This window comes from Strongylocentrotus purpuratus, unplaced genomic scaffold (genome assembly GCF_000002235.5).
Source record: "Strongylocentrotus purpuratus isolate Spur 01 unplaced genomic scaffold, Spur_5.0 spur5_scaffold_17, whole genome shotgun sequence".
Classification (NCBI taxonomy): Eukaryota; Metazoa; Echinodermata; class Echinoidea; order Camarodonta; family Strongylocentrotidae; genus Strongylocentrotus; species Strongylocentrotus purpuratus.
This window is the reverse complement of record NW_022145602.1, coordinates 26,881,566-26,953,654: the sequence shown is the minus strand read 5'-3', so window position 1 is coordinate 26,953,654 and position 72,089 is coordinate 26,881,566. Positions and strand designations below refer to the sequence as shown.

General features: G+C 36.6%; 2 protein-coding genes and 1 long non-coding RNA gene across 3 annotated transcripts; 1 reads left to right on the top strand and 2 right to left on the bottom strand.

The window, feature by feature from the left end:
• Nucleotides 1-7,793: 7,793 nt before the first annotated feature.
• On the bottom strand, nt 7,794-10,681 carry LOC115925117 (ankyrin repeat domain-containing protein 50-like). The gene is made up of 3 exons (XM_030988332.1): nt 10,462-10,681; nt 9,008-9,112; nt 7,794-8,110 (listed from the first exon to the last, which is right to left on the bottom strand). Exons 1-3 carry the CDS (start codon nt 10,679-10,681, stop codon nt 7,794-7,796), a joined length of 642 nt encoding a protein of 213 aa, XP_030844192.1.
• A 23,730-nt stretch (nt 10,682-34,411) lies between these two features.
• On the bottom strand, nt 34,412-54,905 carry LOC100891143 (ankyrin-3-like). Its single transcript, XM_030988331.1, has 9 exons — nt 54,597-54,905; nt 40,192-40,626; nt 38,935-40,092; nt 38,509-38,748; nt 38,009-38,185; nt 37,189-37,382; nt 35,719-35,753; nt 35,001-35,346; nt 34,412-34,493 (listed from the first exon to the last, which is right to left on the bottom strand). Exons 1-9 carry the CDS (start codon nt 54,903-54,905, stop codon nt 34,412-34,414), a joined length of 2,976 nt encoding a protein of 991 aa, XP_030844191.1.
• Nucleotides 54,906-69,097: 14,192 nt separating this feature from the next.
• On the top strand, nt 69,098-71,800 carry LOC115924966. The gene is made up of 2 exons (XR_004064513.1): nt 69,098-69,313; nt 70,198-71,800. It is a non-coding gene; the product is annotated as an uncharacterized LOC115924966 (long non-coding RNA).
• Nucleotides 71,801-72,089: the final 289 nt, after the last annotated feature.

The window sequence follows — 72,089 nt, the reverse complement described above, 5'->3', positions numbered from 1 at the left end:
TCGCAGACACGTAGACAAAAGATTCCTGCCTAGCTGCAAACTGACGGGCCACTTTCAAAGGTAACTATGCTTTTTCAATGATAATTACTCTTCGCTACCACTCGCCTGATAATACGAGCAGTACAGAGTGCTATACCTTTACAGGAGCCAAGCGAAAGGAAATGGAGAAGAAAAAAATTAATCAAAATTACTCGACTGGGCATGTGTGGGCAATAATCTGACATATAACATCATAAAGAACAGTACATGAACACATTTACTTTTATTTTCGTGAGCCGGAAGTAATCGGAAAAGTGTCAAGTTGCTGGTTTTAGGATAAATAATAATAATAACAATAATAGGCATTTCTATAGCGCCGTCTACCTAGATAGTTCTATTCCGAGGCGCATTTATTATTACCCCGACTTTAGACAAACTGCCGGTTATACAGAATTGTAAAATTGTACTATTTTGCACAAATTGAAACTGATTTTATACAATGTAAGCACATTTCTTGACATAAATATGCTTCTGTATTCATATTTTACCAATTGTTCGATTTTTCCCCTGCTAATTCAAATAAGAAGTGAAATATTAATGATATTTCATTCTGAACGGAATCACTATTCAAGTTTTCAAATGATATTGGCGGCTTCGAACCTCGGACAGTAAAGGTAACATCATACTTGTAGATTCTATTGTGCAACCTTAGAAACCGCTGCTTGGAATAATTTGTTGCCAGTTGGGTCTCCAGGTCTTAAAACTCCTTGGTTTTCCTTACGAAATGCTGACTTTACAGGTAGTTTCAGGTATAAAATGCAGAGAGTAAATCTTGACCAACTACATTTGTTTTTGTGTGTTTTACTAGGGAGTAGAAAAGAAAAGAGATTTGTCTATTACCGTGATAACTGAATAATTCTATAATATGATTTCTGGAAAAATATAATGTGCGTAGATTGCATTGTTTTAAAGTATAGACAGTCCGAATTCTTTTTTTTAAATGAGAAATGCTGAATAAACCAGTAGATTCAGGTTTCATATGTCAAGAGTAAAACACAGACAATAACAATAGTAATTGCAAATGTACAGGAGTTCTAAAGAGAGAGATATATATATATATATATATATATATATATATATATATCTGTCCTATACCTTGAAAACTTAAAGATTTCAGGTATCTTTGTCTCAGATTCTGAAACAAATTCCTGGATTTAGCTCATGCTGCTATGGTAACTATAAACCTTTAGGTCAGTCAGGAATCCCATAACTTTTACAAGCCGATCGCACATCGATTATCAAGATATTTATCATCGGAATCGAAATGTCAAAAAAAACCGTTTTCCTAACGGTTTTTTTTGTTTATAATACTACAGTCTATTCGGGGAAATGAGTATGTTAAAACCGGTCACTCAAAGATTTTAACTTTTTGAGGCACTTCATGATCATTTTGAAGCGCAATTTTTGTTAGGGCTTCAAATAACACCATATCACAGACACCGATAACACGTAGGGCCATGCATCTCAGATTTAACATTGTTAAACGATGCCTTTAAAAGAAAAGAAAAACAAATTGTAACTCGAATCTAATCCTAACGTAGGAGAATTTTTGTTTGTTTAAGTACACAGATCCGGTGTTTTTGTGTCCATCGTCTGCGCGTATTTAACTTCGGCAGGTGAATTGACATATGGGGGACATGAAGAGAGAGAGAGAGAGAGTATATATTTTGACATTATGAGATCTAATTTCGAAATATGAAAGAGGTTTGATAATTCATTGACTATTCTCCAAAAATGTACCTAAGAGGTAGCTGATTGTTGTATTCATTAAAAAAAAGTCATATCAAGATATTCCCTTTTTTGCAAACTCCATGCATATCTGGAAATAATGTACAGGTTTGTAAAAGAATAAAAATTCAGGTTCTAAAAGTTAGATTTCCCAATTCCACCATTATTATTCAACAAACCTTAGGCTAATGAAATAATTATATTACCATTCTTTTGTTATTTTCCGCCCCGTCGTGGAACACAATCTTCAGATCATCTGCTGTTGACTCGATAGAAAATTTGAGTTCCTTCATGACTTGGCAGTAAGGTACAGAAGAACTCTTCTCCTTCCTAGTTATATCCTGGAATTGGACAAATACATTTCAAATCTAGATATTGCAAAATGAATCAATTTCATGCAGATGATTAACGGCACCTATTATGAATAACCTTTAGTTACACATATGTACATCTCATTTGGATTTGTGATTGTTTTAGCGATTAAATGTTAGAAAGAAAATCATGGATAAAAAGTCAGAAGATTAGTATTATTGATGAAGAGTAAGATCCCAACATAACGTAACCTATCTGTTTCACATTCGTAGGTTAATCTTCTAATATCCATGTAATCAGGTAGCTTAATGCACTCATACTGCACTAAAGCTGAGTATTAACCGTAAATAACTGTTGGGCCTATCAGGACTTTAAAAATGATGCTGTTCCAAACCATGCTATATCCATATTTCAATGACCTCCACTGGAAAAAGGCTAATCACAAAGCACTGCAAAATGTATGATCAGTCATATAATGTACTGACCCCCACTTACTATCTGATACAAGCATCACAGTAAGATAATGTACAGGATTTCTCAAAATGGCAAAGGATATACTAGGTGGATGTCAAAATCCAACATACTGATTTTAAAGTACTGCCCCCTCCCCCTTTACATGTGCTAGTGCAATGTGTATTGTTCCATGTAATAACAAATTCGGCATATGTTCTGAGAAATGTTGTTGTTGTTGTTTATGTTTGACGCGCTAAACATTAAATTATGAATATTTACGCCATGTTTTTTTAAATTTTTTTAAATTTTTTTAAGGTTAGGCGTGTATCAGTCAATTATGAATATTTACGCAATATTTATTACTTTAGTAGACTGTACACTAGACTACGTTTTTTTTATTATTTCATCCCATATTTCAAGACAAACAGATGTTTTCGATTTAAGTAGGCAGTATGTAATAATTTAATTTCTGGGCTAGTGATATAAAAATGGCCTTTATCTGTATCCAAGCAATATTCTTGTAAAGAAACAGAGTACTACAAACTTATACAGTGCATTTTCGCAAGAATACCTATACCAGAGTAAAGTTCCCCGCCCTCTTCTCGCCTTTACTCCCCTTCCCCTTTTGTTCTCTACCTTCCCTTTACTCTGCCCCCATCCTCTACAAACTATTCTATCTGTGCTCTATTCCCATCTCATCCCTTCCCCTCTCCTTCCTCTATTTAGCTCATCCATCCTGTCAAAATGCGCAAGCTATAGAGGCCAGTGAACTGCAATCAGGTGTTTAGGGAAAGGAATGCGATGCGTTCAAGCATATGTAGTTGCCTATTGTTGCTATGTGAGTTGAAGGCAAGGTTCGCACCACGTAGGCAGAGCGCTATAAGACCCCTGTTACAGTGAGCAAAAGGCCAGGCCAGGCCGCGGCCTGGCCTCGCACTGTAACAGGGCAAAAGGCCAAATGCGAGGCCAAACTGGCCGCGCATTTGGCCCTGCTCTGGAGGTAGTCTCGGCCGCGGCCTGGCCCCGCAATTTCTCACTGTAAACGCACGCGAGGCCAGGCCGCGGCCTGGCCCCGCCTTTTTTTCATTGTTAACGCACCAAATGCGCGGCCAATTGCGCGGCCTGGCCCGGCCCCGCAATTTTCTCACTGTAAACGGGGTCTAAGTCTGTGTAGCGTAATGACTGAGTAAGATTGAGCTAGTACAGGGCGTGGTTTGAGCTTGGTGAAAACGTGTCAGGCTAATGGGTATTTGTTAATAAGCCACAAGGGAGAACCAAGCCTCTACAGGACCACGCCAATGCCGCTCTGCCGTCTTTGGACCATGTACAGAGGAGATAAACTCGTACATTTGGGCTTTGCGCTGGACACCAGGCCGCTATTAATTGGCCTTCATAACTTATAGATTCCGCTGGGGGCATCTTTTCATAATTAGATTAGATCGAATGTTGACGGCAAAAGATGGACATAGATAATATGATATAAGCACCTTTATATAGTTCCTATATGGATGAAGTATGTACACACGTAGAGATACTTTCTCTACAGGAGTCATGAACAAAGGCTGGAAGACTACACATGTCAGCTGGATTCCTTGAAGATCAGTCGATGACAAAGCCCAGACTTGAAGATGACGTGTACAAAACTTGATCTTATCTTTTAAGATTTGTGATGTGTGCGGAGTCAGGTTTCTACGACCGAACGTTCCTTTTAATTAAAGAAAATACAGAAAAATATTGATTATACTATCTTACTCCGTAATAACATAGTCCCGTACAATATTGATTATAGTATAGAGTAGGAATTGATTTCGATTGGCATTTGTTACTTCACTAGAATCAAGTTTTGTTGAGCGAGTTGACTCAAATAGCATAATGGTACTTTTCTTTGTTATTTAGAAATCATTCAATATAAACTTTCATCAGTTCATCATTTTTAATATTGATTCTCATGACGGAAAGATTATTATATCTATGATGAGAGATCGGGTGTTCACCTCATCTGTCAAATTATTAGGATTCAAATGTCAAGTGATGATGTTTACTTTTTATTCCAAGAGAACAGAATCAAAACATTTCGATAACTTTGTACCTGGTGCAGTTTTTGTGTACAAGATGACAGACGATTCGTCTGTAAGTTCATGGTCATTGGTACAGTGTGGTAGTACCACCGTGGCAGGCTTGAGCAGTTCTTGTGTGAGAGAACATTCTATGACTGGAGTAATGACTACCTCACCCACCCGTACAGGAACCCTAGGTTGTTCATTAGTTGGAACGCGAAGAGTTAGAACTGATCTCAACCCTTTTGGTATAGCTCCTTCAGGGATAGATACGGTAATACCAAGTTCACCAAGGGTCAGTTCCCCACCCTTGTGATCAATGATGCCATGCGAGATGAAAGGCATATAGCTTGGTTGGCATTTCATGGCTAAAGCGGATCAGAAGAAAACAAGTTATCGATAATCACATATGAGACATTAAACAAATAAACTGCAGTTTATCTACAAAAGATGTCAAGATGCATCCATTTTTGTTCATAGTTATTTTGAAAGCAGGCCCTTTTGAGTGTTTTTAGTGTAAATCGATTAGGAAACAAGCGTTTAATAATGCATGTTTGGACGGGTTTGAATACAAATGTTACAATCATTTGGATTCAGGATTTGATTCGAGTAAAACTTTAAAAAATAAATTGAGTAGAGTATGGTCAATGTTTTAAAGATAGAAAGCATTTGGAAAATATCTGAAATGTTCCTGCTAAATTAAAACTTGAAAATTAATGGTATACCATGCTTCTTAGGTCCGAAAGAAATCTGGTATGCGTGTTTCCTCACCTATAGCAACACGGCTCATGATTACTCCTTCTTAATAGAGGTTAAAAGTACACAGACTCCTGCCGATTTTATGACTTTTCTCTGAATGGGGAATGTGGGTAACTTTGATAGTCGGGCAATTGTTAGTAAACATAATGAATCTGTCAATTTTTTTTGTTCCACTGATCAAGCAGGACTCCATCATTTAATGTAATGTGAAAAACAGTGGAGTTAGCATTACCTTCTGCTATCTTGACTGCTGCATCGTTGAAACGGAAAGCCTGAGCAACTTCCAGAAGCCGCTCCCTATTCCCACCTTTATGTACCCACTCTTTAAGCATCTTAAGAGTACTACGGCCAATCTTGTGAGCCGGGAAGGTCACAAATTTGCTCATGATCTGCAAGACACCAGAAGGTTTAAGACTCAGGCGATGACACAAGTCCAGTAGGTCTGTCTTCGATCCAATAGACCTTGATATTTCCTCACGGCCTGTGGACACTGAAAAAATGCATGTGTCAACGTGAAGGAAAATATCCACGTTAATGGACATAACATAATAATGGTGGTGAATGAGGACATTGACGGCGTCAGAAATAATGAAGAAAAATAAAGTAATATATTGCTCCGGTTGTCTCATTTCCGCTCGCTGGACCATAAACGTAGCTAGTTAGACGGCACTCCCAAACTAGAATGTTGCACTACGTTGCCGGGTGTATGCCATTGGGTGAACCGGGTGTGCGGAAATGGTGTGTTGGGGAGGGGAAGTGAGAGTGTTCGTGTGTGTGGTAATTGTATGTGTGTCAACAATTAAAGACTCATAATGACAGATGGCTAATCATCAATCTACAATGACGAGTAAACTGTCGATTTACATCTAGTCCACAGTGCCTTGAACGTATATAGCAGACGGCAATCGGCGGATCAGACGACACTTGATAGTGATTTTGTATTTGAGATTGCTTTGCTAAATATAAAATAGGAGAACCTTTTCCATATCTTTAAACTATCATTGATATCTGATAATTAAACAGTTAGTAAAATAAACCTACCAAACTACATAATACAATGAAATACTTAAATTAAAGTGGGGGAGTTTGATGTGGTGCACAATTGCACCCCTCTGTAAATAATCGAATAGTCCATGGCGATCATGAATATTCATGTTTTTGCTTACCTCGACAGAATGCTTGCCTATACTAAATGGAAAAATTACGGTGGGGGGTTGGCTGAAATGGACATAATGAACCATTCAGAACTGATCTATGATAATTCATGCTTGCTATCCTTCGTGTGCTTGACCTATAACCTTACAATCGCGTGGCAAATCGCGTCCAAATTTCGACTTGTTTCACATGTGTTATATAGACAATAGCGAGCTAGCGACCTATTTAGACCAAATAACGGTGGGTGAACTTTCAAAAGTCAATGGGACATGAGGGTTCCAATGAAAGAGCTAGTGTCAACGTACTTCGGGGTGATTGTGCTTTTCGTTTAAACAAAAAATGAATTGTTTACGATTTTTTTTGTTTTTTTTGGGGGGGGTTAAAAGTCCATAGGCTATCATGTTAGGCTGCTGGAGTCTGACGATAGGGGGCGTTGTCCAATGAGACTATCAAAGAGATTCGATCATACACAGTATGTCCTCCGTAAGAGACTATTCGGAGCCATATGAACTTTGATGAATTAAAGGACAACGGAAGCCCGCCAAAATGTCTCTGATGAGTAGATACATGTTAAAACAAATAATTACCTACTGAAAAATCTTCTGTACTTCTGTACATCCTATTAATTTAACGCAAATAAATTGAATTGAAAATTTAAGCAATATTGAAGTTTGTTTTGGGGGATCAGATTATTCGCCATGTTAAGAAATATTAGTGATATAAATTTCATGTCAAGATTATAATCAATTAAAAAAGTTTAATATTAAAGATTGAAATTTTTCAAGGTCATTTTCACTTTTAACAATATTGGACACGTGATTACGTAATGAAGATGACGTCACATCGAGTTTACGTCCACATACAAAATCTAGGGCAACTCATGCACTAAATAATGGTCTTCGTTAGAAGTCTGTACGACATTCTGTTGTTGAGATATGGTGGTCGAAAGAAATGCATGAAAAACAACATAATGGCGCCTGGAAGGACACGTGACCACTTTTTCGGAAAAATCTCGACGTTATGTTCTGGACATTGACTTGACAGATCATGTTATGGAATTCCTTTAATTTAGCCCTTTCCACTATTAGTATAATTACGGAACAAATTAACATGAGAGAATAACAAATAAATAGATAAATAACATTAAAGAAGATAGAAGAAACTTGTCGCTACGTGACGGATCACCTAATAAATGGAATGTGAAAAAGAAATAAATCGAAATTGTGAAGTTGAACCTTTTCTTTAAAGGGTAAAAATGATATCTCCTTGTCAACACGGTTACGATCTAACTCAGCCTTGTGATTCCAACGAACCTGTTTTGACATCTGGGATGTTAAACTCCGAGAGAAGCTTAGCAAACTTTTCTTCCTTTTCTTCCTCTTTCAAACCATTCCACCAACTGTCTATGAGATGTCGTGCGATCTCATGGAGTACTGATGAACTTGGTAGATCGATAAATCCAACAATGAGGTCATCATTTAGACGAAGAGCTTTCCCAAGTGAACATGCTAATGGCAGACTTGTCACTGATAGAGCGACGCTGCAAAGCTCTTCTGTGTTTGGTGTACCCCCACATTGGTCAAGGTCGTCATTAATTTCATCTAGCCCTACATCAAAATCAAACGATGAAAAATCATCTAAGAAGTGCATCAATTTTCTAATCTCTAAATTCTGATGACGTCATTATAGTGAAAATTGCAATGAAAGGTAACATGTCAGAATGTTTTAATTTGCGTATTATGCCTATTTAAGGTGAATTTCGTTTACATCATGAATCTACATGGCATTGTTCTTGGAGCAGTATCTCGCTTAATTTTGTTCTATTTTCTCCCACATTTTGAAAGGTTATAGCTCAGACAATGGGCTATAGGAAACGTGTCATTTGCTTTTTGATCAGATTTCTAATTATGTCGCAATTTACAGTTACAAGTTGAAATTGCAAATTCTGTAGAACTTTGCAGGAATTATGAGTACGTTACATAATTATGTCCTATCTGTGAAATGTAAACGTTAGCAGTGTCCTAGTATTCAAATTATGCAAAGAAACCCGTTTACTTTCTAGACTTTACTGTCCAAAATTATTGAGGGACTGACTGACTTCTATATATCTCTGGTAATAAAATATATATATATGTCTACATCAATAACCCACTTCTTGTAATGGCCAAAAATAAACTTTGCGCAGCACAATATATGTAGAACATGACGGGTAGAGTATTTCATGAAATAAGATGAAATTGTGAAAATTAGTGTCAAAGGTGTAAATAGTTATTATACAGGGTCGATGGTCATATTGTCTCGAGCTATCTTTCATAGTTCCATAATTATCAATATGGTTGACAGTTGAAACTCGACATATGGATAGACTATTAATAGGAGGAGCATTTTAAAAGAAAATATGAAATCGTAAAATGCGTTCTTCATTATGTAAAACATTAGCATACGTATCACCTATGTATATAATGCTATCATTGTCCATATGATGTTATTATTCTGTCATCTACCTGTATCCGATGTTGTGATGATATCCATATCTTCAGGTTCTCTAGGCTCGCTTGGTTTGGCTCTTTTCTCAGGAGTCGCCGGATAAATCATACGCAAGCTTTCATCTGAGAGAAAAATATTTGAATATTAAACAGCATATGTATCATTACAGTCATAGCAGTCATGACTGATGAGGCTTTAGTTTGAGGTTGTTTGTGTACTACAGAAGTTTTGTCCTATGCCCTATATCCTACGTATTATTAAGTCCAGAGATGTCTCTGCCTTATCTCGTCTTATCTCGTGATACAAGTGTTTGACACATACAAATGACTGCTATAAATGACATTATTAGCCCTAATGGTTAAGCGGAAGCTTCAAAACAAATGTTATAACCACTAAACACTTCAATCGTATGATTCCATTGACAAAAAGTTTAGTTAAAGGGAGTGTATCATGGCAAATACTAGTTAACGCCGTCTACGTCTTCTTTTGGACAACTGCACGTAAACGAATGGACTTGATTAACTGGGTCAGCGCGCGCTAAACTGGGTCGGTGCGCGCTAGCGTTGGCGAAACAGACCGAGGTTCTCCTCACGCTTCGGTTTCGCATATGTTGCACACACGCGAATGCTCCGGTCGCGTCGAGCGTAGTTGTATCCGATTGGCCCCGGGTAGGGCCACGGGAAAGACACATAGTCTCGTCATGACACACTCCCTTTAAGATTTTTGTTTGTTTCTACATTTGATAAGAATAACCAATCATATAATTCATACAAGTCAAGGTTATCCTTCTTTGCAGCACTTTGTAATGCAGTCCTACCCTTATTATCTCCCTCAGTTTCCTCAGCTCCTTGACTGATGAGATATTCCATGACATCACAATGTCCCTCCTGAGCAGCAAGTTGCAATGCAGTCCTACCCTCATCATTTCCCTTAGTCACTTCAGCTCCTTGACTGATCACATATTTGGTGACACCAAGGTGACCATTGAAAGCACCAATTTGTAATGCAGTCCTACCCTCATTATCTCCCTTATTCACATCAGCTCCTTGACTGATGAGATATTCGATGACATCACAATGTCCCTCCTGAGCAGCAAGTTGCAATGCAGTTCTACCCTCATTATTTCCCTTATTCACCTCAGCTCCTTGACTGATCACATATTTGGTGACACCAAGGTGACCATTGAAAGCACCAATTTGTAATGCAGTCCTACCCTCATTATCTCCCTTATTCACATCAGCTCCTTGACTGATGAGATATTCGATGACATCACAATGTCCCTCCTGAGCAGCGAGTTGCAATGCAGTCCTGCCCTCATTATTTCCCTTATTCACCTCAGCTCCTTGACCGACCACATATTTGGCGACACCAAGGTGACCATTGAAAGCACCAATTTGTAATGCAGTCCTACCCTCATTATCTCCCTTATTCACATCAGCTCCTTGACTGATGAGATATTCGATGACATCACAATGTCCCTCCTGAGCAGCAAGTTGCAATGCAGTCCTGCCCTCATTATTTCCCTTATTCACCTCAGCTCCTTGACTGATGAGATATTCGATGACATCACAATATCCCTCCTGAGCAGCACTGTGTAACGCAGTACTACCCTCATTATTTCTCCTATTCACCTCAGCCCCTTCGCTGATGAGGTATTTCACTACTTCAAGTTTACCACACGCTGCTGCCATGTATAAAGGAGTCCACCCTTTAGTATTGCCCTGAAACACTTTTGCCCCCTGACTGATAAAGTATCGTACCACATCAAGATGACCATTCCTTACAGCACTGTATAATGCAGAGCAGCCGTCCTTGTCTTCTTTTTCCATATTAGCTCCATGACTTAGTATACATGCTATTGCTTGAACATGTCCGAGAGATGCAGCAAGATGTAAGGGTGTTCGTCCATTTGGAGTCGCCTTCTCCACATCAGCTCCATGATTTATGAGATACTCGATGACAGTCTCCTGGCCATACAGGACAGCCGTGTGTAAGGGTGTGTTTCCTTCTTGGTCTGTCTGGTTTATGTTAGAACCCTGTTTTAGCAAATTTTCGACAATTTTGATTTTACCACTCGACGCTGCCTCGTGAAGCTGTTGATTTATTTTCTCCATACTTGAAGTAGCACCGGGTATCACAGTTTCTTGCAATCGACTCCTTCTCTCACTATGCTCGACTTTGAAATGTTACGATTTAGAATCTAGACCATTTGTAATAAGCAGTCCGATTACATGTTGCATGTTACCAGCACAAGTATACACTACACTGATTTTCATTTTTACAAACTGCTAATCGCAATGAGCAATTGTCAATTGTGTCGTTTTCAATCAGTTCCAAAGTCCTGTGCGGTGAACTAAATCGTAACGCAAATATTCAACGTAATTCAAGTATCAGTCTTTCATATTCCATTGGTAAGCTTCTCTTCTTCTCTTTTTTCTTCTTTTTCACCAACAATCAAAAATTATCAACATTTCATTCAATTTAAAACGATTGCATTTCATCCCCCTTCCATTTCCTTCTAAAATAAAGGGTGGAAAATGTTGTCCTTTTCGTTTTTTTCCACGGAGACATTTACATGAAACTACATACAACATTTCAATCAGAGAAATAGTCTTGCCCAAAGAAGGTTAAAATGAGTCCCTGTTTTAGACGGGTCTTTGACACAATTTGTAATAAAGAAGCATACATATGCCTCCTACTGACGTTTCTATTATACTACAAAATAATTAAAATACTAACTTTGCGTGGAGGACGCTGATTATTTCTTTCATAGTTGAATTACTTATACAAAAAGCAAATATTAACTCTGATGAACTATGTGTGGTAATGATAATGCAGTGAAGGTGAGGACAACAATCCTAGTGAAGATAATCTTAATTATGATATCAACGACGACGACGACGACTACGATGATGTGTCCAGTATGAGTATGGTGACCACGGTAATGGAGGTGAAGATTATGATGGTAAATAATTTCCAGTTATCAGTATGTATTCGTTGCATTGCAGACCATGGAGGGTGCAATTACGTTTTCTTTATGGAAGTACCGTATGGAAAGGAGGCAACGTGGTGCAGTGACCTTGGGTTAGACATTGATTCTCAGTTACAGCCCAGGGCCCTGTCTTACAAAGAGTTGCGATTGATCCAAATCAATCGCAAGTCCTCCAATCAATCGCAAGTTTGCAGTCTCCTATCTCTTATGTACATAGTTGCGATTGATATCAATGGCAAATAAGTTGCGATTGATATCAACTCTTTGTAAGACAGGGCCCTGGTCGCCTGGAAGGCTTTTATGAGAACGGTAACCTGCTTCGTTGCTTTGAGGTACACATTAATGTGTCAATATATATTCATATTTACCACGATGCATAGTTAAACATCCAATGGAGAAAACAAGGATAGAGATAGAATTGAATAAAATATAAATCCAAGAAGGGATCAAAACGATCCGCTCCTCGGACGGAAAGGAACAACAAACGTTGGGACTTTGGTTTTAGTGGGAAGTCCCAGCTACAGCAAAACTCATAAACGGATTTCTTTCTTACGCATGGGTCATAGGATAGCCTGTATGCTTTAGAAGAGAGATATTCCGTACTTGACTGAACGTGTGTTTTCTTTCCTTCAAGGGATTGGGTAACTTTGTCTCAGATTCTGAAACAAAATTCTGGATTTAGCTCATGCTACAATAATAATTATAAACATTTAGGTCAGTCAGGAACCCCGTGACTTTTACAAGCCGATCGCCTGTCTAATTATCAAGATATTGATGATTAGAAATCAAAATCATATTTTAAGTTTTCCTTATGGTTTGCATAACGCTACAGTCTATTGGGGAGGGGGTGAGGAGTGGCGTACGCAGGATTTTTTCAAGGAGGGTGTTTGGAAATGTGAAAATTGCGCCGACCGATATTTCGCTCTGTTGGAGGGGGGGGGGGGGAAGGTGGAAGTAAGGGGTAAGGAGTATTCCTTTTTTTTCAAAAGAAATTGAGGGGGGGTTAACCCCAAAAATCACCCCCCCCCCCCCCACCCCCTGCGTGCGCGCCTGGAAATGAGTATGGTAAAACTGGTTACTATAAGATTTTTTACTTTTTGAGGCACTTCATGATCATTTTGAAACGCAATTTATTTACTGTTAACAGTTTTAAAAAACACTGCACACACATGTGGCTGTATAGGAAAGCAACACCTAGTTAAACGACTGAAGTTACTTTGTCCTATATGAAATAAGATAGCATCTTTATGAACAGTCATCTTAAAGTAACATTGCTCCAATGATACTCTACAGCTTACATAAAATGAATTTTAAAAACTCACAAATCAAAGATAACCTATGCCACAAAACTTAACAGTAACTCTTATTCAGATGACTTATAGCGATACGACAGAAACAGATGTCATGCAAACTTACAATAACAAAAATATCCGCTGTTTTTTGTTGTTTTATGTACATGATCGTTGTGGTAATACAACTAAGTGTTCATACAAACCTTATAGTTGTGATAGTAAAAAGTTAATATGTACTGCATGTATTACCTAATATAAATGATTATAAAACTGTAACAACTTTCAAACAACCTTGCAATTAAGCTATCTACATGATTGTTGTAGCCATAAAACCAGAACCGTTTTCTTACCGGCAGTAAAACACATGAACACTCTTCACAAAACCTTGCCATGAAGAAAATGTCTTCTGTAGTTATTGTCTTTAATACATGACCATTGTAGCAATACAAATGGAACACTATTTATATAGCCGTATAGTAAAGACAGTTTGGTCTGTAAGTAATGTCTTATTTACATGATTACTATAGCAATACAAATTTAACAGTTTTTAAAGCACCTCATGATGAACCAAATCTTTATTGTTTTTATTACCTTATGTGTATTGTCATTGTAGCAATAGAACTGAAACATTATTCATACAACTAAGAAAATGTCTTCTGTAATTATTATTATATTATAGCATTCATATAGCTGAATAGTAACGACAATTTGGTCTGTATTACAATACAAATTAAACAGTTTTCAAACCACCTTATGATGAACCATATATTGATTGTATGCATTACTTCATGTGCATTATCATTGCAGCAATAAAACTGAAACAGTATTCATACAAACAGAAAATTATTCTGTAATTAATATCAAAATAAATATAACTATTGAAGCACTAGAACTGAACGAGTATTCATATAACTAAAAAGATATTCTCTGTAATTATCATTGTAAGTATACAATTATTGTGGTAACAGAACAGCAAAAGTCTTCAAACAACCTTACAATAAAGAAAATATCCTATGAAGTTATCAAGCTACCTTATATACATGATTGTTGTAGCCATACATCTAAAACCGTTTTCACACAATCTTAAAATAATGCATAATCATTTCAGTTATTACCTAGTGTACAGGAGTATTGTAGTAAAAGAAATGAGCAGTTCTCATACAACCTTATATTTGTAATGAAAATGAAGAAAATATGTTATGTAGACATTATCTTATGTACATGACCATTGTAGCAATACAGATGAATCACTAGTCATAAGGTCTCATAGTAAAAAGAGTTTGGTCTGTAATAATTGTCTTATTTACATCATTATTATAGCAATACAAATTGAACTGTTTTCAAAGCACCTTATGATGCACCATATATCCATTGTATTTATTACGCCATGTGCATTATCATTGTAGCAATATAAATGTAACCGAATTCATACAACTAATAAAATATAGTTGCTACAATTAATATCCTATGTATATGATTAATGCAGAACAGAACAGCAAACGTTTTCAAACAACCTTGCACTAAAGAAAATATCCTCTGAAATTATTGAGCTATCTTATATACATGATTGTTTTAGCCATACAACTAGAACCGCTTTTCATACAACCTTATAAGTTAATACCTAATGTACAGGATCATTGTAGCAAAAGAAATGAGCAGTCCTCATACAACTTTATATTTGCAATGAAGAAAATGTGTTCTGTAATTATTGTCTTATGTGCATGACCATGGTAGAAATACAAATGAAACACAAGTCGTATAACCTCGTAGTAAAGACAATTTTGTCTGTAATTATTGTCTTATTAACATAATTATTCTGGCAATACAAATTGAGCAGTTTCAAAGCACGTTATGATGAACCATGTGTTTATTGTATGTAATACTTTATGTCAACGATTATTCTAGCAACGGAACTTAAACAGTATTCATAAAACCTTATAATAAAACAAATATATTCTGTCATTATAATCAAATATAGGATTATTGTAGCAATGGAACTAAAATAGTATTCATATAACCTAACAACATAAATATATATATATACTGCGATAACTGTATCATGTATATGATTAATGTAGCAATAGACATACAATAGTATTTATACAACCTTACAATAACGAAAATATGTCCTACAGTTTACATACAACCTTATAATAAAAAAACATATATTCTGTAATTATAATCAAATATATAGAATTATTGTAGCAACATAACTGAAACAGTGTTTATACAACCTGTTATCTTCTGATATTTACATCATATGTATATGATATTGTAGCAACAGAACTGAAACAGTGTTTATACTACCTGTTATCTTCTGATATTTACATCATATGCATATGATATTGTAGCAACAGAACTGAAACAGTATTCACAAAACCTGTCATATTCTGATATTTACATCATATGTATATGATATCGTAGCAACAGAACTAAAACAGTATTCATACAACCTGTCATCTTCTGATATTTACATCATATGTATATGATATCGTAGCAACAGAACTAAAACAGTATTCATACAACCTGTTATATTCTGATATTTACATCATATGTATAAGATTATTGTAGCAACAGAACTGAAACAGTGTTTATACAACCTGTTATCTTCTGATATTTACATCATATGTATATATTATTGTAGCAACAGAACTAAAACAGTATTCACAAAACCTGTCATATTCTGATATTTACATCATATGTATATGATATCGTAGCAACAGAACTAAAACAGTATTCATACAACCTGTTATCTTCTGATATTTACATCATATGTATATGATATTGTAGCAACAGAACTGAAACAGTGTTTATACAACCTGTTATCTTCTTATATTCACATCATATGTATATAATATTGTAGCAACAAAACTGAAACAGTATTCATACAACCTTAAAACAAAGAAAATATTTCCTGCAATTATTATCATATGCATACGTTATACATTGTGCTGCTTGCTCTATGGATCAGAGGCATGGACTCTGAAAGCAGCAGATATCAAAATGTTGGAGGCTTTTTAAATTCCACTGAGGAGGAAGATGGCAAAGATAAGTTCGGTGGATAGAGTGATAAATGAAGAAGAGTGGGGGAGGAGCGGAAATTAGTGACAACATGGTTAGAAAGACAGAAACAAATAATTGGGAATGTTGCACTGTGAAAGATATCATTGATGAAGGGATAGCAAGAAAAAGACAAAGGTAAATGAAACGAATTATAATATTGGAAGGAAATTAATTGCTGTAGTTATTATGCTATGCACATAATTATTGTGGCGATAGACCTCAAACGATTTTCACACAAACTTGTTACAAAGTACATATTATTGCATCCAATACGAAAACTGAACCAAAATTGATTCATCTTGAAGAGACATGAGTATTGGTCATTTCATTGCAATGAACAATTAAATATCTATATGTTACTGGGACTGTTTATTAATGTAGGGTGTATCAAAACAACTGTAAATAATGAGGATTTATTTTTAATCGAAATTATATCAAATATACTCAATTTTGCAGAAAATGTCAGCACTGTGCACATGTCTGGCTTCAATATTTATTAGTCGGTAGCAGTGGCGGATCCAGCCGGCGGGAAAAGAGGGGGGGGGCCAATTCGTGAGAAAATATTAGTTGCGACTCAGCCACCAGTGATTAAGCAGGGGGGGAGGGGGTTTAAAAACTATTTTGGGGTTTTGGGCCTAATTCGTGAGATTTTTTTTTGGACCTGTCAGCCCCCCCCCCCCCGTGGATCCGCGCCTGCAGAGGATCCAGCCGGCGACAAGGGGGGGGCCCAAATCTTAAAACAAAATTTAGTGCCGACTTAGCCGGCCGGCGAATAAGCGGGGGGGGGGGGTTTGTTTTTTGTTTTATTAAGGTTAACTTTACGTTATTATCCTATTTTTTAATCATTTGGGGGGGGGGCTAGGGGGGCGGGCAGGAAAAATCGCTACGTGGATCCGCCCCTGGTCGGTAGAGCAGTGGTCTTGTAATCCGGTGACCCGGGTTCAACACCAAAGCGAGTGCCCTTTGGTAAGGCATCAATCCTCATTACCAGGTCCCTCGGAGAGGACCTAAAGCCGTCGGCCGTCTGGTTGCTTACTTAAAAGCATTTAAGCTTTCTTAGCAGTCAGGTAAAATAACCAAAACAATTCATTCATTCAAATAGCTTTTTGAGTCACCTTTCAAATATGAGGGGATTTCGAAAGCATTTTAAAGCCAATTTAAAGTGCCTATACGTCTAGTGATTTTAGCTACAAAATATTCATAACTTAATTTTTTTTATTTTGGTCCGTTTTCCTTCAAACTTTTACTAGTGTACTTTCAGATTTTTCTGCTTCCTTTTTGTTTATTTTACTAGGTTGGATTTCCCTATAATCATTAAAGATGATCAAAAAGATTTTATTATTATATGTAGCTTAACTACATGATTCCCAGCAGCATTGGCTAGGGAAGAAAAATCAACTTCGAGATTCATGCTGAGAATCATGCAAACTTAGAATACATGTTTCAATCTATTTAGTATTCTTGGAATTACATCCAATCGTGGACATGCCGTGTGTACGTTTAAACTAATATTCGTAGAAGAGGACCTCGGCGGTATCACTTAAACCAGCTTTCTCCAAAGCAAGACGAAGTTTATTAACCTGCTCTCTCGGTCGGACACGCCGTCTCCAGTCACGAAGCATGTCCCTGAATCCAGAACTTGAGACGCTTCTAGCCGATGAGTCTGCTCTGTCAAGGTATTGCTCTACCGTTGAATGCGAGAAGGCAAGCTGGCAGCCAATGTCACGTGCATCCTTCATTGACCAGACTAAACCAGACAACATTGTTAGCATCTTGTCTGATACAAACTTTATTCGGTCGAGTCTGTAGGAGTTAAAGTGATATGAGAAGCGAAAAGATACAGTGAAATACAGTGTAGGAGTTGAGATGGCGACGTCCTATCCTACTTTGATTAATGCTATCCTGACAAATATTTAATATTCGCGATAAGAATAAAGCTTTGAAGGGTTCCTGTTGCCTCGTGAACTCAACGACTGGCATTTATTTATGTAGGGGTTTTGAATGTATTATTTTGAATATTTTCGATCTAGTACTTGACCTAATTAGCATTGTATTATAATAATCCAGGATAACGATGCACCTTTACTGCATTAGGACCAACAATTCATTTACTTACGTGTGGGAGATTCCATAATCTGGCTCGACTGTTTGGATGAAAAAGGGAAGAAATTAATTATCATATGTAAACTTCAATTTATTTTTTAAATTATCAAAAGTGAATTGCCGCCCTTTTCATTTATCACAAATAAATCGTTGGGTTGTGAAATTAGTTGCAGATACTTTTCTTCAATGTATTTGATATTTGGGTTTGTAAGGTTAGGTTTAGGAACAGGGACAGGGAAAAATATATAACAATGGATTGAATGTTGAATATGTGACTAAGTGGCTTGTCTAATAAAATTTACCACGAGAAGATTGAAGCCGGATTATATTTCGTTTAATCCTTTCTGCACGATTTACAGGAAACAACGAATTGCGTTAGAACGTTACGACAGAAATTCTTACCACAGGGAATAAGGAAATATGTATCTACAGGCACGGCCCGTTCAAGCCTCACATTAAAGTATAAAAAGACTTCTTTGTATAATATGTTTACCTAATGGCCGGCTACTACCTTCCATGTCAGCCTACATTTTGACTTCGCTGATTGGCTGAATATTGTGCGTAACGTGCTAAAAAAAAAGATTTTCCCCATGATTCTCCACCACACGTGACTACGATTAAATGTCCTATTCGATTGGTGGACAAAGTGGAGTAGGATGCTTTTGTTTATCCCCCTCTCTCGTTTGGATATTTTAGGTTTATTCATCGTGTGAACTTTCTTTAACCATAATGGCGAATTGAAGTTCTTTGAACTAATGTATTTAATACTAAGAGTTGACAAACCTTCTATTGAGATGGGTATTTGTTGCTCTGCAAGTATTGATTCGCCCTGCTCAATACGTAGAGAGATACTCCTCGTCCTGCCTTCAGCATGTGTAGACAGCAGTTCGAAGTTTAAGGTGTTGCACTCTCCGTTCAGCAGACAACGTACAGGGACCTGGTAAACCTATTCAAACAAGATTGCGGATAATGCAATGTCAGAGATTTTTAATTAGTCGATGTTTATAACATTTGACTTTTATTATCAATGGTGTGAGAAATCTCCATCGAGAGGAGGGGGGGGGGTGATTGATTTTATCAAAGATTGTTTAGTAGGAGAGGTTGATAACGTTATCATTGTTGTGAAGAATCTTGTGGAAATTGACTGAAACGACAGGTCTTACATTATGATACATACATATGTTCTGGTACGATACTTACAGTTTCCTGGACCTTTTCTGAGTCAGAAAGACACCGAAGCTTGAGATCACCTTCCTTTGATTCAAGAGAGAACTTGATCACGGTCGCCATCTGGTAGAATGGTTCCAACGAGCTTTCCTGTCTTCTGCACATATCCTGACAACAAAACATGAATGAAAACGTGATTGAACTGTGTACCTGGATTATAAGCCTGAGCGATTTAACAAATAAATGGCAAAGCTATACAAGTTGCTTAATTTCATGTCATTACCATTCTCTCGTAGTTTTGTCTTCATACCACTGTTTTATGTTTTTTCATGTGGGGATTTATCATTTACTCTATTCAATATTCAATAGGCAATTTCGCAGCTCGCCTATAATGTCTATATATTGGCATGACATGGTGACGGGCGCTACATGTGTATACATGCTATTAGAAGCCATTAATAATATACATACGGCAGGATATCTGTTGCAGGGATGAGCTATGCAAATACGCATTGTAGATTTCTGTGAAGGAACCATGAAGAGAGGCTGAAATACTTCACAGGTGAATTGCACTCTACGAACGTAGCTTGATGACAATCCCCAGAGTTGTAGATGACGCGTAGAGAAACCAACTATGTCCTCCGAGATATGGAAATCTCTTGATGTATTTGGAAGTAAGCTCCTGTAACCAAATTTATCTTGAACATGCAAGAAGAGTGAAAAGGAGAAAAAAATACTATGTCAATTTTTCAAAATTCAAAAAGAATATATTAATGTAAAACACACAAACACCAGCCCTAAAATCAAATTAATGTGAATATATGGATAATCAAATATCATGCACCATCATTTTAGTAATGTTTAGGAGACTTATTAACTAACACTATTAACATGGCGAACAAAGAAAGCGGACAAAATATACAGTTCCTCAGGTAGACAAAGGAACACCCCCTTCACTGCTATTATGTAAAAATGTGTAGAACAGGTGAATATGCATGTGACACCTGTTCCACACATTTTTACATAAAAGCAGTGAAGGGATGTTCCTTTGTCTACCTGAGGAACTGTATATTTTGTCCGCTTTCATTGTCTGTCATGTATTATATAACTAGATAACCTTACCTCGTATGACGGTTTCATTAAAAAAATGGTGAATCATTTGGAATTGTTGTGATGTTAAAAATGACATCCTTTCTTCTGCATATTTAGAAAAGAGACCCTTTATTAGAGAAGAAGAATAATATGCCTACCTGGTCCCAATTTAGTGTAAAGGCTAACACGTAAGTCATCTTGATGTTCTTCCGGATGGATGCAGAGTGGAAGAGCTACAGTCGCAGGTTTGAGAAGTTCTTGAGTAAAAGAGCATTCAATGACTGGAGTAATGAGAACGTCTCCATCCTTAAGGGGAATCTTAGATGAACACCGACTAGGAACACTAAGAGTGACCACAGATCTCATCCCTTTAGGGATTGCTCCCGCAGGGATGGAAACTGTGATGTCCAGTTCATCTAGCTTCAGCTCTCCACCGTCGTGATCAATGATGCCATGAGAGAAGAGATCCAGAAAACCTGAGTGCTGTTCCATTGCTACCAACGGATGATTCAAATACACAATTAACATATAAAAGACATGTCCGAATTATACACGGGTTATCGTTACCAGTATGACATACAAGTTCTATAAGTCATTAAAAAAATGATTACATCCTTTCTTGATAAGAAGGTGGTCGAACTATGACAGGACATGCCAGATATTTTATTCACAGGGTTTTCTCTATAATTTCTTTTTTAGAATCCCCCACAGTAACATTAATTAGGTGGTCTGTTATCAACAGACCACCTATTGATTTCGTCAGAATTTTCTTTATTTATTTATTATTATTATTATTTATTTTTATTTCTTCCCGTTTTTTGTGCCCAGGATAACTCACAGTTTGGTTTAGTCAATTTGATTCAATTTTAGCACAGTCATAGGTCATTGTCATGACACGTGACTAGAACATTTTCAAGGTCATCAAGTCATCGTGACGTCATCAAGGCGCCATTTTGTGAAATCCCATTATCCATTATATCTTCATGATGCATCAGCAAAGGTCATTCATATTCATATCATATATACTTTAGGTCAAGGGTCAACAGGTCATGTCATTAAAGGTCACATAAAGGTCATGACGCGCGCGTACGTGTGCGTCAAAATTTTAAAAAGCTCAAAATCACTTAACTACTACAGGAGAGTACGAATCAGGTCATTTTAAGCATTTCAAAATTTTCCGTCCGTACATGTCCCCGCGCGCGTTGCACGCGCTCATGACGCGCGGAAAAAGTCAAATTCAAAATATTCACATGATTTTGATTCCTCTTAACGTAATTGACAATTTACATTAATTTCAGTCACTCTTCATATTTCATAAGGCCGTGAGCGTGCGTCAAAGTTCAAAATCCGCGCGTACTGCTATGGGCGATATAATGCAAATTTGATCAAAAACATGCCATTTTAAAAATCGAAATAGCTCTTCAGATAGTCCATTGACCCCCAATTTTTATATCATGGTTGGAGAAAGCATGAGTTGGAGATATGATTTCATACCACCCTGACTCGTACAAAGTGAAACAAAGTCATCATATTGGCATCTAAACTCAAACAAATGTATTTTGTTGATGACGTCATTTTTGTCATTGTTTATTTGAGATTATCTCACTTATCGGTGATCGATCTTCTCCCAGATTTTGATATGTTGTAGCTGAGATAATTCTCTATCAGAAATATGCTATTTATTTTTCATTTAGATGACGTCATCATAGTTAAATATTAGATTAAATGCGACAATGCATAATTTGTCATATTTGCGTGTTATGTCTAAGGGAGGTCACTTTTTTCAAAACATGAATCTGCATGACAATGTGTTTTGACCAGTATCTCGGTTGTTATTCAACAGTTTTCTCCCAAATTTTAGTATGTTGTAGCTGAGACTATTTGCTATCTAAATATTTTCTTATTTTTTCAATCAGATGTCAGGATCATGCTTATGCTCATCATCATCATTAACATTATCGTTTTTATCATCATATAACATTATCATTATCATCATCACCTTTACTATCATGATCATCATCATGGTCATCATGATCATCATTGTTTACATGTCTATATAACTTCTCCCATTCTCAATTCTATCATAAGACTTAGACAGACCACCTTATTCGTCTTCGTGACGAATTAAATTTCTAGTTTTCTTTTAGTCTTATGTTATTCTGTATCACCTTTTTAATTTTTTATTTTGTGTCTTCCTAGTTTTTATTTTTTCATTAATGCGTTTAATAATTACTATGTATATCGGGTATATTTGCTTTAATTCTTATGGAAATGTTGAAATTAATTAATTAAATAATTCAATAAAAAGGAAACTTTCAACGGAATTGCGTTAACTACAATTACCTGTTGCTATTTTGTCTGCCGCATCGTTGAAATAAAAAGCTTTTGTAATTTCGAGAAGCCTCTTTCTTGTTCCTCCATGTCGTACCCATTCTTGAAGCATTTGTAGAGCGAAGTGACGTATTGAAGTTGATGGAAAGGACACAGATGTTGACATAACCTGCAGGATTTCAGAACCTGCTAGATCAAGGCGTTGTGAGAGGTCGAGTAAATCTGGAGTTGTGCAAATCTTTTTGGAGATTTCATCACGAGCTGGAAGAAAAATAACAAAATAGTTGCCCTGATTGTCCATGTCGTTTCGTATTCTTCCTCTTGAATACAACTAAAATTTCTTATAATTCTAACATTAACAGTAATAACAAGTTTCCAACATCCTGGCCACCTTTTAATACAGCTTACTCACTGTTAAAAGAAAACATATACCAACCCACGAGATATCTACCATGACTTAACGTGATTAGGAGAAGACTGTACCGCAATACAGCTCAAAATTCTCCATAATTGTATTAAACCTGCATGGAAATAATGGATGTGGTAATCTTGAGGAAGCTTTGTTATCAGTACCTTTCTTCTCTTGTATTCCGAAACGTCTGCACCACTTGTTGATGAGTTGCCATGCTATTCTGTTCATTGCTGCAGGTTCAGCAGGTGCAACGAAACCCACAATGACGTCATCATCCAGACGAAGAGCGTTCCCCAGTTCCAATGCCAAAGACAGACTATTCACCGCAAGAGCAACTCTACACTGCTCGCTCGTACTAGGTGAACCTCCACATATGTCGAAGCCTTCACTGGCTTCATCTCCATCTATGATTTATGAAAAAGAATATTTTATATATATATATATATATATATATGGATGTATATATATTAGATGTCTATATATGCAATCAACCCTGTCTTAATGACTAACTCTCTATAAAGGCTCCATGTCTAAAAAGTGTTAATACGTATTGTATCCCCCTCGAAAGAGAAACGTGCGTTGTAGAACCTGTCGAGAAAGTCCACCTGTCTACAGTAAAAAAAACAAAAACAAAATCTGTTTTCTTGAGTTGCCTTATTAGACAAGTTTGAATATTTGTGTATATAGATAGATAGACTTTAGTTATCGTTTTCATTAGCATCTTTACGAAACCTTATGACAGCCATTGTACTGTGAAATGCCATCCTTAGAACTAATGTGATATACCCGAATCTGAAGTTATGATGATCGTCATATCTTCAGGCTCTACAGACTCGCTCTGCTCTGTTTTTTGTTTAGGCGGTGAAGTAGAATTCCCTTCCAGTTCTTGAACAGGCACTTCTTCGTCTTTTTCGTCTAAAACATGATATAAAGTATAAGGTTAATATGACCTTAGAATCACTATGAACATGACTGACAAAGAAAGGGGACAAAATATATAGTTCCTCAAGTAGACAAAGGAACATTCCTTCACTGCTATTATGTAAAAAGGTGAATATGCATGTGACACCTGTTTTACATATTTTTACATAATAGCAGTGAAGGGATGTTCCTTTGTCTATTCATAGTGAATGGTACTGCCCAGAGCATAACAGTATATTTAATGTCCGTATTTCGTTTAATTACTCATGGGGCCTATACAATGGTTGATCTCTTACTTATATGACCTACATGATTGTTAAAGAAGACCAAGAGAATAATGTATAAGTTCCTTTTTTCTTGATTATTTTATGTAGTAGATTACAGCGACAGCTCGGTTTTTAATAGATACCCTCAATATATATAACCGTGAAATACGAAAGAAGGTTTAATTGACGGAATATTGTCATGTACACTCATCAGAGCATATAATTAGATCAAGTTATATATATTCCAATAGATAATGAAAAACTTGATACCCTTGGTTTTCTCTGCTTTCGATGCATCGTGCACAGAATCCCAAACCAGTTTTAATGTCTGCTTTGCTTTAGGCCCTGAAGTTTGTGATGCTTTCCACATTGAGAGCATTTGGACGTTAGTGTCTTTCCTGTTGTATAATGTCCGATGTTCGATGTGTTGTAACTCTGACTTTTTGAATCCCAGCTTCCCGCCAATCTCATGGAACATCTTTGGTCTGATCTGACGGGCGAATGCTACCAGTGTCCTGTCAGAAATCTCTCTGTATTAACAGAAAAAGAACCCCCTTTCTGCATTTTTTTAAACCCAAAAGAATGAGGGCGAGTGTGATTTTCGAGCGTACGTGTTTGTATAATTCTATCTTTTTTTTCTTTCTACCTACTCGTTTGTGTCACCTCCCATCCCTGTCTTCATATTATCTTCTCTTTCTTCATGTATTAGTTCAGGCATTTTTGTATACATTTATTTGTTCTCATTTACTGATTTGGGCCTTTAGATGGGAATTGCGTTCACACCTATGCCTCACACTTGCCGTCTTGTATTGCTCATACTGGAGCTAATTTATTTTCATTTGGCGGAAATAAATATCAATAAACTGGATCTGAATGTCAATTCTATCAATACTTTAGTTAAGCAGTGAATAAATTCTTACCCAGTAAGTCCAATGTCTGATGCACCTAGATCAAGCCGAAGAAGAACATAAATATATTAGCATATAAAACAAATAAGAAAACTGAAAATTGAAATGAAGCTAGTTGTTAGAATCGTTTTAATAGGCCAAGCTAACTAACACTTCACTCGCCATCCCTCATATAACGTGTGGATACGTATTGTTTTGAGTACACCAATTGCTATTTATTCTCATCTTTTCTGTTGTAGAATAAAATGTCATGTAATATCTTGACATAACTCAAATACTTAATGTTTACTACATGTCAGCCCATGGTCCAATTAACAGTTAACAATTATCTAGCTCTTAATTTCTTGACTGCTAAGTGCCATTAGCGTCTCGAATTAGGGTCACCGGAACTTATTCTTAATTCTATCCTGAACCCTAACTCTAGCAACGCAATGCCATGAAACTATATTTATTATCCAAAGTTATTTTGATGATAAAACTCCATGAATCTATGAGTACTAGTGTGTAATCAATCCTAAGTTAGCAGAAAGGTTGGGTCCTTCTGTTAAGCCTGCTGTTACAATTATTTGGTTTCAATGTGAGTACCATAAATAAAATTTGAATTAAACCTTTTCTACTTTAACTTTTCCACGACATCGACTAGGAAGACAAATCGACACTTTGTTATAAAAGTCAAACCTGATATGGCAATTTCTTCTGCTGAAGATGCCATTAGTGAGAGAAACGTTTCCTTTGCTGCTTGGCCGGACGGTTGTCTCTCTCTCCATATTACCAGCATTTCATAGATGGCCTGCTCTCTGTCATGGAACCTCCTGTGTTCTATGACATCCAGTTGTTGTATGGTGAAACCAAGAGCCACTCCCAAATCATAAAAGTGGTCTACTGTCATTGTTTTGGCTATTGCAAGGACATCGATGTCTGGCAGTTCACTTTTTGAGACTTCTTCCACTGCCCTGCAAGACGATGTGAAGGTTTTCAGGTAAATTTCTTTACGGAAACTGCTTTAAAACGATGATTACAAAGGTGTGAACAACATCCCGACGCTAATTACCTTTGGTAGGACATTTACTCATAATTGCCCCTATACATCATAGACCCAGGTATGATTAAACGTCAAATGTTCCGAAAAAATGGCTTCGTGGTCAATATGTATATCATGTCAAAGTACTACACAAATGCCTAACTTCAACTCAGGACCAAATGTTACATCCATTCCGATCTATAAACCCAGCCTAACATCTGATTACCTAATCGACCCTATTAATATCTTTGACGAAATAGAGCCTGGAGAACTTAGAAACGCCATGCACCGAATCCATTTCTGATCACTTTTGTCACGTACATATAATGAAATGGGAAAAGTACTTGAATTTATCATTATTTTCTTCAGGTCCTGAAATGAAGAAGAAAAAAGAAAAAGGATATTGTTCTGATCTATTCCACAATTCTTACAGAGAATGCAATCTTCTGAAAGTTACCTTAGAAATGATGTGGGCTCAGAAGGAGATTGGTACTCCGGTCCATCTACAATTTAGAAAGGAACAAATTAAAGAGAAAATTAAAAAAAAAAAACGACTTGTATTTTTGTATTATTATCATTTTATATTTTCCTCTCCGGATGGTTTCTAGTTTTCAAACTACTTTCTGAACTTTTGTCTCTTTTTAAACTTACAGAAGAAGTGTTTGTACAAAGAGTCGTGTGAAAATGGAGGAAACAAAAATGCGAATGTACATATATAACCAACTTTCTAATTAACGACGAACTGTTAAAAATCATATAGAATGAAATAAAAACCCATTCCGGACTCTAATTTGGCTTCATTTTTCGGATAATCTTGGGAATTCAATGCTTTTCGATATACATAACGCTCGAAAGCAATAATCTCTAAGCTTTGGTTCTTTTTGGGGGGTGAGATTCTTTTTTCACGTTCTTTATTTGATCATTTTCTGGAGTTATTAACCATGAAGCAACTAAAAGGGTGTCATTAAGTGAACGAAATTTAATGAAGAGAGAATACATATACCAGTGCGTCTGATGATAAAAGCAATGGATCGAGACACCCCTAGCTTTCCAGCCTGTGTAATCGTAATGGTAATCTCTGTGGATTCTACATCATCCTCAGTAGGAGTCACGGGCAGGATTATTATGTGTCTCATCTTGCTATAAACATCCGGTAAAGAGAGAACCTGTGTTATTGAAACATAAACAAATAACTATACTAAATTTTAAAATATGTGATTTGAAGACAAGTTAAAACAAAACCGAGATGATGCTGCTTGTAAGTGCTGGCTTGCATGGTGATGTAGATATACAGTAGGCTTACGGGTGCACCATGTGAGAGAGAGAGAGAGAGGGTTAAGGAGTCCTGAAAAGGACTATGGCTCGGTAATCTTTCTTGGGGGTGTGTAGTCCTGAAAATGACTGTTTGTTATCTTTCTATAGCGCTAGGAGAGGATGAGTGGCTCGACGTTTCGAACAGGTTGACTATCCGTCGTCAGGAGTGGAGAAAAGCTTGCGTGCGTGAGCTTAAAGATAAAGGTGAGTTCTGGTCATCCGATTGCATTGTGAAAGAAAAGGTGTGGAATGGATCAGAAAAAGTTTATCATGTAGCATGTAAGTATTGGTGTGCACTGCAAGGTTCTGCAGTCATCAAAATCATAATAAATTTGACCCAGTCTTGGTAAAGTAACAAGCACTGTACACGGAAAGATGTATATGGGACTACACAAATGGTGTCGGGGCTACCTACATTATCTTTCTATGCTCATTACTCAGCCAGTATACATTTTCTTCCTAAATTGTTTGGCGCATGACATTTATTTGTAATCTTGAACATTCAGTGTAAGTTTCGTTTAATTCTGTAAGAATCCATTTTTTTTTTTAACCAAAACTCAAGTTTATCTTTATGTCACCGGGGTGCGGACGTCAGGGAAAAATAGGTGACCGTGTGGGCTTGAGTCATCGGGGAGTGGACATGGATGGTCGGCTGGTTCGTCTGACTGTACGTCTGGGCTGGAGTCTCCGGGTTGTCTGTTGTCGTTTGCTGTGCATTGTAGCTGTGAGGCTAACTGCTGCTTTGAGGGTTCGGCGGGTGACGGTCTCGTTACCAAATCACAATCCGACAAGCCCGTTCATCAAGTCTACAGGAAACCCATACACACCGATAGATATCTTCACTACATCTCCCACCCAAGATTATCCGTTTCCACGAAAGCGACAAACCGTGGATTAATGGTGAGATCAAGTTACTTATACGTCAAAGACAACGGGCTTTTACAGATAAGAAGGAAAATCTTTGGCGTTATCTGAGGAACAAGATTATCCGATCCATAGCTGCAGCCAAGAAGCAGTACTACATCACAAGAGTTCGCAACCTCAAGGCTAACGATCCCGCAGCTTGGTATAGGAGAATCAAGATACTTACCAACAGTTGCAAAAATCATGTCCCAATTACGATACCGGGAGTGGAACATAACAATTTTAGTTCATTTGAAATTGCAAACCTCATTAATGAACATTTCTGTACTATAGCGGCAGACTTACCAAAGCTTCAGAGATCACACTTACCTGCATTTTTGCCTGCCCAATACAATTGTCCCCTAGTACAACCATGGCAAGTGTACACATACCTACGTTCTCTTAGTCAAGGTAAATCCGGAATTACTGGGGATATTCCTGTTCGGATCATTCGCGAATTTGCCTATGAATTGTCAGTCCCACTTACAGTTATTCTTAATGTATCATTCCCAAAAATCTGAGGTTCCATTACAATGGAAACAAGCAGAAGTAGTTCCTGTCCCTAAGGTGCACCCACCGACACTTTTGGACCTTAGACCAATAGCCCTGGCAAGCTATTTTGCTAAGATAGCCGAATCGTTTATTGCCAAGTGGCTGTTAGAAGATATAACCAAAAATCTTGATCCTAATAAGTTTGGAAATCGTAAAAAAGGCTTATCGACGACACATTACCTCATTGGTTTGATACACCAGATATTGGAGAATGCAGAAAACGTGAAATTTACATCAACGATATTGACTACAGATTATTCGAAAGCCTTCGATAGAATAAACCACAATGTTTTAGTTCAAAAACTTCTCAATTTTGATGTCAGACCATGCCTTATAAACTGGATAATGAGCTTTTTGGATAATCGATTGCAGTGTGTAAAATATAATGGAACAAAATCAAACTGGAATGTCATAAATACAGGAGTTCCACAAGGAACAAAACTTGGACCTTTATTATTTTTGATACTAATGAATGATGCATGCCAAGATTCCATTATACCGTATTTCAAATACGTAGACGATTTGTCAATGGTAGAAAGCAGGAGTATATGTAAAGCCTCAAAATTACAAGATGAACTTCGCAAACTACAGGAATGGTCTAATAGAAATGATATGAAACTAAATGCCTCTAAATGTTCAGTTATGCAAATCTCCTTTTGTAAGCAACCTGTACAACAGACGGCCTTGTTTATTGATGATATGCAATGTAGAATCTGCCAAAATATTGGGTTTGATCTTACAGAGTGACCTAAAATGGAATAAACACGTAACTGATCTCTTGAAGAGAAGTAACAAGAAGTTGTACATACTCAGGAGACTGAAATCATTCAAACTACCTATTGTAGATCTTATCACCATATTTAGAGGATATATAAGACCGATTGTAGAGTACTGTACCCCTGTGTTCAACTGTACCCCTGTACCCCTGTGTACCCCTCTTACAAAACAGCACATCTATGCACTTGAATCAATTCAAAAGAGAGCATGTAGAATAATTCTGGGTAGTAGTTATACTTCATACAATGTTGCATTAGAAACATGTAACTTAGTGACTCTTGAGTAAAGAAGAAAACAACTATGTCTTACATTTGCTCATAATCTGGAAGAAAATCCCTTTTCATTGAATTGGCTAGTTAAAAAACAGGAAAGTCGCTACTGCTTGAGGAGAACAACAAAGTACACCCAGTACAAGTGCAAAACTAACAGATTTAGAAAGAGTGCAATACCATACCTTATAGATCTTCTAAATAATGAATAATTGAAATGTATTTTTACACAATGTATATATATATTAACAATATTTGATAAATATGTTTATCATTATCTAATGTTTTAATACATACCCATCTATGATTTAGTTTTAACGTAGGAAACCATGTTTTACAACCCACTCTGGAATATGTTTATCTTTTTACAGAGACATCAATTTATAATTATGAACTTACCGTTGATGAACAGGCAACATAGAGCAACATTTTGCTGACTTTTAATTTTCAATGAATATGAATTGTTAAAGACACAGGTGCAATAATTTCAGTATTAGCTTTTTACTTATTTATATGTTATGTATTATATTGCTTTTGATCAATTGTTGTTATTACTATTGTGAAGTTTAATAGATTTTAAAAATGTAAATAATATATAGTGATTGGTTTTAAATGCTACACATGAATACTGTTAAATGTTACCAATACTGTTTGAATGAATGATTGTAACAAATGAAATATAATGTTATGTAATGAAGCTCATGTATACGTGTAAACATGCACAATTCAGCATTTTGGCTGCGAGGCATTGTTTTTTAATAAAACCATTATTGAATTGAATGAACTACAGATCCTTCCACCATCCATCCGTACTACAATCAGTCCCCTGTCCCCATCGCCCTCATCCGCCGAGCCCATCAACTCAGCGATGCAGGCCATCTAGACCAGGAAATCCAGCATGTCACCACAGCCCTAGCTAGCACCAACAAATACCCAAGACATAAGATCAAATCCAAGACTCCCGCCGACAAGCCCGCAGCCAACACCACCCCTGAAGAGAACCAACCCGCAGCTTCACCACCGAAGCAAACTGTTGTTCTTCCCTATATCGGTCAAGCCTCTCACAAGATTCAACGTATCCTTCAAGCAGCAGACATCCAAGTTCGACACAGTTCCTCCAACAAACTCCATTCGATACTCCACTCCCACAAAGACAAGCATCCAAACCACAAGAAAGCTGGAGTCTACAAAATACCATGCGAATGTGGAAAAGTCTACATGGTGAAACGGGGAGAAATCTGGAAACAAAACTCAAGGAGCACAGAATCAGCTTCAGACTCAGCGATTGGGATAAGTCCGCCATCGTCAAACACGTCCAGCAACACGAACACACCATCGAATGGGATAACAGTCATCTCATCTCCATAATGAAGCACTGGCATACACGCCGAATCTGAGAAGCCATCGAAATTCACCGCCACAACACCGTGCCCCAAGACTCAGGATTATACATCAACGACATCTGGAAACCCCTCATCAACAAGTACCCGGTCACTCTTCCTCCACCACCGCCTCCAGCACCACCCTCACCACCCCGACAGACAACCGTACATCAACCACCACCACCCGCCGAACCCTCAAAGCAGCCGCCAGCCTCACAGCTACAATGCACAGCAGACAGACTACAACGGCGCGTACGTCGGGGACACACACAGCGTCTCTCCGATAGCACACGCCACTCATCGATTCGAAACTCTCCTAAGTCCGCAACCCGGATACTCCAGCCCAGACGGACAGTCAGACGAACCAGCCGACCATCCATGTACACTCCCCGATGACTCAAGCCCACACGGTCACCTATTTTTCCCCGACGTCCGCACCCCGGTGACTTAAGCTCACGCACGCCAGCTATTCTCCACTCCTGACGACGGATAGTCAACCTGTTCTAAACGTCGAGCCACTCATCCTCTCCAAGCGCTATAGTTCTCCTTAGAACTATATGCTAAGAAAGATAACAAACAGTTCTTTCCAAGACTACACACCCCCAAGAAAGATTACCGAGTCAGAGTCCTTTTCAGGACTCCTCAACCCTCTCTCTCTCACACACATGGTGCACCCGCAAGCCTACTGTAAAACTGAGATGTTAAATTGTTTTCATAGCATCTAGCGTTACTAACACGATCGCAACAATTTTAAATTAATCATCGGAATGGCAATTTCAATACTCTGTTGAATATACAATAGAAACCGCGTTCGAATATGGAAACATGTTCAAATGATGCAATACGTGATTGTCATATTCGCACATTTCATTATATGAAGTAGAAGGCTATTAAAATTGCCAGTTACTGTTTGTTGTTATAAGTAGATATGATCGTGTTGACCATGGAGTACCAAATGCAACAATCGGAGGAGTCCATACAGTCACCTTTTATTTCATAACACTGGTAGCAAATGTCTCCTTTCTCCTCCTGGAAGTGAACTTTATATCCATCAAACCCTAGGTGATCCTAAATTCGGATAACTTCATCAAATGTGGAGGGAATGATTGAGTAACAACTAGTGCCCGGTAAAAGTGTCAGATGTTAAATGTCATTAAAAAAGGCTCGACGTAAACATTTCTGATGTAAGTGGTGAAATATGGTTAGAGGTTAAAATGCGAAAAGTGAGAATACCGAGCTGAGAATGTCAAAGGTAAAACTGTCACAGTCATGGGTAAAGTTCTTGAATTAGATGTAGGAGTTGGGAATGCCAGAGGTACCAATGACAGATGTAATTTTCTGACTTGTTTACCTCTGACACGTTTACCTCTGATATGTTTACCTATGACATGATTACCTCTAAATAAAAATTAACCTGTGACATTTTGTTACCTCTGACATTCTTTAGTAAACCTGGGAAACTTTTATTTTAAAAAAGACAACAGCTTGATCATCAAATCCAACCTTTGCTATGGAAACTAATTTTTTTTTTTTTATAATGCTTTAATTTTTGATTACCTTGCTTTCCACTTGTTCTCCCTCGCGATGACACGTCACTGTGACGTCACCAGACTTAGATTCAACACTGAAGGGAACGGAACGATGGCTCTTGTGGTACGACTGCTGTTTGTTCTCCTCATGTATATCCTAATCCACAGGGAAAAATTACCGTCGACACGCATCAGTGTTAATTACATGTACATTGATTAAATATCACAAAAATTATATTAGAGAAGAATATTCTTTTTTTGTGAAGACAAATTTCTAATCTTAACAGATGACTATATAAATAACTAGTACATCACTCTAAAGAGTTCTACACAGTGAGCAATCACAGTTCTAAAAAATAAGGTAGAACAAAACATAATATTTACCCTACCTACGCATGCAATTCGCATTCCGACTATTGAAATACAATTATTTGTAACAGGTGAATAACAAAATTGTAACGAATCGCTTAGCAAAAAAGTGCGCATTAGATTTGATTTCATCACGAAAATTGTATATTTCCTTAAAATACATAATAACCATGCCTTGAAAGTTATGTTAAACTTATTAACCCCTTTGCAACCATGAAGATGAATGATTTTCTTTATGAAGGGCTCTGTGTACTTGCTGAATAACACAAACAATTGCATAATTCATTGGGAATAAATTGCAAAACCATACATCGCAAGGGTTCGAAGAATCGTCCTGTGGGGCTAAGTACAGGACAAGGCTTTGAAACATTACAGTTTCCAATTTGCAACATGCTTTCTTAGAGTATTCATCTGATTTGAAACGAATTACCATTACTATGCTTTCTTTATAGTTTCGTTGAGACTTTGATTCATCAAAGCTTCTCCTAAAACTGGAATCAGACCTCTTAAAGAAGCCAGTAGAAACTGGTGAAACATCGCGAAGTAGGCCTATTTGTTAGTAGTAAATAATAATCAGGTGCTTTTTACTGACCGTTTCTATCCCAGGAAGGTCCGTATGCATCTGAAGGTGAACTACGAATTCACTGCCTCTCTCTATCCTGTCTGGGATATACGGAGTGCACAGAAGTTGGTGTCGGATCACCTGTTGTTCGAGAGGAATAAGAACCCACCACTCAGCACAGTGACCAATATACAGCTCAATATGTCTCTTGTACACTCTGCAGTATGGTGGCTCGTCTGGTGAGCTGGATGATCTCTTTCTTGATGTTCTTGGTAGATCTGGTGTCAATTGTTATAAAACAAATTTCATTTGCTGTAAGGAAATTTTATTTCGTCATGGAGCCGATTTATCCTTTAAACCGTTACACCTCAATGCTGACACAAAATATTTATATCCACGTTGGTGTTCTTGCCAACTGTAATTGTTTTAAATTGCTTGAAGTTCATGTAACCATCCTTAAGAGCACTAACTCCCCTTTACTTGTTTACCTTTTAAAAGTTTCCGCAAATAAATAGGCATTTCGAATTGTTCCTCATGACGTTATGAATGACCACGATACCTAGAGGCTAGAGGGGGAACTACCAACCAAGAGATTACACCTCACACTTCGCGATGGTGTGTTCCTATAGCAAAGGAGACGTAGGAAATAATGGATAAGATATTATTTTCAATTTGTGTTAAGAATGTATTTTTAAAGGGCTGTGTCTCCCAAGCTAGTTGTGAATCTCGTGACATCACTTTCCGTTTATCCCAGCATTAAGAATGGCTCATTTTCAAACTCTGACCCAATCGGCTTACCCTTTGGTGAATCCCATACACGCCAAACGATGTCAGGCTTCAATTGATCTGAGTTGACGATGCAGGCTGAATGTGGTATCTTGATCTTAACCGGTTGATGGAAGATCATATTTAGAGGGTCACATCTAATCCCGTAGCAGGCCACTGATTCACCCCTCTGGCTATTGATGCTTGGAGAATCTTGTACCTTGGTTAATGTAATCTTGCAGGAGTCACTCTTTTTAACAGCCCCTAGTGGGATAGACATTGATATACCAAGATCCGCCAGTTCTAGCTGCTTTCCGCCATTATCGACATGAACAGACACTGTAACCAAGGGTATGGCTTCTTCATCTGTACACAAGAAGAAGTCAAGGGATTACCAACAAATGGTGGAAATGAAGAGTTCCCCAGGGTTCAGAGGATAATAAACTGAAACCTAGGAACATCGGATATAAAGCTAGTGATTGAAAAATGACCAAGCATCTATATTCATTCGAGGCGGAGAAAATATATATCTTGAATATCCATTGGATACGAGAGTAGGACGTATAGTAAGCCAATAATGTGTATTAACTCGTACCTAAGTGTAAACGGCAATTTTTCGTTTTAATAGATGAATGAGTGCATTTTCACAACGAAATAAAGACTGGATGAGTAACATATATTGCAGTTGAAACAATGCACGAGAAAGTAAATGTTTTATCTCTGTATATCCTACTTTACCTCGATATCTTGCGATCATATCTACTGACGGTAACCTATAATTTTGAGGGTACAAAGAGAGACAAAAGAGAGATTATAAGTATTGATGATTTGATTTAAAATCATATCATAGAGTAAAACATAAGGGCTTTTGATGATCATCTTCAGCCATGATATGAATATAGAGAATATAAAAGAACAAATCAACGTTCCAATAGGCCCAGAGTCCAGGGTTTAGAGTTGACATTCTAAGCAAATAAATGTCCATTAATTTATACCTACGGCAAGCATATGATATTTATAAGTTGTTCATTTACATAGTATATATCACAAAACATTGCTGGCTACTCGATATCCTCAATTGAAATGTAGAAAAATAGCCTCTTCTCTTTGTATAGAAAATCAGTCACGGAGTCACGACTGGGAAATATATACACGTACCCGGATGTTCCATGGAAAAGCATATTGTGCAGAGAGATAGGATTTTCTGCTTATTTTGTTTCAAAGGCTGAAAAGTCCAACGAATCATAATTCTATCTACAATTGTTTACCTTCCCCCTAATAGATCATAGTATTAATATCAATAACCCTTTTTTAAGAATTATGACGTGTACATGCCAATGATGTGCATTAGTCGATAATTTTCACTATGTAATATTTTCGTTTGTTGATGATTTTGTCATTTAAATTGTATTTTATTTCAAATTTGACACTCAGTTTTTCATTATCTCGCAAAAAATATTTTGTGTAGCGCCCTCTGGCAACAGAATTCAACTATCCCTTTCAAAAAAATATAATCATTTGTTATAGAATCGTTATGGACCAGTTCTGGTCATGCGATTGTATTGTGAAAGAAACGCTGTGAAATCGTTCAGAAAAGGTTGATCATGTAGTAAATAGGTATTGGTGTGTACTACAAGGTTCTGGAATCATCAAAATGACAGAAAATTTGGCCCAGTCTTGGTAAAGTTACAAGCACTGTACACAGAAAGATGTATAGATTTCCCTATACCTATCCAGTCCGAATAGATATATTAGTTTACTAAATATATCAATTAGTAGGCGGTTTCCCGGCAAAATTTGTATAATCACGTATTAGTCCAAACATATTCTTTCACATGATTGGTAATAAGAGCTTCCATTTCATTTTTTTTTTTTTTGGGGGGGGGGGGCATTTCCAAAACTGGTATTTACCTTTAAAAGTAGTTATACATGGCTGCCATTTTTTCAGCAGCATTATTTCAAGGTAGTCCACATAAAAACTGTGCAGGCACGTTGATACCAAACAACCTTTTACATCATCCCATGTCTCAAATCCCTCAAATCGGGGGTTTGCCCCCTAGGTAATTTCGTGAACATTCTATCCAGCATCTGTGTCGATGGGTTTTACAGTTTAGCACAATAACATTTGTCTGCCCATGTGCAGATAATATCTCCGAACTGGTCCATTAATCATCAAAAGACGTAGATTGTGAACACAGATTTCCCTACCTTGAAAATATCATCTGTCGGATAACTTCATCGGAAGCATAGTGGATTGGTAGTTTGCCTTGACCATCTCTCATATCCAGCTTCGCGCCGTGCTCCAGAAGGTATAATACTAAAGTCTCCTCTGGGGAAAACTCGTGCTGATAGAAGTCCTCTGAGATCTGAGTCAACACACGAGGTGTATCAAGAGAGGTTATCTAAAACAAAAACAAAAACAAATGTGCAGTGAAAGTTAATATATGCTTATAAACTGGTCATTTTAAGGTGTGACGTTAAAGACATTTATCTATTCCATCGATGTTTTAGTTGACCAATCAAGTTACGGGAACCATCCCAGCCAATATATTAAACTACACGTTTATTTCCCATCAAAACACTTCTAAAAACACCATCAACCTAACAACCTCTCGTGCTCTCGTTCGTTAACCAAAACAAGGATGGAAAAGGGTGAATGCATCTATTATCAAATTTTTAAAAGATCTGTGTCCACTAAAGCTTTCATGACACCGTATTCCACCATACTGGGCACGAAGCGGTTGTCGATACATAGAGTGAGGGGCGTCAGTGGATATATATTCTGTCGAAATATACGAGCATCCGAACAAAGGGATGAAACAATTCCTTTCTAATTTGGTCTCCGAAATCAACACCTTTCTCAAGGAGTAATGGTATTCTCCAATTAAACCGATTAATGTTAATCCCCTATAAGCATGGCAACGGTGTATCGAATGTAGGCCAGTAAATTATGGAATATTTTTCTTGACGGATAGTTTAAAGTCGTTTTTACCTGTTGGGGTTTCCCGTTTGTTTGCCCTTTTCTGACCGTATGATCAGAAAGTTTGATGGCTTCATGAAGACAGGTTGTTCCATCGTGTGACTGGATGTTCAAGGAAGCTCCATGGTTAACCAGCGACTCGACAACTGGTGTGTGGCCATTTTGAGTGGCGAGGTGAATGGCAGTCAATCCTTCATCATCACGATGATCAAGAATCCCGTTGATCTATAAAAACAAAACAGAATGTTTCAATTATACATTATATAGACGTATTCTTTTTTTTATAGCGCACTGGCAGCAAAACGTGACCTTTCAATTATCTTCTATAGCCATATAATTATCAAGAACAATTTCACGATTTGTTATTAGCCTACACTTTGTTGGATCTGAATGGGCTTATAGTTAAGCCCAGGAACATATGGATTCTAACTAAACACCATTTAGCTATGTTTGCATTAATTATTAGATATTTCCAGAATCGTAATTTGACACTTTTTGAATTATTTGTATTGGCTCCTCATTATGTAGACGAAGGATATATTACATACCTTTGCATGCTTTGCTAAGATGTCGGAAGAATTGGCACTTCCTTTCTTTGAAGATAGATGCAGCGGGGTCTGGCCATTGGTATCCTTTACGTCAACTAGGGCTCCTTCCTCAAGCAGGACCTTAATCGTATCGACGTCACCCTTCAGAGCAGCAATGTGCAAAGGAGTGTAGCCGTTTCTGTCACTCATGTTCACACTTATACCCTGCACTAGCAAATACTTTGTGACAGCAAGATGACCCTCCTGGACAGCAATGTGTAATGCAGTACAACTGTCATTATCTCCGTTATTCACCTCAGCTCCTTGACTGATGAGATATTCGGTGACATCAAGATGACCATTCAGAGCAGCAATGTGTAATGCAGTACTACCGTCATTATCTCCCCTATTCACCTCAGCTCCTTGACTGATGAGATATCTGGTGACATCAAGATGTCCCTTCTCAGCAGAACTGTGTAATGCAGTCCTACCCTTATTGTCTCCTTCATTTACCTCAGCTCCTTGGCTGATGAGATATTCGGTGACATCAAGACGACCATTCAGAGCAGCAATGTGTAATGCAGTACAACTGTCATTATCTCCGTTATTCACCTCAGCTCCTTGGCTGATCAGATATCTGATGACATTAAGATAACCATATCGAGCAGCAAAGTGTAATGCTTTCATACCGTAATTATCTCCCCTATTCACATCAGCTCCTTGACTGATGAGATATTTGGAGATATCAAGTTTACCACCAAGAGCAGCATCGTGTAATGCAGTCCGACCCATGTTATCGTCTCCCTCATTCACCTCAACCCCTTGGCTGATCAAATATCTTGTGACATCAATGTGACCATAGAGAGCAGCAGTGCGTAATGCTGTCCGACCCTTGTTATATCCCTCATTCACCTCAGCTCCTTGACTTACCAGATACTTGATGGCATCAAGATGACCATATTGAACAGCAACATGTAATGCTTTCATACCTTTATTATCTCCCTCATTCACCTCAGCTCCTTGACTGATCAGATACTTAATGACATGAAGTTCACCACCCTTAAAAGCACTGTGTAATACAGTCCAACCCTCATTATCTCTGTCATTCCAATCAGCTCCTTGGCTGATCAGATATCTGATGACATCAAGATGACCCTTCTGAGCAGCAATGTGTAATGCTTTCATACCTTTATTGTCTCCCCTATTCACATCAGCTCCTTGACTGATCAGATACTTGATGAAATCAAGTTCACCACCATGAGCAGCACCGTGTAATACAGTCCAACCCATGTTATCTCTCTTATTCCAATCAGCGCCTTGGCTGATCAGATATTTGGTGACGTCAGGATGTCCGTTCTCAGCAGCACTGTGTAATGCAGTCCTACCCTTATTGTCTCCTTCATTTACCTCAGCTCCTTGGCTGATCAGATATTTTGTGACATGAAGATGACCATATTGAGCAGCAATGTGTAATGCTTTCACACCTTTATTATCTCCCCTATTCACATCAGCTCCTTGACTGATGAGATACTTGGAGATATCAAGTTCACCACCAAGAGCAGCACCGTGTAATGCATCTGCACCGTTATTACTTCCCTTATTCACCTCAGCCCCTTGGCTGATCAGATATTTGGTGACATCAATGCGACCATGGAAAGCAGCAATGCGTAATACAGTCCAACCCCCATTATCTCTCCCATTCACCTCAGCTCCTCGACTGATGAGATATGTGGTGACATCAAGACGACCATTCTGAGCAGCAATGTGTAATGCAGTCTTACCCTCATTATCTCCTTCATTTACCCCGGCTCCTTGACTGACGAGGTATTTCACTACTTCAAGTTTACCATTCCCTGCTGCCGTGTGTAAAGGAGACAAGCCTTTTGTATTTTCCTGATACACTTTTGCCCCCTGACTTATAAAGTATCGTACCACATCAAGATGACCATTCCTTACAGCACTGTTCAATGCAGAGTAGCCGTCTTTGTCTTCTTTGTCCAAATTAGCTCCATGACTTAGTATAAATGCTATTGCTTGAGCATTTCCGAGTGATGCAGCAAGATGTAAGGGTGTTTGTCCATTTGAAGTCGCCTTCTCCACATCAGCTCCATGAGTTATGAGATACTCGATGACAGTCTCCTGGCCATACAGGACAGCCGTGTGTAAGGGTGTGTTTCCATCTTGGTCCGTCTGGTTTATTTTAGAACCTTGTTTTAGCAGTTTTTTGACACTTTTGATTTTACCCCTTAATACCGCCTCATGAAGCTTTTGATTTATTTTCTCCATACTTGAAGTAGCGCCGGTTTATCACAGTTTCTTGTAATCGACTACTTCTCTCATTACGCTTGACTTAGATCTGTACGATTTAGAATCTAGACCATTTGTAGTAAGCAGTCCGGTTACATGTTGCATGTTACCAGCACAATTATACACTACACTGATTTTCATTTTTACAAACTCATAATCGCAATGAGCAATTGTCAATTGTGTCGTTTTCAATCAGTTCCAAAGTCCTGTGCGGTGAACTAAATCGTTACGCAAATATTTAACCTAATTAAAATATCAGTCATTCATATTCCATTGGTAAGCTTCTCTCATTCTCTTTTTCTTCTTTTTCATCAACACTCGGAAATTATCAACATTTCATTTAATATAAAATGAGTGCATCCCCCCCCCCCCCCACTTCCATTTCCCTCTAAAATAAAGGGTGGAAATGTTTGTTCTTTTCGGTTTTTTCACGGAGACATGCATTTTCATTAAACTACGTACAATATTTTCAAATGAGTGAAATAGTCTTGCCCAAAGAATGTTAAAAAGAGTCCACGTTTTGCATGTTTTATGACACAATTCATAATAAAGAGGCATATACATTTGCCCCCTATAATGACGTTTCTAACTACAAAATGATTGAAATACTAACTATGTGCGGAGGACGTTGATTCTTATAGTTGAATTACTCATGAAAAAAAGAAAATATTAACTCTGATGAACAAGGTATGGTAATTATAATGCAGTTATGGTGAGGACAAAAATTCTAGTGAAGATAATCTTAATTATGATATCAACAACGACGACGACGACGTGTCCACTATTGTTATGTGTATGGTGACCACGGTAATGAAGTGAAGATGATGATGGTGAATTATTTCCAGTTAACAGTGTTTATCCGTTGCATTGCAGACCATGGACGGACGGTGCTTGTCTTAGCAAAATACATTTTTACGAAGACTTTTCTGAGAACGTTAACCTGCTTCGTTGAATTGAGGTACACATGAATTTGTCAATATATATATTAATATTTACCACGCAATATTAACCCAACAAGGGATCAAAACGTCGTCCCCCCCCCCCAAAAAAAAAAAAGGTTTAGGACTTTGTATTTAGTGGAAAGATTCCCAGCTTCAGCGATACCCATAAAGGCAATTATATCACCTAAATGACTTCATATATGATTTGTAATCAATGTAAAAAGGAAACATGTCAAACATTGTTTCGTCACAATCATCTACTCTACATTTACATTTACATCTACATCTACTGTACTTTCAAAAGGTATGCACCTTTCCCACGCTCACGTGTGCTTGTGTTTGTGTGTTGAAGGAGGATAGTCTATGCCTATACATAACAAAAATACCGTGTTTCTACGAAATAAAGGCAGCCCTAAAAAAGAAAGGTAAGGTTCATACTATGTTGTTCAATTACGTACGAGTGAAACTTTTTGAAAGAATAGGACTTATATGGCATTCTCAACAAAGAGAGTAATGTAATAATAATCAGCAACAACGAAGAGGTAGAAGAAAACAACAGGATGATGATGGTGTTGATAGTAGTAATAACAATAATAATAATAATCATGATAATAATATTAACAATGATAATGGCACAGCTGATTACGATGACGATGATAATATTGGTACTACTACTACTACTAATAATAATAATAATGATGGTTATAGTAGCTATGATAATATGTAATAACAATGGTAATTACTTATTTCCTGACTTACAATTCTAAGTTAGGACGCTAAAATAAGTTTCACATTTCATCGGTATTTGGGCAATCGGAAGCTTGAAAAAAAAGTCTATACATATTTATAGGCAGTCATGTAACCTTGTTTCCGATTTGCAAGTCATCACTTCCGGTCTACATATGAAACAAGGGAAGATATAACAAGACCACAAATTGTCCCAAATTTCATGACACTAGCACCGTTCTTGCATATAACCAGAAAATCGGTGTCAAAACAATATTGTGAACCTTGAATACCTTTTCACACAAACACACACCCACACACACACGCTAAAAAGATTTACATTGGTGTGCAGATGTATGTGACTGTGTAAACGAATATGCATTTCATTCCCCTGACTATGTAAATAATGTGAAAGAGAGATGATAAATAATTGTGTTTTGATCAGTTCTGCGGTCTGCTGTTTGTTGAAAGCCAGCTAATTGTTATTTTGTAATACCTTCCTTGTTTACCCTTCGTTTGCTTGAAGCCAGAAGGGCGTTAAGTCTGTGTTAACGTACTGGGGCTAATACCCTTGCCCTTTTGGCTCCGAAGAGAAAACACTTTTGTCAGATGCATGCAAATGAGTACCGAGGTCCTGTTTTGAGGTTAAAATTAGCGATGACTTGTTGCTTCCTCAAGTGAAGTCATACAAATTCACCTTTCTAAAAAAAAACTTTTTATTAAAAACATCCTATAATTATGCATTGCCTCATATATAATCTTAAAAGAAAAGAGGGGTGGGTGTTTTTTAACAATATTTTAACGACAAAAAAATAATGGTACGAACATTTAAGTTTATTCATACCTCACTTTACCGATCGACGAGCATCTATTAAAGATAAACTTGAGTTCTGGTAATGCGATTGCATTGTGAAAGAAAATGTGTGGAATGGATCAGAAAAGTTGATCATATAACATGTAAGTAATGGTGTGTAATGCAAGGTTCTGGAGTCATCAAAATCATCATAAATTTGGCAGAGTCTTGGTAAAGTAACAATCACTTACACAGAAAGATGTATATGGGACAACACACATGGTTTCGGGGCTAGTACTAACCTGATTTCCTTATCTTTCTATGCTCATTACTCAGCCAGTATACATTTTCTTCCAAAATTGTTTGGCACATGACATTTATTTGTAATCTTGAACATTCAGTGTAAGTTTCGTTAGATTCTGTGAGAATTCATTTTCTTTTTTTACCAGAACTCAAGTTTATCTTTAAGTGGGATAGAAAAACTGAGAACATTCACAGGACATACCTGAATCACCCAACACGGTGGCGAATTTAATCAAGCTATCTATATTATTTCTTATACTAGTTTCATCAGCCTGGGGTGAGTTGAATGGAATCAAACCTGTCTTGGTGGCCACCTCTCTATTAAGGTCACCTTCCTACAGTGGCCACTTTATATCTCGAAATCATTTTGTATCGAAACAGACATATTTGTAAGAAAGTATAAATTGAAAAGGGTCATATATATATATATATATAGGCATTCCCAGTTTCCGTGACAATGTTCGTAGTTCACTAGGAACTGTTCAAATTGTTATGGTATGATTAGTAGGATCTCAAATTGGCACCTCAGTCAGGAGATTTAATTTTCATTCAAGGAGATAAATACTATTCTCAAGTTTCACTGATACCATAAACATACCTAGTGTCATGATAACTAATATGCATCTTCAAGAGTACATTGTCAATAAAAGTATTGATAATATCACCTTTAAACCATGTTCCGAATGACCCCGAATATCCACACATCTTCAAAACATGAAGAGGTCCCACGTTGTACATTTTGAAATAATCACTCCTACAGTAATGGAGGTGCTACATGAATAGCCTTTGTTCAAAGAATACTTCCACCTTTGTGCATAAATGAATAATGATTACATAACCTTCATGAGCACGTATCCAGTATTTTGTTTCCGTGTATTTCACAATAGTGGTCGGAAATTACCTTTAGATGCTCATGCTCCGACTGCAACCGTGAACTGGCAGTGGGGCAAAAGTCAACAATGACATCATGTTATTTAAATGGAATTTGTGAACTCTGTTTTAATCAGTTCTTTGTTTTATGTTGACGATTATCAAATATTGTGGTCTTTTCCCAATGTCATCCATGCTCACATCAACTTAACTGTTTGTATACATTGGTTAATCACCTTTGAATATGAAGGGGAAAAAGTCATTCATGAAGCATTTCCTGATAGCAATATTGTTATGAAACTTTCTGTTTTACGCTTGGAAATGGAATATATGCTTAGAAAAAAAACTGCGTTTGTAGTTTAACGGTTACCTTATTCCTTGAGTTGAGTTTAGTTCAGCTTATTTTTATATTTCGTATTTTCACGTTACACAGTGTCAGTTTTATTTTGATAACAAAAAATAGTCATGATACAAATAAAACATACAGTTAACAACGAAATTATTTATACCCTTACCAATTATTTTTTTATTTGTGTCCAATGCAAATGAATAATCAGCATAATTAATCACGAAGAATGCATAAATGCAAATCGGTAAAGTCTTGAGTACTACAAAGAAAAACGTAACATATCAATTAAGATGATGATAATCGTCACGTGATAGTATAATCTTCCATGGAATGCTTTATAGCTACTGCATCAAAGAGAGTTAATATTCTTGTATGCGTTATGTGTGTGTGTGTGTGCGTGCGTGTGCGTGCGTGCGTGTGTGTGTGCATACATGTGTGTATGTGTTTCTCTTTCTCTCTGGTTATTTTATCAATTATTTTCGAGCGGAATCCAACTGAAGATTTTACTGCTCGTCTGATCGCGAACTCATGCTTTTGTTTTGTTCCTTCACAAAATCACTTTTCATTTTCTTCGTTTAATATTCTCTTCCTTTCTTTTCTTATGCTATTCTTTTATTTTCCCTTCCCTCTTGTCTTTGTTTTATCTTACTACTGCTTTTTTCTTGTTTCAACTTCACTTTTTTTGTAAATCTTGATTTATCTTTCCTTGCGTTAATCTTTGTTTGTATCTTATCATCTTCTTTCTGCAGATAAGCTTCATTATGTTTTATGTTATATTTATCCTGTCATCTTCTCTCTCTGTTTTTCATTGCTTTTTAAATTTCACCTTTTTGTGGTGTTATCCTTCAATTCTATCATTCTTTCATATTCCCTTTCTATCTGTACTTATGGTATTCTTTTTTGTTATCCTTCCATTATCTCTTTCTTTTTATCCCGTATTATTATTTGTCTGTGGCCTTTCATAAGTTTATCTTCATCTTTATCATTTTGTGATTTCCTCTTTCTCTTTTCCTATATTATATTTCCTTATTTTATTAACCCTCTTCGACTTTAACTGACACTTTTTATATACTGGGATTTAACTGGCGGTCAATTACGAAACATATATGTATCTCCCCTTCGCCCATTCCCACAGGGGCTTAATTTCGACCTCTTGGAATAAATGGAAAAAACATCGGATTGTGTGAAATATACATACCATGATCAGCATAGGGTAATACCAAAAGGCATCTCTGTCGTATGATTTTTATCTGTGTCCTCTAACGCTTACGCATAGGTTATAATACTTTTCGTTGCATTTTTGTGCTTACAAAAGTTTTGGTTGAAATGGCTGCTATTTTGGTTGCTATATTCATCGCAACTATATTAAGTCTGCCAACTCTGCCGCATTTCACACGTTCGCCCGTTAATAGAAGAAGAAGAAAGAAAAATCAAGTTGTGAAAATATGAATACACTCGGGTGCCTTATAAAGCGAGAAGACTTGTTAAAACTCTCCCAAGGCGCATTTTTGTTTGATTGCATTCACACAAAGTTGTGTGCATTTATAAACATAGATGATAATACTCAGAAACACTCGTCAAACGGTGCTCTGGGAAAAGAAATATACCCAATAAATTAAAGCCTTTGGGAAAAGAAACGAATTTGTTTGAGCTGTGCTATTGGTGAAAAGAAATATGTTGCCGTCACAAATTGAAGACATCTATTCTAAAACTATAGTTAGGATTACCGGTACGTTTAATCTAGGATACATGGTATTCCTAAATAAAATGCGATAGTATACAAATATACAATGACACTTGAGGATCTAGCTAAAACTATTCGCATCGAAGGAACATCAAATAGTACTATTGATGTTCCTGAGTGCGAATAGTTTTAGCTTGTTCCGAGAATGAGTCATTGTATATTTGTTTTATATCCTTTCCACTTGTATCATTCCTTGGACACTTCTGTATTAATAACATGTACCGTACTCACATTCACGTCATATTAAAAAAAGAAATAAAAGAAAATTGCACGGCTCAAATGGAACGTTGAAGTATGTAAATATGTTTAGCTGGCGCTATACAGGTACTGCAGTAGTGTAGTGCAGTTACTGCGGCTCTGCGTAAATTGCAAGGCGTGAGCGCCGTGACACCGCGGGGGTTGGACGCTGGAGGGGATTGAAATACCGTACATTCGCTGAATTTTGCCTTTTTTTTGGGGGGGGGGGGGCGGGAAAACGAATAGTTCACTTTTTTCCCGGGAAAAGGTGGACTATTCGTGACGTCAGCAATACAAAATGAACTATTCGGCAAGAAACGTCTTTCCTCGTAAAACTATTCTTTTTCTCGTTGTGTACACTCTAATGGAACAATCTGACGATAAGGGATATAATAATAATTATATTGTGCATTATATGAAAGGCCAACGAGGTGGAGCTTGCCATCCAGCTCTCGACAAGCTCCCCCCCCCCCCCCCTTCCCAATTTTTTCTTCAGGCTATGTTTTGTCAGGGATGTGGTTGAAGGTAAGGTTTATGATTGCAATTCGGTTGTAAGTTAGGATATGGGTAAGTGATATGGTTGTGTTTATTGTTTGGCCTATGGTTGAATTTAGAAACGCGGTTAGTGTAAAAAAAAATATATTCTTATAATCCCCGAGCGCGTACAATTAAGTATGTGAAAATTGATTTTTTTTTTTTTTTTTTTTTTTTTTTGTTGAGATTGGCATATGCCTCCATGAAATATAATAAACAATATTTTAAGGACAGATATATACATAAACAGAGAGGGAGGGTTGTGTAGAGAGGTTGAGAGTGGAGGAAGTGAGATATATATATATAGAGAGAGAGAGAGAGGGGGGGAGGGTGTGAGGGGGAGAGAGGGGAAGGGAGAGAAACAAAGAGAGGGGGAGGGGAGACATACAGAGACAGAGAGACCGGAAAGACAGGGAGAGAGAGATAGAGAGATAAGGAGACAGGGAGAGAGACATAGACAGAGACAGAGATCGGAAGAGCTACATATAGAAGTAAGATAACAATTATATTAATGTTCTCTTCAATTTATTTATTCCATTTGTTTCATTCCGTTAAATCTGTTCATTACAATATGTAAGCGCCTAGAGCATCATCTGGTGAATATGTTGGGCAATTAAAATTTCTGCATCATTATAATCATTGATAGCATTGATATTCCTCACTTACATGAAAGAATTATTTTAAAATGTACAGTGATCGTTATTCACGAATAAAGACATGTTGTATAGGCATCTTCATTTATTAATATCAACTGTCAGCTTGCATCGGCATTATTTAAGCATGTAAGGATCAGTCTCTTATCATGCCACAGAGCTAATCCCCATTGTGCCAAGCCCCAAATCCACCCGTGCCAGGTTGTTTTGGAGATAATCTGATTAACGCGACGGTTCTATGAATAGCGAGTGCAAAATACACAGCACAGTCCAATGATCATGAACAATGACTGCTATTACGAATGCTGCATTGCACGCACATGGCACTCAAGCGATGGCTCTCTCGCATGTACAAAGCACTATAACGATAGTGTGCATGCAGCCTTATGGCAGGCTATGAGTTAAAGGTATTCAGGAAAAGTCAATTGCATTGATTTGATTTCCGTTTCAAGCATTTATATGCTAAATTTCGACATGAAATAATGCGATGAATTTGTACAGTAATAAAAAATGAAGATAATATAGAATATGAATAACAGATCATTTTTAAAATGTTATATTTGATGAGTTTTTATTGATCCAATAACATTTTTACATTCAACATAAATAATACAAATATACAGACATTCATATCCATGTAACAACAATAAATCAAAGAAGAAATCAAATGGATCTATTGTAAATAGAATATAAAACATCAGCGGTCGTCAAAAGGGAATTCCGCCAGCGTTCTATAATCTGCTAAACTGCTTTAATAGGACTATTTTCTAAAATTCCGGAAATTAAGCGCCATTCTTCATTGTGCTTATCTATTTCGTTGCGTCTTTCAACAACAAACCTTTCTACCGTCTGAAAATATTTAACATAATGTAAAAAATGATGAACGTTGGGCATTGTTTCTGTAATCCTACAGCTAAAGATATATTGCTGTCCTATATAACAAAAACAGGAAATTAATGTCGAAATTTTTCTTACTTTGTCAAGCTTGGTCAGCCCAAACAGGAATTCTTTTAGTTGACAAATCGAGGGGAGAGAGAGTTCCGAAAAAACTCAGCTTAGGCGTAACCAAAACTGTTTTACAGTGCGTCCCAGAAAAAACGAAACCGAGAATTATCGTTGTTTTATCAAAACTTAATCACAACTATACGAAAGACTTCTTGCATGGCGGATTGTCAACGAAACGGAGTTAAGTCTTTTGTCAATTCTGCTTGTTGCTTCGGCAGGCAGCCAGTGAAAACGGACTCGTTTGATAAAATTATGGAAATGCAAGCACTACTTTAAAGGTAATACAAAGTTTTGGTATGGGGTCGTGAATTTGGTTCAAATGAACATATTGGAAGCATATGCAACCCTACAATATTCTCTGATCGTTGTCGCGGTCGAAATTGACTCTAAAGTTATGAAATTGTAAATAATAAACACTTTATGTTGTATAGCTCCCTCTCAAGGTCAAGATATAATTAAGCTGTAAAACAATGTTTCTTGACTAAAATGGACCGCTTAGCTATTCCCGTTCGGAAATTATATACCACAACTACATATTCTGAGATTTTCATGGTCGCAGCTACCATTGTACGGCTGTAGGAGCTATTTGAAATTTTTCTAAATTTACCGGGAGCACCGGTAAATCTTTATATTCAATTTTTCTCGAAAGCAGAAGTTTTTTAGGGGCTAAAATTTCTAGTGCTTTTAATACATTCACAGGGGCATCCAAATATATCAAATTGTAAAGAATCACTATCCACCCATTTTTCAAAATTTCCCAAAACTTTGTAATACCTTTAAATAAACAAAACTTTGTCATTCCTTGCTCATTTTTCGTGATTGAGGTGTCTTACGAAAGGGCAAAAACGCAGCTTTCGAGAAATGTGATTTTCTCTCTAAAATTCGGATACAGTCCGCCCAAAGACTTTTTGGTTTCCTCTCTTCAAATTCATTTTAATCACTCATGCGTGAAATATGCATTATATGAGTTGCATCAAATGAAAGAGGAGGATCTAAGCTTTCCAAATATGTGTCATTCATCAATTATAATTGTGATTAAGTTATGATAAAACAACGATAATTCTCGGTTTCGTTTTTTCTGGGACGCACTGTATAACTCTACATGAAACAAAAAGGTGTTCGAGATTTTCATCATCATTATTACAAAAGTAGCAAGCTGCATTTTCAATTCTGTTAATACGAACCAACCAGATGATTTTGATTGATTCACACGTATTTTCATTGGTAGATTTTGGAGTACAGAACCTGAATAAATGTCAGATACCTTACAGAAGTTCCACTTAAATATTTAAGGTATACTTTTAACAAAGTAGACCAAAACAGAAATGTTTGAATTAAGTATGAATTGAATTTGAATTTATTGATTCATCCGTCATAGAACAGAAATTCTTTGTCTATTTGTTTAACAATAACAAAGATCATGTCACAGCAGAATTATACATAACAAATTAGTGTACAATGACAAATATACATTACGAAATCACAAAAACAAAAGAAGATACAAAACAGATTGTAATTATGAGGAAGTTCCAAAACCACCGTGTGTCAGATAGAAGTTTTAACGGGAACGGAATTTATTTATTATTTAATTCACTAATAACCATTCATTTTTTCTTTTAAACAATAATTTAAATTCTTTTTCTAACATAATATACGAAAAAAAAATTCCACAGGTCTTGCTATTCTTGATTTATATGATAAAATAGTCCATTATGTTGATGTAAATAATCATGCAATATGTGTTTTTATGGATCTTTCGAAAGCCTTCGATTCTATACCCCATGATATATTATTAGTTAAATGACATTTTTACGGCGTAAGAGGTTTACCTCACAAATGGTTTCAAAGTTATCTTGCCGAAAGGAAGCAATTTACATCTGTAAATTATCATTGTTCTTTTTTTAATCTTATATCATATGGCGTCCCCCAGGGCTCTATTTTGGGGCCTCTCTTATTTTAGATTTACATCAATGATATTGTAAACTGTTCCACTTTCTGTAAATTCACACTTTTTGCAGACGATACGACTATTCTTGCCTCAGAAAAAAAATGATCTATTAACCCATAAACTGAATAATAATTTTGAGTATATATACGAATGGCTAGTTTGCAATAAACTGTCTTTGAATGTTTCTAAGACTAAATTTGTTATTTTCAAAAATGCAAGGAACCTAAATCCTGTATATGACAATGTATCTATTTCTATCAACAATAGATTAATTGAACAGTGTAGAGTTTTTAATTACCTTGGAGTACTTTTCGATGAAAACCTATTTTGGACTTCTCATATTAGTTATATTACAAAAAAGGTTTCTCAAAGCGTCGGTATTATTAGTCACTTAAGATTTGTTATTCCACTCCGTATCTTATTCATGTTATATAATGCATTTATTTTGCCATATATTATGTATTGCAATTCTGTTTGGGCGACGAAACATCCCTCTAAGTTACTCAAATTACATAGACTTCAAAAAAGGGCATTACGACTCTGCTCTAATTCCCCTTTCTTAGCTCCCTCACAACCTTTATTTAGAAAATTCAATACTTTACATATTTATGATATTAATAAATTGCAAATTGCCTCATTGATGCAACGATTTTTCTCAAACTCACTTCCTCCAAACCTTATGCACCTATTTAGTCTTAACAATGTGGTCCATACCCACTACACAAGAAATGCTGATAAATTCCATCATTGGAATGCTTCATCCAATATACTAACTGTTTGTCCAAAAATGTGGATTTCCCTACCTCCATTTTTACAATCTGTTGGATTTAATAATTCTTTCAAAAGACTTTACAAGAAACATCTTCTCTCTCTTTATGTCGCATAATTTATTTTAAGACCACACCTATATTACTCATACTCCTTTTTATTTTCCCTTTTTTTTTTTTTTTTTTCTTTTTCTCTTCAAGTATATGTTATTATTAATTCTGCGCCTGGTGCATTCAATTGTCAAGCCTTATTGACTTTTACGGATGCACCATTTTCCATTTATATTTTGAATGCTGTTATGTCAATTTTATATGTAATTTTGATATTGTTACATGTTATGAAATTCCATATTTTATCTTTGTATATATTGTCATGATGATGGAAATAAATTTCAATTCAATTCAATTCAATCATAATTTTTCATAAACATTAATTATATTATCTTGCTTTATATACAATAACCGTTTAAAACGTTATCATTAAATTACCTAGCTTACGTAAATAGTGATTTCATTAATATGTACAAAATTACATAATGTAGACCTTACATTTTGATGAAAATAAATACGTTATTAATACATAAGAGAAAGAATTGGAAATATTTTATATTCAACATTATTTACTAATTTTTCTTAATAATACGTGCCAGGTACGTGCCCCCCTTCCAAATATCCTCCCCTTTCGCTAGGAAAGTCTTTTCAAATTTAATAGTATCAATCTTCAACCTAACCCTTCCAACCTTTGACCCACCCCACCCCCCTTCCCCCCCCCCCCCCCCCCCCCATTCCCGCTCTAAAGGCATACCATATATTATGTACATCATGTAGATAAAGATTTAATGAGACATATAAATATGCAGGGAACTGTCGATGGTGGAGAAAAAGTGTGTACAAGTTTATTCACAAAGTGCTTGATTTGGCAAGATGGGTTATTTTTCACGCAAGCTGTTATTAGCTGCATCAAGATACATGTACACAAAATGGTAATTTGAACAAAAACTCATGATTCCGTTTGTATAACTGTAAAGCAGATTTCAACATGAATAAACGCATTATATGAATACATTATTATCACTTTAAGGGGAAATCAACTTTGACACCAATGTGATAAAGGGGAAGAAACATAAATTATACAATTCTGTGATTTACCATCTTTCGAGAGCCTTTCCCTTTTGTTCTGCAGTATATGCGAAATAAATTTCACAGAAAATTTGTCATCAGACCTAGCCCTGAATACATAGTTTGACACATAACAACCCCTGTATGAAATAGATTCCTTCATAAGTAATCACGACAATAAAAGTTCTAGTTTTAGTTTTAGAACTAAATGAATTTGAAAGGTACTCGATAGAAAGACTGCAGAATTGCCAATTGGAGTTGATCAAATTTGAAAAGAAAAAAATAGATTTATATATAAATATATGGGATTCGGGGCTTTTTATTAACAACATACGCGGACGAGGTAGGGATGGATTACTGCAGTTCCGCCCCCCCCCCCGGATTTTTAAAGATCCAATATTCGAGCAACCATCTCCTAATATTTGGGCTCCCACGATATATATTCACATTCAATCAAATTATTCTCATGCTTGTACATTTTTTGTTGTTTAATATGTCAAAATTTGTTGATACTGAGCAAAAAGCGCAGCCCCCCTCCTCTTCCTAAATATTCCTGTACGCTTATGACTAAAGCCATCTTAGTATGCATATCGTTAATGTACCTCGGTAGACTTAACCTAGGAAATTTAAAAATTCTAAAATTTTGCGTACAATCTTTCTTTTAATTAAAGATCTCACACACGGATCTGCGAATGTTGTGCTTACAACTGGCATCGTTCCAGTTATTAGTCACACTGAAAAAACTCTTTTGAAGACAGCTGTCGGATCGATAATCTTCGTTTGGTTCTGTACTGGCCCAGTCTAAAGACAAACACACAAACAAACAAATAACTATATGAATAGATACAAAAATGAATAAATCAATAAAAATTTAAAAAAAAGATTTTTAAGTCGTCACGAACAATTTAGGTTATTTAAGTCCAAGCTACTTTGTCCCATACGATATCGAACACATCTAAGATGTCATTGTATCGGATGACTGTATCATACCGATAGCCTACTAAAGTTTGAATCAGACGAAACATCAGATACAATCATATTCTTATGTTATATGTTATAAGTTATATTCACAACTCCATAATATGATTCTAATTAAGTTCTATCATTAAAAAAAAGTAGTACCATATACAGAAGAAAAAAACTTCATATTTAATAAATAAGATGTTGTCGGATTGTCGCGTTTCGTTCTAACAAACAAAGTAAATACCCTGGCAGGTTTTAAACAAATATGAAAAATAGGCAAATTTATTTCCTGACCCTCAGACGTGAACCAAACCTTTAAGGTAGCCCTCCCGTCATGTCTGTTTTATCTTACGGTAATGGTGCTTTCGTTAGATGTAACATGTTGCGTGATATAGTAGTAGAATGGCGAGTTACAATGTCACGGGGATTTCTCCACACTCCATATTATACACATTGTGCGCTAGGAATAAAGCTTTGGAGGTAAGATTTGAAAAATACAAACTGTCTACAGAGCTAGAAATAACATATATTCTTCGGCAAGTGTCAAGAATGATACGATTTCATGGCATTTATTTATGTTCCTTTCTTTCTTTATGTGTTTTCTGGTGTGGCTCTTTTCTACTCTCATTGTTTTAAGTAGGGCACATGTAAATGTTGCAGCTGCAATCATAACTTAATTATAGATAATTAAACAAATGCATAAATGAATGAATGAAAGTATGGATAAAATGATAAATCAATAGATAAATAAATGAATAATTTGATGAATGAACAAAACAATATTTTGAATAATTACTTAGTTGATGTATTACTTGAACAAATTAATATACTTGGTCTGCACAATACTTACTCCAGTAGCTGTCGTTGGGAGAGCTAAATGACTCTGACCACCTTGCACCTGTTGCAGGACAGTACCAGGATGAATGTTCCGATGGTCTTTTGCTCCCAGCCAGATGGAAAATATCTCCCGACCGTATGAACGAGTGATGAAATCGTCCTCCTCCTCAGACGCGATGACCAACATGGTGGCAGCGTAAAGATCCTGGCATTTGTTGAAATGCCAGGTCCAACATTCCTGGACCCTAATGTACTTGTAGCACTTGCAACCGAATGCATCCCAGCCTGGCGGGCACGTCCTGTTTGCGCGAGAACCTTTCATGGAGAATAAATCAAAATATACGAGAATTCACTATCAATGGCGTATAAGCACGAAGAGGCATGAGAGACACCCGATGCACGAAACAAAGCTTTATGTAAATCATGTTCTAGACAGTAGTTTTTATTTGATCCATATGTTACCCAAGCCCTAGGCATCATAAATGACGTACTTACTGTTTTTTTCTCATTCTCCTGCATACTCTCTGTACTACTGTCTTATTACGGATGCGCGTTTATTATTATTGCTGTAAACTTAAATGTCTGTTATCTCTTAGTATTTAATAATCGACAATTTGTTGTTTGAATCTTTGTTAGTTTTGTTAATGTATCTTAAACATAATGTGCTTCGACGTCATTTATATCTTATCATATGATCCACCATAATGTTGATAGGCCTACTATGTTATGTTTTATTTGCAATGAAAAAGATCAATAAAGCATGAACTACAAAAAAGTAAAGGAATAAATGACTTACACTCTTCATGGGTTGACAAGTTATCCGTTGTTGACATCGTGGTCGTATCTTCCATTCCCATGTCGATGGTGGTCAATGACATCCCGGACTTCGTTGTCAAAGCAGGCTTTCCAGTGGTGCTTGTGTTTGACGTTATATCGACGGCTGAAAGCAAATCAATAATTTCCGCCGCGAAATGAGAAATTTGTACAATCAAATCAAACTGACTGCACTTAATATACGATACCAGTATAAAAAATCTGTTAATTTATCATTCCTGTTTGAAATTTTACATTTCAACGCCCTTCTGGCTCGAAGCAGAGGAACTTAATGTTTAAAATAATATTGTTAAAATGTTTATAAATTAATCTTAAATTATTTGAAGGAATGTAGGCTGCTTGGAAAGTATCAGGTGAGATATTCTATTATATCGAACGAGTTTGCCAAACGAGCTGTCTCTTTTGATTTTAATGCTGGATTTCTGAAAGACTTTCCATAAATACAAAAAGGGGACACGTGTCAAAATCTCTTACAGTTTAATTTAGAGAAATGTGATTATGTCAATGTGCTCTTTTAAAGATCATTATGTCCCAAACCCTAGGTGTTAACATTGTTATTCAAGAAATTATCTCATGACTGATTGCTTGTTAAACTACGAGCAAAAACAATTAGATTTGCGGAAAGAGGTTTCTCTGTTACCTGTTGCACACGTAACACCAGTAAAAACAGATGGGCAGAGGCACTTGAAACTGTCCTTAGTCTCCTCACATGAGCCCCCATTTCGGCAAGGGTTGGACAGACAATCTGAGGAAGAAAGTTTGATTTCATGTTTTGTTTTAAACACCTGCCATTCTCAAACTTTTGCTTATAGGATTACTCCATTAAAAATTCACTGTATGTGAACATACATCAACTCATACGTACCAACACACACAGAAACAAATGCACACCTAACATACACGCACACGCACATACTAGTGGCTTTTCTATGCGTAGAGCATTCATTATAGCTTTCGGGAAAGGGCATTAAAGGAAAGCTCTCCCAAAGAAATAACATAAGTTATTCTGAGAGATTTATTGTATTATTGCCCATTAATCTACAAGATTCTCCATCGAAAAGTATGAAAGAGGCATAAAACAAGAAAATGTACAGTTTCTTAGCATGACATGGGCATCGCCATTTTCTTGATAACTTGACGTACTAGTGAAGTCGTTTATCGAATGAATGTATTCAAAAAGTTATGGATGCTTCCTTCAAAGGTGTGGGTGTGGTGATGAGATATGTCATTCACCTACAATTGCGCAAACCTCAAAAATAACTTGGTGCTCTTCTGGGGTGAGGGACTTGCATAAATGAAATAAATTTTGTCAACTGCTATTTTTGGTATTTTTCAATAAAAGAGTTACAATAATGTTCCCTTGTTATATATTTTTCACCAAATATAAATTTTACCTTCTCATTTATGATTTTCCCTCATTGAAAAGTTAAGATTTTGTTATTGAATTAAAAAGTCTTTCAACTAAAGCTTGTTACATACATGATACATGTACCACTTCGCCTGGTACATCATATTTTAAAGAAAATAACTGCACCCATGTCATGCTGTAAGGCATATTAGATATTACATCATGCCAAGAATATCTTCATTTATATATCTCCTGTACACGTTCATAAGGAATATTTCACATCAAAGGGCAAAAATACATCTCATTATTGGTTATTCAGAATACAAACTCTTAGGCCCGAATTCACAAAGGAGGTTTGTCGACAAACCTCCTTTTGTTTCGCCAAACCTCCTTTTGTTCTTTACAAAACCAGGTTAGTAAAAAGCGCGTAAAAACGCGTCATATGACGTACGAAAACCAAGGTTTGTCGACAAACCTCCTTTGTGAATTCGGGCCATTGTCTTTGGGGTGAGATTTCCTTTAATTTGTTATGCAATGGATTTATATGTCTTCTCTTTCCTATGAATTACGTTTTGCAGCTAAAGTAAATAATTAAGGTTTGGAGAGCATTACACTAATTTTCTCTATTTTCTTTCCTTGCTTTGTGTTGAAAATCTTACAAGGTGATGCCCATTCCTTGGACCTTGTGGCAGATTAGCCTTGTGCTAAACAAGTTATCCAATAAAGTCTACTACTACTACTTCTACTACATTCTCCAACGCTCTCTTCCATGTCGGCAGTGTCACACACAAAATCGGAAAAGGCTTTTCAGATAAGCATGAATAAAGAAGGAAGAATTCAGAATCCACTTTACCTGGAATACGACAAACAAATATTCCCGACTCATCCGAAGTGTGTGCTCGGCCTGGACAGGGAGATATGGCCTTCGATCGCCGGATCAACTTCAGAATGGTTTGTATCGGCTGACCGTCGTATGTCTCTCTAACTGGACAGTGTTCCTTGGCGACTTTCTCTCCATTTATACGCTGAAGTTTTCCTTCGCTGTAAAGGGAGATTGGTTTCTTACAGGTCTGTGGGTTCGAACTGAGCGATGGTTGAATTCTCGCAACTGTGTGATGACATACGAAAGACAGACATTTCAGTATTTTCCTTACGTCAACCAAAATGTAGTGCTTCATCAGTGGAAAAACATGTATAAGCGCGAGATAACCTATTCAGGAACTTGAAGGTTCATTAAAAAAAAAAAAAATCTAAAATCATAATGCGCAGAAATGAGGAATTTACATGCATTCAGTGATGTAGCTATACACAGAGACTGCAAATGATTTGTTTTGTCTTGTGCTTTTTATAATTTATTTGTTAATGTAATTGTTTGTGTGTGTTTTTTTTTCTTCAAATATATAGATAATTATGTTCCTCTTAGTTTCCGTTTATATTGTTCAATTTCTGCTTTCTGTTTCATTCTTGCGTTGTACTCTGCTGAGTGCAAGACGAAAAGCTTAAGTATGGCTCTCTTAAACGCGATTCTCCGATTTTGTAGTACCAATCTTTTCAATATCTATATGTATTTTTTTCATTTTTTTTAATTCATTGATTTATTTATTTTTTCAATGTACTTATTTATTTATTTATTCACGTATTTATTTGTGTATGTATTATCTATTATTTATCTTATTTATTTTCGGGGTATTTATTGAGTATGATTACAGCGGCTTAGTCAGTTTCCGTTTTTCAAAATGATACAAATAAAGTATTATAGTTCCGAATCTCTGTTTTCCCTTCTTTTGTTATATATAATTTCAATTAAGTTTTGACTTTGCATTTTAACTTCCAATGAAAATGTGTTGGATCGAGTCACATCGTGTTCGGAATCTTTTAGTACGAATGATGTTTTCATATTTTGTTTCGTTGTCAAGGAGTCTTCTTCAGGCTGGTAGCACGGCTTGGCAACAATCGGTCATGTTTTAGATACTGCAAATACCAATCATGTTAAAGCGTTTTATGAATGGATACCAAACAATTAACAAACAGATGAAATTTACTGATAAAAAGGAAATTAGACATCTCCCCCTAAAATAACCATGCTTATACTGGAGTCTCGAGTAAACTTAGGGAATACTTAATGAAGTTATAGAAAGATGAGAGGATATTAAACACATTTACGTATAAAATGAGAAGAGTACTAATTTCATTACAGCCTCGAGAAAAAAGAAAGACAAATTGATGTCAGTGTTTGATTTACATGAACATGTATTTTTATAATATAATGACAATACATATGTGATATTTGTGTCGTGAAATCTGGGGTATGTGTTACTACGCTGCTCTTTTAATCATCTCACTCCAGCGGAGTAGCGAGGGGGATGTACCCTCCCCCTCCCCTCGAATGACGAAGGAAAAGTGAAAAGAATTATTCAATAATAGAAATAATAAGAGAGGGTGTCAGTAAACATACACTCTAAAAAATGAAGTGATAAATCACGGGTGCTGGGTACAAATTTGAACCACACGTGCCAAGTGTAGCACTTGACGTGCATGCAGCGTTTGGGTAGCGATGGCGAGCAAAAAATGAGTGCTGGAAACACGTGCTATTCGAGAAATTGCACCCGAAGTATAACCCTGCCTGTTTTAGCACTTGAAGAAACACCGGTAGTGCTGGCGCTCCATGCGCAGGCGCATCAGCGTTCCAGGTGCTAAGGCAGTGCTTCACACAAAAGAAATTTAAAGTAATTTAAAATTCAAATGAGATAGGTCGCCACTCGGCTATAAAGGAGCGGGGATCTGAGAAGGTATGCATCTTTTTGGAGAATGTAAGGTGGAAGGAGATTGTGTACTATTATAGGTACAAAGAAAGTGTATTGAATGTGTGTGTGTGTGTATATTCCAGGTGCTAAGACAGTGCTTCACACACACACACAAAATCAGAGTAATTTAAAATTCAAATGAGATAGGTCGCCACCTGGTAATAAAAGAGCGGGGATCTGAGAAGGTATTCTTTTCATTGCCTAATAATTCTGCTTGTGCATGATGATACCATTTCCAACATTCTACATGGCAGCGCCAGCAAGACTACCACTGCATGCAATTGACATAGAAACGTGCACTATCAATGTAACAGTAAAAAAAAATCAGACTAACATAATATTAATATGTATTTTAGTGCAGACATAATGTAAATAGCATTATTATTTACTGGGCCTTGAAAATTATTTGTTACTTTTCATGCTTTATCGAACCTTCTAATATATAACACATGTCACAATGTATAAAATGCATGTGAGTTAGATTGCAGTAAAGTAAACCTAATGTGAGAATGCTTTGTAACCAGACACAGACTGCTGGAATCCACGTGTTGTTGTATTAGCTTATCATGTTTGATCTGTTATTTTATCTATTATGATGACTTTCCAGTGATGAGCAGCTAAGTTGAGCTTTAATGTTTTATCAGTATGCATGAAACAGTTTTGTGTTTTTACCCTTAGATACAAATACATGTATTACTTTTTGAAAGGATGTTGTGATTTTACAATGGTTTTTGTCAATAAAGAAGTGAATCTTTTTAACTCTTATATGTGACTACCCATTCGTTACCATGAGTGTGACATGTGGCGTCTTGAGGGGTATGTTTTAGGTGCTTAAAGATGAAGTTGAGTTCTGGTCATGCGATTGCATTGTGAAAGAAACGGTGTGGAACCGACCAGAAAAGGTTGATCATCTAGCATATAAGAATTTGAGTGTATTGCAAGGTTCTGGAATCATCAAAATGATAAGAAATTTGGCCAAGTCTTGGTAAAGTTACAAACACTTGCACAGAAAGATGTATATGGGACTACACGAACACGTGGCGTAAAAAGCCGGCACCCCGATTTTTACGATGTTACATGCATATTTAGAATATAAAGGCATTTGAAGAGCCATCTTTTTCAGGGAAATAACTGATGTTCTTCAACACTTGCATAATAAGTATGAGTAATGCTCACACATTATTTTTCACCTCTTCCCAGAACTCAACCTTCTCTTGAAAGTAGGCTGAAAATAATGTTAGGGCTGTTTAACAGAAGGGTGAGTGGTCAGCACTACAGGTGTGATTTTGTGCATGCTGCTTGTGTGTGTTCTTTGGCACTATAATGGGTGCAAAAGTATTAGCACCAGTAGTGTTTGGGGGTGGGGTCTAAAAGGGGTCATTTAATGCACTAGAAGTGTGGTTTTTGCGAGCTGCATGCGTCTAATAGCACCAGAAGTGTAAAAAGGCTTTAATCCACTTAAAGTGTTTAAAGTAGCACTTGGAAAGGTGTAAAAGTGCTACTTTAGCACATTTTGGGCAGTCCCCATGCGTGCCCTTACAGGTGCTGCCTCCAAATCTTGAGGTGCTAAAATTAGCACTTGAGTGTATGACGATGGGGCGATGGCCGGAATTTTTTTGGAAAAACTAAGTGATCCACAGTTAGTAACAAGTAAGACATTTACATGGTGAGGAAAAAGTGATGGAACACAATAATGTTAATCATAACAACAATAACAAAAGTAATGAAAATATATTTTCATTTCTTCATTATTATAATTTAAAACATAATCCTATAATCACAGATGAACAGCATTTTCTTTTCGTACTTTTGACAGAAACTCACAGAATAGAACCTGCTCAAGAATTTAGGAATCGTGGTATTTAAAGTGTGAAATAAGAGTCTGTGCTTGCACACTATGCCAAGATGATATCAGAAAGCTGGAGGAAAATGCCACAAGCCACCTCTTCTATATGTGTTACGGTGGATGACACCTCGGTACTTGGTGCGTGATATAGTGGAGGGAACTAAAATCCATGAGCCATTACATCTACAATAAGTATCAATAAAAACAGGTTTATTGATCTGTTAATGGATTTTCAATCCATGAGGTGTGAGTAAGTGATACGTAAAGATTGTAATATTAATTCATATATTTACCGGTTACCATCACAACAGTTGGTATCCAAAGTCAATTAAAAAGCTTCATTCTCGGCTGTATCTGCAGAGTTATTGAAGCAAAGGCAAAGGCACGCACGTCAGTTCGACAAATAGGCATATACATGTACAATTACTCAATGTAGTAGTAGGGGGCATTTGGTTTCAAAAAGTGGAGGCAACTTTCTTCGGGTGGGGCTATATTTCTTTCCTGATCCATTGCAGGGAAGTCAGTTTACCTGCGTTTAAACTCTTTTATAAGAAAGCGCTTCTTGAGCAGAGAAATCAAGAGAAATTTTGAACACAAGTTTCTCCCTTATTCAAAAAGCGTGCCTCCATAGATACTTGAACATAGTTTGGCAGGAAAAGTGGGGGCTCTAATCGGATGCAAAACATTTGAAAAATGGGCCTTGCCCAAATTTTCGATGCCATGTGTCGAAAGAGGGAGGGAGGGGTGCCGTCTCCCCCTTTAAAGCCCACTTCGAAATGCTGATTTCAATACACTTAAAGGGGACTCTCAAATGTATATCATGCCCTTGTTTGTGTGGAAGGGGAGAAGGGGGAGAAGACGACGTAGTTCTTCTTTCCCGTCACTTCTTAATTTGCAGCTTTTGCTTCTAATTTTGATATGACATTATTTGAAAGATCAGTAACACAAAATATTTGCTAGCGAGCATAGCAAGCAAGCAAATTTTCCCCACATCATGTGTGGAGAATTTTCATGACAAGTTCAATATTTAAAATGCACTTGACTCTTTTTCATTTGTATTTTTTTGAGGATATTTGGAAGTGATTTAAATTGATTACATTCGCACTGCGTTCAAATTTTCTTTATAATTGGCATTGCCCCTTCATATACGCTAATTACAACAAAAAAATTGCAGACGACTGGTCCTTTATTTCTAGACATTATGACAATTTGTTTGAGACCATTCACACTTTAAATATTTGCTTTCTCGAACACCTTAAGATAAAGTTGAATTCTGGTAATACACGTACAGTCATACAGGACGTCCATGAAAAGAGGATACCCAGGCTTACGGGTAAGTAACTTGATAATTTCAAATAATTCTTTGATTAGTACACAATATATAGATACGATTGGAAATATAAATTTATATTTATTCACATGTTTATACAAAATATGAAGGAATTATCAAGAAGTCACGCATGACTAAATTCAGACAACCTACAGTGACAGTGTCACAACTCAATTGTCCAAAATAATTGGATGTTTGTTACGTTTGGGTCATATGCTTTGGAAATGATGTGGAATAAATAATCGTTAAACATACACATCATTCAAAAGCTCTTATTCTCTTTATTCATATGAAACCATAAACGCAATGAAACGATCATTCATGAGTGAGCAGGTATCATTATTTGCCAATGGTTATGCACATGCAATCTTCTTTTAGGGGGAAATGAGGCAGTTGAACAAATGCCAATTTGCCATATCCATTACTAATTGTGCCTGCTCGGTCTCAGTATGACTCCTCCATCGCAAAAATGGTGCCATGTGGAAGATGATACAATAAGGTTTTAAATGAAGTGTATACCCCATGATAAATAATTCCATATCCTTTCTTTCCTTAACTCTTATCACGCCACAGGGCTAATCCCCATTGTGCCAAGCCCCAAATCCCCCCGTGCCAAGTTTATTTCGAGATAATCTGATTAACGCAATGGTTCTATGAATAGCTCGTGCGAAACACACAGCACAGTACAATGGGCATGAACAATAACTGCTATTACTAATGCGTGCTTGCACACACAAGGCACTAAAGCAATCGCTCTCTCACATGTACAAAGCACTATCACGGTAGCGTGCATGCAGCCTTATGGCAGGCTATGAGTTAAAAAGGCAGAAAGAACCGAATGTATATAGTAGTCATTCTCATATTTTGGCAATTGGATTTCTGACACTTCTACTTCAGACCGTCTTGATCATGGTTATGGTGTCATATGAAAAAGGAAAAACGAGTTTTCCAATGATTTGTTAATTATTGAAAAATGATTTGGAATTCTTGAGTACTTTAACAACAAACTTGGGATTCATTTTTCCAGGGACACTCAGTAGTGTAAAATATGCCCAACTTTAAAGCAATATGGAAAAGCTGCAGATATAATTATTCTTCGGTGTATTATGTGAGGTTTTGAAATCAAAACATGAACAAATAACTGACTCAATCTAGTGAAAGTCATGTGCGCAGTGCACAGAGATGTGTTTTTGCATTGCACACGTGTATAAGCATTAAATATTGGTCCCAACTTTTCAGCTATTTCATATTTCGAATATAAGGCTAAGCGATGAGGAGCAATTCTTTCAGGGAACATTTACTATGATATTGTTCAAAACTGACATTTACAAAATGAGAGATGTCACCCATTATCTATACCTGAACGATCCCTCCTCTTGGCTGAAGGTTTTCATATTATAAATCATTTGCTTGTAGGACTATATCATATGGAGGGTGTTTAAAGTTCTTATAGTAAACAATATGTCATGTAGGTATAATTCATATCCGAGACAACTATAGCGACCAAGCTCAAAACATTCAACCTTTTTTATTAATAAAATATTGAAACATTGCATCTTAGAGTCCGCTCTGTTACTTTGAAATTTAAAGCACTGGCGATCTATAAATAGGCTGTTTACATGTCATACCAGATAACAAAGATTTGCATCACTAAAATCGTTTACTTCTAAAATTGTTGTTTTGGTTTGTAGGGGATGGCACTCTTGCCAATTTTAAAAAATCACAAATGAATATTTCTCAGCACAATTATATTGTTGCATGACGTACGGGACGCTGTGGTCCCGTACGTCACGCAGCACATTAATTACATTAAAAATTAATTAAAAAATTGGTCAGAACTAAAACTTTCCACAAATGAACTAGCCCATAATAGCCACAGACTCATACCAAAAGATAGCCATATAAATAATTTCATCTGTTGTTATTTCTTGTTTAAAGTCTCTAAATGTCCCGTACGTCACAATCCAAATAGCTTGGACCTGCCCTTGAAAATACATCAGGTTATTAAAATTGCTGTTGAGTTGATTTATCGAAAGTCTTTGCGATCGGAATGAGGGCAAGTCCAAGCTGTCGTAACAGTGTTTTGTTCCAGTGTATTAGGATCCTTGATGGCATGGGAAATGTCGACCATTATGCGTTATTAAAACAAATATGGGAGACTGCAAAAACACGGTTCCAAACTCTAGTGCCTTATATTGTGGTGGTGGTGATAACAGCGGATGCCTGACATACATTTGGTAGAGTGCTTTTCAGTACAAAATGTCACCCTTACCTTACCCCCTCCCCCTCCCCTTTCCTCGCCATACAAACATAAACACACACACATATACACACACACATACACGCCCACACACACATTCCCACACCTAAAACACATTTCATACACACTTATACAAATAACAGATAGGTTTTGATGATGTAATTATGTAAATAATATTGTATATATATACATACTATCTTAGTTTCAATGTCATCCGATCAATTATTAATGCACTATAGATTTGATACTTAATAAATATTTTCCTAGCTGCATTCAATGTTATTAACATATACATGTTTATTCTTTCATGCTCTAAACAAACTCTTCGAAATTCTCAACAGTATAGCTCTAAAAAGAATTCCACGTACATGATTGTTGTCACAACACATCTTCATTTCATACAACTTGGCATGATACGTGCAAGTAGTTTAAATATTATCTTAAAGTTTTTACTTTTGATGAATTTATCACTTTTCTTAAAGCATTCCTTAAAACAATATCAAGAAGAAAATTGTATTTGTGCGAAAATAAAATTAGGTATGTTATACATTTCACATTTACATTATTCTAATCATAGCTATACGTACTAATTTACATTTTACATCTATACACAAAATTGCAAACATCCATGTGGACACCAAAGATCTATATATAACTAAAGTCAATTGAGAATATTTGCATACAGGTATGTTTTGTACCTCGTGTCATATTTAAAATTATCCAAATGAAGGTTCGATTATTGAGAAAGTACGGGACTTATCACTTTTTAAATAAATATATGATAGTCTGAGCTGCGCAATTTGTAATACTATCGAAATGAAGCATAACTGCAATATAATCCTAGCCCAAAACTGTTGATTCTGCTGTTAATTAATCTGGATAAGCAAGAAGTTTCTACTTTAAAATTACACCAAATTATTTTGTCAATTAAATTGCAGATCTCAAATGAAAATAAAACTTAAATGGCACTTCGAAATAACCCTATCTTTAACAACTGTTTAAACCAGTGAAAGCAACAGTTTATAAATACAGTCCCTAAGGCGGGGGTGGATCCAGCTGGCGGCGAGGGAGGGAGCTTAATTCGTGAGTAAATATTTAGCGCCGACCGGCCGAAAAAGCCGGGGGGGGAGCAATAATTTCTTTTGGGGGCTCAACGGGAGGGGTGTATGGAGCTCAATTCGTTTTTTTAATTCCCCCACCCCCTTTGAGCACAAAACAATGTTTCTGCAAGGGGAGGCCCCCCAACCCCTCCTTGGATCCGCGCTTGCCCTTCGAAGTAGGCTGATAAAGATATATATTATTGTTTTCAGAAAATCTCAAAAAATGCATACATTTTTATTTCATCTCCCACAACCTTATTGTTTTTAAACTATGGACATCTTTTCTTGCAACATTCGAAAAATAAGGGCGTTGCATTTCATCGAACTGCAGCATTGCTGGAGCATTAACAACCCTAACAAAACAAGCGTGAAGTGAAGCTAATAAGCATAAATATTGCAATCATATCAAAAGAGACAAAACAAACTTAAAAAGCATAGGAGTGCTTTATATACATCTTCAATAAATATATAGATTAGTTGAATTTGTACAATATTATGACCACAAACATTAAAACATGTAATCACGTTAGTCGTCATAATATGTTACCTTATGACAATACAACTTGACCATTTACAATGAAACTGCAGCCTCCTGTAGTATGTACAAGTATAAGAATAAGTAGGGGAATTAATTCTCTATGTCAGTTTTACAAAAGGGGCATATCCTATCAATTAATATTATTTTCTTGTACCGCCTTCCTCAATCATGAGGTTACTATTGCTTATTCTGACTTTCGTGTATTTAGCTATATGTGATCTGTCAATATTGAGTAATAAATAGTTTTCGAATTTGTATTCTGTCTATTTTTCTATTCGGATACGACTATTGGAGGGATGGGGATAGAGGGGGGCATGAGTGTGAAGCCAATGAATAGACGACTATGGTGGCGAGAGAGAGGGGCATTTTATAGTTTAAATGAATGAATAAATGTTCTTGTGGCTCTAGCATCACGTGATGGCGCTCTTTGTTAATAAACGTTTATTATCATGAATGCTCCAACGTATTTTTTTTCAAAAACACTTCCCTTTTTCTAAATGTTTTAACACGGCCGGTTGTAGCAACTACTCCGAAGATCAAGTTACATTAATCTTGATCTAAGGAGACACGAACGAACGAATGTTCTAAACAAGTACACAATAATTTTCTCCCTCATTATTTCTATATTACAAATATTTGAATGCACTAGAATTGATGCTATTACATGCTAATTTAATCAATGCTGTCTTATAAATCTGAAATATATAAACATCTCCATGTCTTATAATTAGTTGCTCACCCATCTATAAAGACATCCCCGTAAATGATACATATTGGAGAAAACACAAAGAGGACGAGATTCAAAATTCAGTATTCAAATATGAATTAGATTTATATGAACTAACTGTATGCAAGAAAGTTAATTTTTGTTTCAATAATACCTTATTAACAATCATGATTATTAACAAAGGATTTACAATTGTATAGATAAGTAGAAAAGAGGGAGAAGAAAACTAGGTCATGTTTTCTTATTCAAAATACAGGGCTAATATTTCATATTATTCATGATGGAATACGTGATACACAATGTACAAATATTAATGAGCACGTTTAACACTTTATGAACATATACAGAGCTCGTATACATGTATGATTTCTTGTAAATTACATCGATGTCAGTCATTTTTAAGTAAGGCTTTGTGGATAATTTCCAGCGTATCGAACAGAATGGTGCAAATTTAAATTCGAATTCGAATAATTTGTTGAAATACAACTTTGGCATGAGAGAATAGGATTATTATCAACAAACAAACAAAACAGAACTATATATACTAGATAATTTTAAAAAAATAAAAAAATGTGTAATTAGAATGTGTACATAATTATGGTTGCATTACATTCAATAAAAATGAGTATATTTCTGTTATCACAATCAAAACAAAACACAGTCATGAACATAGGAGCATGTAGAATATATCAATAGAAACATCAACAACACATTATGCAAACAATATCCAAGCAAAAATGTAAAGTTGCTTAAACGGAATTAGAGCTGACATAAAAAGGTTTGGTAAACCACAAAACTAATATTGCAAATAAAGGGGGCTTTTCTTTCGTAGCGAGATTCAACATCTTTTTTTTTTTAAATAATTTTCCTTATTTGGATTCAGCAGGCGCGTAGTCACGGGGGGGGGGGGGGGCACGTGCCCCCCTAAAATGTCCAAGATCGGTTGATTTTTTTTAGACCCCCTTTTTTTTTACCTCGATCGATTACATGTAAGTGCCCCCCCCCCCCCCAAAAAAAAAAAAAAACAAACATCGAACTCTAGCTACGCGCCTGGGATTCAGCATTACCGCAATGCTCTGAAAACGTTCGCTATACGTTTCGAGGGCATTTAAACGTTTATGGGAGGTTTAAAGTCCCCCCAAACTTTTTTTCGTTCCCTTTGATTCCCATTCTATCAACAAAATTAAAGTAACATTGCTCCAGTGATATTCTTCCGCCTACATGAAATGAATTTTAAAAACTCACAAAATATACGCCAATGTTTATTTTGTATTCATATTCAATATTCATGTTCGTATTTCTCTCTCGGAGAGGAATGATGAGAAAAGTATGGTTTAGCACTGCACAGTTAACCTTTATTAATAGGGACTTTTAGATTCTGCACGACGAGAACGTGGACTGCCCTTTTAAGGCAATGTGACGTCACTGTCAGTGCCTTAAAAGGACATCACATTGCCTTAAAAGGGCAGTCCACGTTCTCGTCGTGCAGAATCTAAAAGTCCCTAATACTCGCACTCGGTTCACGGTCGACACCTAAATTATTGCCCACGACCATCAGACCATTCGATGAGAAACATTGAAGAAAAACGAAACACTGAAATGACTGAATCAATATTTGAGCCAGAGAAAAAGAAACAGCGCCATCTATCACCATTGATGATTAACTCGAATTACAGTACGTAGGCAAAATGTATACACAAACGGAGGACATACTGTGTATGATCCATAGAGATATATACTTAATAACACTAGAGGGCGTACTCGCTCAAATTGCTGTGTGGACCTGGAGCTGTGGCCGCCATTACTAAGGAGGGCAGAAAAACGAACGACCCAACAAGATACTGTGCACAACATACGTGGAAAAAATTGGAGAAGCCAGGTTCGTGCGTTGCATTTGGATGTTCGAACCGAAGAAAGAAAGGGAACTGCATAATATTTCACAAGTAAGTTCTTCTTAATGTTATGTTGATTAATAAGGAGATTTTAGAGCTAAAAATGTAGTTTATGCAGTGACTGTAGTCTGTACCCGGGTTGTCTCATGACAAGCCACCGCAGCTCCTGCAGCAGCGGAGCGCGCCAGTCCACGCCCGCCGGGCTGGGGCAGGCATGGGTTAAGGTTCTGGGGATGGTGATGGGAAAATTCTGCTGCGCCTGAGTCGTTTGCAACTCCAAGAGCCAGAGAGTCCAACTCGGAAATATAACTCCATGAGCTTGATTCTATTAAAGAAAAGTCTAGAATAAAACGATACAATTAATTTTATCTTATCTAATTTCAAGATGAAAATCAAATGTCAACTTCTGACTTAGTTTAGATCTATATTTTAACTATAGACTAGACTCTAGATCTAAGTTAGATCTAGACTCTAAATCTAAACTCTACTCTCTAATTTCTAAAGCCCGAAAGGCAAAGCCAGGTTAGACAGATATAACCATCTGATATGGGTCATTTCTTTAATAAAAGTGACATTTGTTGACATTCCCCATAATATAATCAGAGGTCTAGTGGAGCCAGACACAGTCTCAGTAGAACAACCGACGATATAGAGAGACTGAAGCTTTTGGTCTAAGCCAGGCTAGCCTGCCAAATTTCACATCACAGGAGTTATCCAACTAGGCTAGGCTAGCCTAAAAATCCCACCGCACACTACACTATTTCTATCAAATTTGCTTATGACTTGCTGACATCATTATTATTTTATTTATTTGGCTGGAAGCTGCTTTCAGTTTCAGTCTTAAAAATCACATGAAATAGCATGAATAGTAGAACAATTGTCATGTTATGAGAAAAAACTCTTTATTGTTTCCATTTGCTTTTATTGTAATGCAGGAATACACCCAAGAGAGGAAAGGATGTTACACACCACATCTCATTCTTAGAGCTGTGCCTACTGTCTTTCCTGGACATCCTCCCTATAAACAGACCCATGGCTCAAGACTCCCAGCAAAACCATGTACAACATCCAAAAGTGTTCCCGTGCCTCCAAAGAAACCCTATGACATTACAAAAGAACATGACTATTCTTTTTCTGTCTGAGTTGATTAGAAACTGAATATAACCAGACAGCAGTGCAAGATGCCAAGAAATAGCTTAAAGTGGTGAAACAAGGTAAACAGGAGAGATGGAAAAACCAGGACTCTCTTGCAGGAAGTCCACGAAAGCAAGCTCATTAGCCAGGATCAGCTTGACCTACTTCAACACAACTTTGGAGAGAACGCATTTTCAGGAAAAACAAAACAAAACATAGAACTTCATTCGTACAAACTACAAAGACAGATCGGTCTTTTATATTTTGCCTCTTGTCTGCATAGCTTATCCACTGGATGATTGACTGTGAAGCCGTTTAAAACTGGAGAGAGCTTTCAATAATCTTTTAAAAAAACAGAACAATCTGAGACTTTTGTTCTGTGTAATGAAATAAAATTTTGGGGACACATTGTGACAGTTGCACAACCTAACCATAATTTTCTGTATGTTAACTTTACACGAAGGCAAACTAAAGTGGAACTTAGAAGAATTGATTACATTAGGGGTTAAACAAAATGTACTTGAATTTTGAGTTGTTGTGAGGTACACTGTATTTGAATATTTACTCTATAAGCTTCATGATTGTACCTGCTGTATCTGATTCAGTTGCTATAATTCGTCCCTATTTTCAGGAAGTGACGGTAGTGAGGAAAATCGTAACGCAAAGTGAATGCATTTTTTTTCACTACCGTCACTTCGTGAAAACAGCGACAAATTTTTGCAAATTATTTGCACTCTACATGTGCTTTGATTCTGCAGGTACAGTATGGATAACCTGAGATAAACATGTAGACCTTTTTTATAACATTGTCTGGATTGCTCTCAACCAAGTGATTTACATCATTAAAGATGAAAAGCAAGAAATTCACATCAAGTGAGCCCATTTTTAATAAACGAGACGAATTCACAGATGTGTGGCAATTGAAAAGCCTGTGTAATGCACACCATATACACACCCATAGATCGTTTTGTACATAGGTTTGAATCTTGTTCCAAAATGGAAAACTGCTTTTGAAGAGATTTGATAACAGAAAAATTATATGGAATAATGTCACTAGATGTAAACCCATAAGATTGTGCACTCTTTGGCTTGTTGTATCTACTGTGTACATTTGAGGGTAATCAGTTTCAAATTTATTATTACACCTGATGAATAATGATGTCAAAAGACCATGTTACTATGAGGTTTCACTGAATAGTGTAGTGCAGTATCCTGAGATGTAAGTCTCTTCAATTATAGTTCTTCATAGCGATACAGGTGACTTGGAATATATATGCTCAATTACTATTTCTGGTTTGCATTTATTACTCAATGTATTATTTGTAAATGTGACGCGCCTGCGTGCGCTTGGAGCCAAGACTAGTTAATAAAGTGTTCGTTATCGCTGACATCTTGACACATAGACATTGGCCTCCTGACATTTATGTTTTGGGAGTTATTGTGGTGGTTTTGGGATGTGTAATGCTTGTCTTTGGTGGCGAATCAATTTGTTGTGGTTGTGTTGCGTATGATCCGTGACAGTAAATTTGGGGCTAAAATCTGAGGTGTTGTTTTTGCAATGTTTGTCTTTTCAATTGTGATGTATTATTGCAGTATATATGTCCGATAAAATGTCAAAACTTAAATGCCTATGCTGTAGAATATCAACACACGTGTGCCGTGTGGTAATAAAAGGTTCATTTATTCATTTTTT

Excerpts from the sequence above, each read along its gene's own strand:
- LOC115925117 (XM_030988332.1), bottom strand. The coding sequence starts at position 10,681 with ATGGCAGCAGCGTGTGGTAAACTTGAAGTAGTGAAATACCTCATCAGC. Across the intron at positions 9,113-10,461 it reads TGCTGCTCAGGAGGGACATT|ATGAAAGCTTGCGTATGATT; the intron begins GTGATGTCATCG and ends TTTTTCTCTCAG. Across the intron at positions 8,111-9,007 it reads CATCACAACATCGGATACAG|GGCTAGATGAAATTAATGAC; the intron begins GTAGATGACAGA and ends ATTTTGATGTAG.
- LOC100891143 (XM_030988331.1), bottom strand. The coding sequence starts at position 54,905 with ATGAAAGGTTCTCGCGCAAACAGGACGTGCCCGCCAGGCTGGGATGCA. Across the intron at positions 40,093-40,191 it reads TCATCAGTCGAGGAGCTGAG|GTGAATAAGGGAAGTAATAA; the intron begins GTGAATGGGAGA and ends CAAGGGGCTGAG. Across the intron at positions 37,383-38,008 it reads TCAAACTTTCTGATCATACG|ATAACCTCTCTTGATACACC; the intron begins GTCAGAAAAGGG and ends TTTTTGTTTTAG.